Source organism: Polypterus senegalus, chromosome 7 (genome assembly GCF_016835505.1).
Source record: "Polypterus senegalus isolate Bchr_013 chromosome 7, ASM1683550v1, whole genome shotgun sequence".
In the NCBI taxonomy this organism is placed as follows: Eukaryota; Metazoa; Chordata; class Cladistia; order Polypteriformes; family Polypteridae; genus Polypterus; species Polypterus senegalus.
In genome coordinates, this window is record NC_053160.1 from 21494917 (window position 1) to 21567005 (window position 72089).

Below are 72089 nucleotides of genomic sequence, written 5' to 3' on the forward strand. Positions count from 1 at the left end.
ACTTACAATTCTAGGACATAGCCCATTGGAAGCTCTTCTGAGTCAAGTGGAAGCTCACACAGTTGGGATCACGGATCAATGCGGCACCCCCTTGCAGCGACCCATGGAACCAGATATGGCAGGTGTTTGTACAGGTAATGTCAACCAGGGATGCTGACACCTAGCTGTCAGGGCAGCATGTAGCCTTGAAAGGTTGTCTCCCCCTGTCCTTACATCACACTGGCCCCACGGCCGGGTATTCTTCCATGGTTCAAACCTGCTGGGACACTAGGATGCCCACTCTGCACTGGCATCTTCTGTCACCCCCTGGCTAAGGCAGGGAACACCCTGCCATTATTCTTGTTTATTTGCCACCTAGGCTTTTCAGGCCATCCATTACAATATATAGATAGACAGATAGATAGGTAGAAAAGGCACTATATAAAGAGATAGATACATAGATAGATAGGCGGGCACTATATAATAGATAGGCACTATATAATAGATAGATAGATAGAAAAGGCACTTTATGATAGATAGATAGTTAGATAGATAGATAAATAGAGAGATAGATAAATAGATAGAGAGGCACTATATAATAGATAGATAGATAGATAACGCACTATATAATAGATAGATAGATAGAAAAGGCACTTTATGATAGACAGATAGATAGATAGATAGATAGAAAAGGCACTTTATGATAGATAGATAGATAGATAGATAGAAAAGGCACTTTATGATAGATAGATAGATAGATAGATAGATAAGGCACTGTATGATAGATAGATAAGGCACTGTATGATAGATAGATAGATAGATAGACAAGGCACTATATAATAGATACAGTAGATAGATATGTAAGGCACTATATAATAGATAGATCGATAGATGCAAAGGGCACTACTGTATATGATAGATAGATAGGTAGGAAAGGACTTGTAGAAGGTACTGTAGTTAGTAACCATTCATCCTGAAGAAATCAGCAGAGGTTACAGTAGAATTAAAATGACATGGAAGATTGTAACAAAAAAGAGTCAGGTTGATATAAAGTGCAAACTACAACTCAGTACCCTTCAGAAAGTAAATGATCAACACCACACTGGCATTAGGAGGACCCGTTACAGAAAGCAATGGCTGCTGACAGAAATGGCCTCACGTGGTGCTCTCTGTGGCGGTGCACTTTAAACAGTTTTTTAATGAAGTGGCTCCTCTGTGTAGTAAGAACGGCATGCAGAGTTTGAGTGTCATAAAATAATTTGACCGGTTACATTAAATACAAGCTCTTCTGACTTTCTCCTGGCTGCATTTCTTTTTCATGTGAAAAGTTAAGTACACCCCCTGTTTCTGTTTTTTTTAAACATATGTGGACATTTCAAGATTTGGTCTTCATTCTCCCCGTGTCTGCGTGGGTTTCCTCCCACGGTACAAAGACATGCAGGTTAGGTGCATTGGCGATTCTAAATTGTGCTTGGTGTGTGGGTGTGTGTGTGTGTGTGTGCCCTGCGGTGGGCTGGCGCCCTGCTTGGGATTTGTTTCCTGCCTTGCTCCCTGTGTTGGCTGGGATTGGCTCCAGCAGACCCCCGTAACCCTGTAGTTAGGATATAGCAGGTTGGATAATGGATGGATGGATGGATCTTCATTTAAGCCATATCTATAATATTACATGTGACATGCCAGATTTACATGTTGTAGTGCATCATATAAGTTAAATAAACATAAATGTATTTTTTTCATGTAGAGAGAATAAGTCCACCTGTACATTTGCTACAAAATCAAATCCCTCAAATTTGAATCTGATGCTCCAGACGAGGTGCACACCATTCAAGAGGACCTTGTCTGAACCCGTCTCGTTTAAACCTCAGACGTTTAGTTTGGTTTGCTCTTTGTTGTTGGTGTGTGTGTGTTATCACCATGCCAAGACTGAAAAAGCTCTGTGAGGCCTTCAGAAAGAACTTTATAAATGCCTCTGAGTCTGGGAAGAATTTAAAAAGATCTCCAAGCAGTCGGAAATCAACAATTCCACTGTTCAGAAGATCATCTACAAGTCAAACAACTGGCAGCTTGTTTGATCAGAATGTCCCAAGAGCAGAATGCAAGATGCCAAAAGAATTCTCTAAGATCCCCAGAATTTCATCCCAGGTCCTCCAGGTAGCTCTTTGCCTCTGTTGATGTTAACATGCATGAGTCTACCATTAGAAAGAATCTGCACAAATTAAATTGACATGGGAGGAGAGTCAGGGAGAAACCTCAGCTGTGCAAGAAAAATATAAGACTAATGTTTGTCCGTGAACAGTGTGGAAGACACCCGGAACACAGACAGAGACGGACTCAATGTCCCAAAACACACACACGTTTATTGTGCACCAAACAGCCCAAACTCACAGTCCTTTGCTTTCCTTTTTCTTCTCTCTTCCTTTGCCGCCACCACTCCTCTCCGGCAAGCTCTGTCCTCTGCCACCCGACTCTGGCTCCCTGAATGGAGTATGTGTGTGTGTCATCCATTCAGTCGTTTCCGACCTTTGGCGATTCTATAAGCTAGCTCTCTCCACGCTTTTCAATCTTGCACAGCTTCTTTGAGCTGTGTTATGCTCATGCCCGTGTCTGCTCTGATGGTGTTAAGCCAACGAGTCCGCTGGCGGCCGGGTCTTCTTTTGCAGCTTACCATCCCTAGCATGACCGATTTTTTTAGCGAATTTGATCGCATTATATGGCAGAAATAGGTCAGTTCGAGTCTAGTGATTTTCCCGTCTAACGAGATGTCTGGCTTTATGCGCTCTAGCACTTTTTTGTTTGTTACGCTTGCTATCCATGGAATGCGGAGTAGCACCAAACTTTAGTAGCTTTCTGGAATGGAGTAAGGTGGCCCCTATTATACTGTGCCCAGAAGTGCTCCAGGTGCTTCCCGATCAACTTCCGGCCTTGCACTTTTCGAAGGATGTCTAGAGATATTTTATGACCACTTAGAATCAGGACCTCGGTTTTACGTCTCATCTGAAGGACACCAACACTTTTACAGCATGGTGTCCCCATCGCTGCACTGGGACATGGGGATACACACAAAGAGACCACAGGGTAAGCGCCCCCTGCTGGTCACACCAACACCTCTTCCACCAGCAACCCCAGCTTTTCCTAGTTGGTCTCCCACCCAAGTACTGGCGGGGCCTGAACAGGCTTACAGCTCTTCTGAAGTGCATGTGCTATGGCTGCCGTGGTCTGCGAATTATTACTTAACCCTTTTCAAACAGGTGTGGTGAACCTTGTCAATGTTGAGTTTGTTCCAAGAGTCTTTTTCAGTTGATCAATGTCAAAAAGACCAAGTGAAATCCACTGGGATTCAATGTTGTATGACAAGAACATGTGAGAACTTCACCTCCTTTTTATAGGCACAGTCCACTCTTAAAAATGCTGGTTCTCTGATGGTTCTTTACTGGGCCCTCAGGCCATCCTCATGAAGCTTGTTTCTGATTGTTCGGTTAGAGACGTTCACACCAGTGGCCTGCCTGGTGGAGGTCATTTTGTAGGCTCTGGCAGTGCTCATCCTCTTCCTAAATGCCCAAAGGAGCAGATACCGGTCAGACCTGCTGATGGGTTAAGGACCTTCTACAAGGGGCTCTGTCTAGCTCTCCTAGAGTGACTGTCTGTCTCCTGGAATCTCCTCCATGTCCTTGAGACTGTGCTGGGAGACGCAGCAAACCTTCTGGCAATGGCAGGTATTGATGTGCCATTCTGGAGAAGTTGGACTACCTGTGCCACCTCTGTAGGGTCCAGGTATGGTCTCATGCTACCAGTAGTGACACTGACCATAACCAAATGCAAAACTTGTGACAAAACAGATGAGGTGGGACAAATTTCAGTGCCCTCCACCTGTGAAACCATTCATTCCTGTTTTGGGGGTCGTCTCATTGCTGCCCCTCTTGTTAATTCCATGAACACCAAAGCAGCTGAAACTGATTAACATGCCCCTCTGCTACTTAACTGACCAGATCAATAGCCCACAAGTTTCACTGACTTAATGCTATACTCTCATTAAAAAGCGGTCCTTTCATTTTTTTGAGCAGTGTACTGTATATTCGTTTCAGAAATGGTATAATGCCATTTTAGCATGCATAGTCATCTTTTTCTGCATTGCAAGAGAAGCACTCACTCATTTACATTTTAATAAACAGAAAATGCCTTTTTGAAAAGCCCTGGTCACTTGAAGCGACCATTAGGGTAATCGCAGGTTTTGCGGACCCCTCGCCCAGCAGGATGAGCTATATTTGGATGTGCACTAAAAAAAAAATGGAAAAGCAGAAAAAGGAACAGAAAGTCTATCATTATTTTGGTCAGCCAGCCTTCTAATAATAGCCCGTCGGAATGGGATTCTTTCGGTAACCTTGGCAACATAATAGCGCGGCTTGTGCTCGTGGATGTTCGCGGCTTGGCGCGATGTTCCGTTTCGCTGTGTTCCACTTCACCAAACAAAGGCTCTGAAGTTGAAAGGCACGTCTGTCACACGAGGCAGCAAGGAGCCTTCACACAGACACGGGAGGCCGCGGCACCGCCATCAAAGAGCTCGGGGGCTGCAGAGGATTCTGGGAGAGATTCCAGTCATTTTTCTTAATCCCCTGAATGTGCACTGAATTGAAATATGAATTTGCCCTGGTGCTCGATGGTGCTGGAAGAAGAGCCGGTGAGATAATTGATGGCAAATAACGCTGAGGCTTTCTACTTAGCGCTGATTATACTCCCGTCCAAAACAGTGGCTCCGATTGCAAGGTGAGGTCATCAGAAACGAGTGAGTGAAATGGAAAGACTTAAAGGAATCTTCTTCTTCTTTCGGCTGCTCCCGTTAGGGGTCGCCACAGCCGATCATCTTCTTCCATATCTTTCTGTCCTCTCCATCTTGCTCTGTCACACCCATCACCTGCATGTCCTCTCTCACCACATCCATAAACCTTCCCTTTGGCCTTCCTCTTTTCCTCTTGCCTGGCAGCTCTATCCTTAACATCCGTCTCCCAATATACCCACCATCTCTCCTCTGCACATGTCCAAACCAACACAATCTCGCCTCTCTGACTCTGTCTCCCAACCGTCCAACTTGAGCTGACCCTCTAATGTCCTCATTTCTAATTCTGTCCATCCTCATCACACACAATGCAAATCTTAGCATCTTTAACTCTGCCACCTCCAGCTCTGTCTCCTGCTTTCTGGTCAGTGCCACCGTCTCCAGCCCATATAACACAGCTGGTCTCACTACCGTCCTGTAGACCTTCCCTTTCACTCTTGCTGATACCCGTCTGTCATAAATTACTCCTGACACTCTTCTCCACCCATGCCTGCATTCTCTTCTTCACTTCTCTTCCACAATCCCCATTACTCTGTACTGTTGATCCCAAGTATTTAAACTCATCCACTTTCACCAACTCTACTTCTTGCATCCTCACCATTCCACTGAACTCCCTCTTATTCAAACACATGTATTCTGTCTTGTTCCTGCTGACCTTCACTCCTCTCCTCTCTAGATTATATTTCCACCTCTCCAGGGTCTCCTCAACCTGCTCCCTACTATCGCTACAGATCACAATGTCATCACACTTAAAGGAATACTCCACCCATATTACTTACCGTACGTCCATCCATCCATCCATTATCCAACCCGCTACATCCTAACTACAGGGTCATGGGGGTCTGCTGGAGCCACCCACAGAAAATCTGAAATCTGAAAAAAGTCTCTTAGCTCTTATTTTGAGATTGTCACTCATGGAAATTAAGTAGATGCCCTAATTCAGTGTTTCTTAAACTTTTTTTCCTCACGACTCCATCTTGCCCTTCTTAGTGTCTTCAAGACCCAGTCCATGATGATCGCCAGATCGGGGGGAATGGGGCTGAGGCAGGGTCCCCCTTGAAGAATCGCCACAGACAGTCATAGCATTTCCTCGTTTGGAGAATTGCTGCTGACAATGTCCCCCTTGGAAGCCCCCTTGGAGAATTGTCGAAGACATTCATAGCTCCCGGAGAATCACTGAAGACAATCAGGGAAGAGTGGCGGCTCTGTCAGGGCCGTTCTTAGCAGGTTGGAGGGCCCTACGCGGTTCAGAAATGTGTAGGTCCCGGATGTACAGGCCCCGGATGGGGGGGAGGGTGTCCGGGTGGGCGGACCCCCCTGTAGCTCAGGAAGGTGTTCTAATAAAACATCAGGTAAAAGAACAATAAAATTTAGGATGATGAGAGTATAATGACACACGACGTGAGGGACTGGCACAGACAGCTGCAGTGCCAGGGGCATGACAGGGGCCCCAGGACCACAGCCCGACATCAAAAAAAAAAACTTGTAAGTTGGGGTCGGGCTGGGGGGCCTCTCGCGGTCGGACCCTACGCGGATGGGTAGTTCACAGATGCCTAAGAACATCCCTGGCTCTGTGGCTAAGGATCTGCACTGGTATCTGGTTAGTTGCTGGTTCAAATCCTGTTACTGCCAGAAGGGATCCTACTCCATTGGACCATTGAGCAAAGCACTTAACCTGAAAATTACTCTGGAGTGTTCCACAATGGCTGACTCTGTGCTCTGACCTTCAAAGGTCTTGTAAACTGACAATTTCCCATCAGAGATTAATATAGTGTACCAAAAAAAAAAATCATAGCATTTCTCCCCTTGGGGCTGAGGCAGGGTCCCCCTTTGAGAATCTCCACAGACAATCATAGCATGTCCCTCCTTGGAGAATCACCGAAGACAAGCAGAGCAGAGTGGTGGCCCTGTGGATCTGCGCTGGTATCTGGTTGGTTGCTGGTTCAAATCCCATTACTGCCAGAAGGGATCCTACTCCATTGGACCATTGAGCAAGGTACTTAACGTGAAAACTGCTCCAGGGATGCTGTACAATGACTGACCCTGTGCTCTGACTTCCAAAGGTTGTACAAAAAGACAGTTTCCCCTTAGGGATTACTTTAGTGTACCAAAAAAATAGCATAGCATTTCCCACCTTGGGACTGGGGCCGGGTCCCCCTTGGAGAATCACTGAAGACTATCATGGCATTTGACCCTTTGGAGGATCACGTCCAACAATCATAGCATGTCCGTCCCCCCTTGGAGAATCGCCGCCGACGGTCACAGTGGAGTGATGTCGTTTACTTAAACTGCCCACGGTGACCCGTCACGAGACTCTTCACTTGTGGGGAGTGTCTGGTAACATGACATGCATGTAGCTGTGAAACATGGAGTTTGAATGACTATAGCTAAGTTGTGACACGCTTGGCAGAGACGGCGGGCGGTAGGTCTGTAAAAAAAAAAATCGGAGCCCTACCAAAGCTCAAAAATAGTCAATTCACCCCCCCCCCAAAAAAAAATAGCCTAGCAATTGGTGTAGACAAAATGCCACGACAGCATCAAGAGCAAAAGGATTAGGTACATACCATTGGTCCCCCTCAGAGATATTCCAGAATGGATATATACCATCATATAATTTATAATAATAAAGTACATATACAAGTGCAAATAGCAAAATCGATTGGTGAAAAGCATGTTAACAAGGTGGTGGTTGGGGGTTTGAAAAATTGCCCAAAATGCTTTGTTTTTAGAAATGTAGCCCAAAAGTCAACAACCTGGGAAAGCTTACAGTATTTTATTCCCGCGGACGCCAATCGAAAAATAGCCCAACTGGGCAGGAAGCCCAGGGATGTGGCAATACAGCGTAGTGATTTGGACTGGTAGTGTAGGTGAGGCGAGGGCTTGAGGACAAGCTGGCACAGAGGTGTCAGTGAGAGAGCTGGCTAATTAAGTACACACGTGCAGTAGCCATTCCCACATTGGCAGCTCCGGGCATTAGTCTACATGGCGTTTAGAGGATCCGAGTGCAGGGTGAAAGTGGAGGAATTACAAATGGAAGAGAAAAGAAGTCATTGTGTCCAAAAGCTGGTGGGAGAACCGGAATGTGAAAGTGCTGGTCGGCTGGAAGCGAGCGAGGTGATGGACCAAGCCATACATATGTCTCTTATATGCCATTTGGTATGGGATTTTAAAAAAGCAGTGTTAATGTTTGTGATGTGCCATCATTTGGAATGATCAATGCAATGCATTTTATTCCTACAAATGTTTGGAGTGAAAGATACACAAAAAGGGTCAGGTCAGGTTGGGGAGCATGCACTGGTATAGCATATTGCTGTTCCCACCACCTAACGAAACAGATCGAGTTCCTGGTTGGCAACCCCCCAGGCAGATATGCAGTCCAGTCCCACCCTTTGGAAATGACCCTCTATCTGCTGTCCTCAACAATGAGTATCCTGTGAGCCGGAATCAACCTCAGGGAATCGCGCCACATGGCCGTAACTGACGCTCCCTCACAATGCAGGTCATGTGCCTCATTTGGGACTGCATGAGCAACACAAAGTCAAACCAGTGGTACCCAAGGATTCTCTGAAGAGACACAGTACTGAAGGGAGTCCAATCTTCATCTCAGGTCACTGGATAGCGTCAATGTCTCGCAACTATATAGCAAGACAGGAAACACCCGGACCCTAAAGACTTGGACCTTCGTTCTTTTGCATAGATATCGGGAGCGCCACATACCCCTTTCCAGTGACCTCATGACCCCCCATGCTCTCCCAATCCATCTACTGACTTCATAGGAAGAGTCACCAGAGACATGAATGTTGCTGCCGAGGTAAGTAAACCTCTCGATGAGGTCGACACTCTCTCCACAGCCAGACACACTGCTGATGGCCGTACTCAAGAGGCCTGGATGTTGGTTATCAGGACACTCAGACTCCTCTCTCTGTCTCTCGAGCGCCCCGATCTGAGCCTCCGCTGATTCATCAGAGTGATACACAAACACACACAATTATTTATAGTAACTGTGATGCACCATCTGTTGGAGTGAGAAATACAATGCATATTATTACTACAGATGTACCATCTGCTGGAATGAAACAGACATAGCAACTGGCACAGACACTCATTTGTAGTAATAAAATGCATTAGGCTTAGGCAGTCAAAATTTAATGTCAGCAAATGTAAAGTATTAAATGTAGGAAGTAAAAATGTGAAGTTTGAATACACAATGGGAGGTCTGAGAATCAAGAGTACACCTTATGAGAAGAATTTAGGAGTCATAGTGGACTCTAAGCTATCGACTTCCAGTGTTCAGAAGCCATTAAGAAGGCTAACAGAATGTCAGATTATATAGCGCCTTGATGTGTGGAGTACAAGTCACAGGAGGTTCTGATCAAGCTTTATAAAACACTGGTGAGACCTCATCTGGAGTACTGGGTGCAGTTTTGGTCTCCAGGCTACAAAAAGGACATAACAGCACTAGAAAAGGTCCAGAGAAGAGCGACCAGGCTGATTCAGGGGCTACGTGGGATGAGTTATGAGGAAAGATTAAAAGAGCTGAGCCTTCAGGAGATTAAGAGGAGACCTGACTGAAGTGTTTCAAATTATGAGTTTAGTGCAGTAGATCCAGGCTGTGACTTCATCAATGAGTTCATCAAGAACACGGGAACACAGATCGGGACGCTTGTTAAAGCCAAATGTTACATAAACTTTAAAACGTTTTTTTCTTCAAGATTGAAATACAAATAGAGATAAAACAAAAAAAGGCAAAAGGCACATCAGTGCACACCCAGCACAGGCACACACCTTGTGGAATGCTAGGTGCCATTAAGGCCCTGGCTTAACTTAAAAAAACATCACAAACACACCGAAATTGCGTCGATTCAGCAGATTCCAAGCAGGAGGATGATTGGTTTATCAGTTGGGCCTCATTTTGAATTTTCAATTTGCGGTAAAAGGTCCGATTGCCGGCAATCCAGCGGTTAGTAAAGATGCATTTTTATTGAAGGGTCAGTCCCAGCTGTCCGACTCCAGTTTCTGTTACATAAAACAACACAAATGCGTCAAACAGACACGGGACTTTCAAAGGAATATTTTGGCCTCCCCTTTGTTTTTATGTTAACATGGATGGCGCTCACATTCAGAGAGGAGGTCTCTTTTTATATTCTCAAGTTATTCAAGGCCATAGGCCAGACCCAAGTATTCCTCGGACAGAAAGCGTTTGTGCCGTGAGGTCCACGTCATCCCATGTTGGGATACCCGATTAGATGACGGCATACGGGTGACCTCGAAGTGAATGGAAACACGACAGAGACGCACCGAAGGGAAAAATGAAGAAAGCCTTTTTTTTTTTTTTTTTTGGAAAATGCAGAATTAACAACAAATGTCCTTTTATTTGGCTGCATGTTAATTTATGTACCCCACAGCTTCTGGTAAGGACAGGCACGATGGAAATTTAAAAATTCTAAACCATTTGTTTCAATGAGTTTAACATCTGAGACTGAAACCCTGTTCAGATATTTTTGCATTAAAACTTTTTTTGTTCTTTTTAAAACAAACCTCCATAGAAATACAGAAATGACAGTTAATAAAGCGTCACTCCCCCCCGCCGCCCCCACCCCCAATAAAGCTTCTTTACATAATTTATCATCAGTAAAAACACTCCACTTCATATTAGCGTGTTGTATAAATTAAGGGGTTTACACAGTAAATTCAGTTAGTTTTGGATAAAGTACATCCAGCTGCTTGAGTTCAGGGATTATTCGACATTCGGCGAGGGGCTGTCTCTTCCAGAGAAAACAGCACCTCGGAGCCTCATCTGGCGATGAAGAAGGAAGGAAGGAAGGATGAAAGAAAGAACGTTTGTGTGCAAAATACTTTTTGCAGTCAATACAGTAAACTGCCAAAGACACTGGCTTTCATTTGCAGAGTACAAAAAATATTTTACCTGTCAAAACAGATATATCAATAATAGATATAGATATAGATATATCCCATAATACTTTGTAAATACAAAACCTGAAGAGATCTTTAGAACAGTTACGCCTGTGAAAAATGGCGCCCGGCATGTAGAAGTATTGCATGTCGTCAAACATGACGCAGACTAAGCCACTAGAAAACGTTCATCCAGGCGATGGGCGACCTGAAATGTCTTCTGCAGACTGTAAACGTTTCAATTATGAGCTGTGGCTTTGGAGTGTGCGCATGTTGACGTGACGGGCTTAACTAATTGTTTCTCTTTTTTCAAAGGCAAATGGGTGCTTGGCTTACTACCAGACCTCCCAACTGCCATCCACCAGGTTTTGTGTAAGCCAAATTCATTTACTCAACGACGTTAAGGTCTTTAAAGAAAAGCCAACAAGCAGTTTCGCGGACTTCTGCAACCCTTGTCCTCCATTCTGGTACAAAGAGTTGCGAATAAAGACAATCCCAGCCCTCCAAAACTGCCCTTGCTAGCCCTTGAACAATGGCAGATAAAAAAAAAAAACAAAAGAACATTCATTCTACACTCTTCATAGAAAAAGCCACAGAACACAATTCTCTTCCGTCCCTCCAAAAACATAATGCTGATTAATCCCTGAAATGTTTTTTTTTTTTTGTTTTTTTTTCCACTGGTATTTAAAAACAAACAAAAATGAACAATTTTATCATTTACAAAAGGAAAAAAAAATTACAATTTACATAAAAATGTAATAAAATTAATTCTCTTTTTCGCAGTTCTTTTGTGGCACCTTGTTTTCATTGGAAATATTAGTGTCTGTGTGTGTTTGGGGTGAGAGAAGGTCCAAGGAGGATTCCACGTGATCCTGCTTGTGAGTTCCTTGGAAATGTTCTAGGACAGAGGCAGGTGCTGTTTGAGGATTTCTCTGGTTTGAGGGGCTATTCTCTCTGGAAATCGTATCTGGAACTCAACTATCAAGTCTCCACGTTGGGTAGGGGACTTTGGGAAAGGAAGTCCTTCGCCTCGCAGTCTTTTCACTGTTCCCGGTTTAACGATGTCAGTACAAGGTAGAGGAATCACTCTGTTGTCGAGGGTGGGAATGTTTACTGTACAGCCACATAGTGCCTGGAAAAAGAAACAGAGAGAGAGAGAGAGAGACACACGGTTAATTGTTATGTACGATTAAACGTATAGTCGTTTTGGAGGCCATTTCAACAACATTGCATGTGCATATTGAATATATTTTGGATCTGCCTTTGGACCAGTGCTCCCATGATGCTCATGAAGGCACCAAAGGCATTGATACCAGCTTTCAAAACTCAAAGCAAATACTGGATAACTCCTCACGGCGACTCTCGCAGCAGCCTTCCTGTCTTACCGCACTCTGCAAATCGTTATAAGGAGCGGAACTGGTCCCCCTTTGAGTCACTAGCACCTTCATATTTATATAAAAAAAAAATATATATATATATATATATATATATATATATATATATATATATATATATATATATATATATATATATATATATATATACGTTTAAAGTGCTGGAGGGGGAGAATTCCTCCTCGGCGAACCGAGCTAGATGTAATATGTGTATTTCATTGGAGAGTTTAGGAGTCATAGCAGTTGCAAATTCGGTAATAAACGACTAAGCGTGATGTGCTTGAAAACCACCATTTACTTCTAGTACCAAAATTAACAAAATGCCGGTACCGTACCATTTTAAAAACGGGGTTTTTTCGGTATATTGCACTACCCTAAATTGAACTGAACGGAATTGAATTGAACTGACAGGCAATATAGTTAGTTAGGAACTGAACTAATCTCTCTATATATAAAATCCAATGTATGTCTGTCTGAATGTCTGTCTGCTTTTCACAAGAGAACTACTTAACGGATTTAGATCAGGTTTTTTCTAGAATTTGCTTGAACATTCTGGTTGATTTTGCTACTTCTCTCATTGCGCTAATAGTATTATAGTGTGCGTGTGGTACCGATTTATTTGCACGAATCTGAAAGACACAGTTGGCTCGAGGAGAGGGGGGTGGGGCCCTCCTCACTCACTCACGCGCCAAACTCGGGTCGTATCTTACATCTGCTTAGCTAGTGAATGAGGGAACTACCTAACGGATTTAGATTGGGCTTTTTTCTAGAATTTGCTTGAACATTGCGATTGATTTTGTGACTTCTCTCATCACACCAAGAATCATAGTTTGCTTGCAGGAGCGATATGTTCACGCTAATCATAGACACAGGCTGCAGGCCAAGTGGAGGGGGAAGCGTGACATCAGGAGTGGGGAGCCAGGCAGCGCCCACCTCACTGTCCTATTTCGCTACTAAGCAGGTAGAGCCGCCGGGGACGGCAAGTTAATGATGTGAAGAAATTCCTTTTCTGAATATGCATGTTTCGAGATGGAGAGTATATTTGTTCAAAGTAGTTTTTATTAGCTTTGGTCTATGATTTCATATCCAACCCAAGTATTTGAACATCACAGTTCAGTTATCTCACACACATTTTATAACGAGTCTTCCTGGCGATTCTGTCCCTCACTGGGCAATGGTCCGCCACCAGGGTCTTCCTTCTGACTTGCTGAAAGCTCTGCTGTGAAATGGAGCTAAACATGTGTGCAGAGTTAAACTGCCATCACACGTGTTCATAGGTTGCAGATGGGGAATGATCTCCAGATATGGAGGTTAGTTGAAAAATGATCAGGTTAAACCTGATGAATGAGCAGTCGCAGGCCAATAGTGAGGGGGTGGAATGTGGATGGCACCACACCTGCTTTAAACGCAGCATAAATCCAATGACAGACCTGTGACACGTCAGGGACAGTTTGTCCTTAAATAAACCTGCAGCCTTTGCTGCCTTGCTAATGGATGCTTGTACCAAAGGCTATATCCACAGCAGATAACAGTGCCGGTGTCACTGCCTTAGATTTCTCAAAGAGAATCTTGCTGAAGATTCAAGCCAATGAATCTTTTTTACAATTCATTGGATTTTTACAATTATTCTCCTCTTCAGGAAATTATTAGTTGCTTCGGAGCACAAATGTCTCATTTATGGAACAACACAAGACATTTGACAAATGAAAAGGGAACATCGAACCCATCAAAGTGATTTGTTGGGTAGCTAACGTGTCACTTGTGCCAATCGTTTGTCCTAATATATAGAATTTTTAAAGGTTGGTAAGGTTTCCACCTTGGCTGCATGACACGGGAATTGTTACAGGTTATTGTTGTCCAGTTATTCCGTTTTCGGTCTCAAATCCAATCCACTTTTTTAACTGAAAGAATTTGGAGCTTTACCGATGCCTTTCAGAATCCCAAGGACCTGAACATGGCCATTATGTAACCTTCTTTGTTTAAGACTGAAGAATCTGAATTCCCTAAGCCTCCCTCTTTAGTGCCCGAGGCATTCAGCCCAGGGAGATGTTTGTGTAAATCGAGTCAAGTACCTGGCAGACAGTGCAGGACAAGAACCTAAGGAGATGGACATCACTCCACAAAGCTCACTTTTCATGTCGTGTAACCTGCCTGTGCTTCAAATGGGAAGATGAGTGATGTGTGGTAGAGTAGGGAAGCCACCCATCTGTTGACACATTGTGTCATTCATTTCAGGGTCATGGTCGCCAGGCCTATCATGGTAGCATCTGGTGCAAGGCAAGGAACAAAATTATATAAAATAAACTCCACTAAGAAAACCCTTCACTGAATCAATTTTGTCATTGAACATGAACAGAAACATATTACAGATATTGCTTATAGTATGCTATATTCCCCCATAAATCCATCTATCCATTTCAGACTTGCTTAATCCACTTCCGGAAATTTGCTATATTGGAATATTTAAAAAAAAAAAATATGAATCAAGGCCAGTAATGCTTTATCCTAACTAACACACGGCGTCACAACCTCATCCACATTCTTATTCGTCTAATCCGCCTTTCTTTTAAAATGGTCGGAATTTTCATTTTCTTTTCTGAAGGACGCGCGTCAAACAATGAGACACACAAGTGGCACTGAAGGGTTACACTTTTGCTTGCTGGCTTTTCAAGTGCGTGTGCGTGCTTATGTGTGGGAGTGTACCGAGGGGCTAATTTTAGAAAGTCTTCTCATTTCACAGAGCCTGTGAGGTAGCTCAAGAATCAGCTGAGGCAATAAATCGCTTCTGGAGGTTGTCAGCTGTGCTGGGTTAAGAAGGGAGCGGGGAGCGAGAAAACGAGTGGGAGGAAGATTAGGGGGTGGAAGGAAACGCAAGCAGAGAATTGAGCAGGGGCACGTCTTCAGGATTGGTTTTGATGTGCTTATAGGTGCACATAAAGCTATTAGACACAACTAATAATTAATCAGTTGTGGTCACTAGTCGAGAACCTTTCTGGGGATGTGGACAAGGCTTGACCAAAACCCTGAATGGGTACTTTGAGAGGGTAAAACCCAATACGCACCCCACACTCATACCAGATCTGGTTAATTTCATGTGCATATCTTTCAGATGGAACTGAATTAGCCAGAGTACACCCCATGTGGAGAATATTAACAGGCTAGCAGTTACGGCGTGTGCTGTACACTCATTGCCTTTTGCTCTCATTGTGCTACTGTCAGCAGTCTGTGGGATGTCGTAAGTCAGAATCTTATTGTGCTGGGTACAGATGACAAGAAACCGGAAATGAATAGCCGACAGCACCTCCTTGACATTCTACTTAAAAGACTTAAAATAAAAATGGTTGGTCTATGTTATCATTGCTGGAAATGTCTGTGATTATACAGTGTTGTCCATTCTTGTTCTGGGCAGGCTGCTCAACCAAGATAAGGGGTAAAATGTTTAATGCCCAGAATCGCCTCATGTGACCAACACAATACACAAGCGAGGCGAGCAAGTCGGCAAAACAAAACCTCAGAAGAAAGACAAAGTCACTTAGCCGCTAATACACAAGCGAGGTGAGCATGTTGACAAAACAAAACCAAAGTCGTTTAACCGCTAGCATCGGCAAAACTGTATCCCTTTTACTTTTCCTCCCGTCGCTAATACACAACCGAGGTGAGCACGTTGGCAAAACAAAACCTCTGAAGAAAGACAAAGTTGTTTAGCCGCTAACCTCGGCAAAATTATCCCTTTTACTTTTCCTCCAGCCGTTTATACACACGCGAGGCAAGGAGAGAGATGCCCAGAGTAGTTTCTGACAATTTCAATAGTTTCTAGGACCCCGGTCTTTTTATAGCACGGGCTTACACAGGTCGTATAAAACATTAAGCAACAGAGGTTGCAAAATGGCCACCTGTTTTACAGCTACATATGATCAGGGTCTGGGACGGCCTCTTATTAAGAATGAGTGTAAGAACTGAAATGATTCCTAAAACATTCTTAAATCTTTGTCTACATGCTGGCATATGTCACTCTTCTCTTTAGATGACTACACTGGCTTCCTGTTGCAGCACATATTAAATTGAAATCTTTGATGCTTGCCTAAAGAGTAGTCAGTGGGTCTGCACCCACACACATTATATATATATATATGGAGACACTTGTGAAGTCCCATACTCCTCCTTGAATGGTGTCTGATGATGCCACCTCTACGCGGTTGTCAAATCTCAGCCCTGCCTCTTTTCACGAAGAGCTCCCGGCTGGTGGAATGAACTGCCCACCTCCATCCAGACTGCTGACGACTCCCTCAAGGCGATTAAATAAGCTTTTGAGGACTCTTTTGTTTGCCACGTGTCTGTCTGACTAATTTTAGCTGGAAGGTTTTATAATCAAGGATTCGTAACTCGCTTGTATTTTGTTTCCAAGCTTTTCACGTGCGATGAACGGTCCCCTAGACTGAAGTTTACTCGATTACGTTGACCTCCTTTGTATGTCACAGTGGATAAATATGTCTGCTAAACAAATGAATGTAAATGTATTATCATTAGAGGATGGATTCCGGATTCAGAGGTCTGGCTCTGGAGTATCAGCCCAAAAACTGCTAATGGCTGATACTGCTGTTTGCTGTGTCCTGACATTTTTCAGGTAAGGAAGACAGGTGTTTCATGGTAAGGTTGCTCTGTTCAATATTCTTAATAATCATGGTGCCAAAGGGCGGTGATGTGTCGCATACTGATTAGCACATGGAAGAATTTCATTGTATGTAACAATAATGAAGCTATTTACCTACAAGTGTTGTCTGCTGTTGGAAGGCCATGCATGTTGGGCACTGGCCATGACAAAAGTTATGTGGTGGAATCACAGTGAACAGGTCAATTGAATTCTAAGGTGAAAACTGAAAATACAATGGACGGAAATGGCTCATAAAGACCTTCAGGGCACCCTGCTTCTTTACAAGTAATAAAGCAAGCCTCTCTAGAGATGCACCTGACACTTGCAGGTCTCCCACTGTAATTAAAGGTTTCCTGGGTCTGCGTTTCCAGCAGAAAGATAAACATTGGAGCAGAGTGCAGAAATATAAGCTACCCTACTCTTCCTGGCTCGTGCAATTCAATCCGTTCAATCTGTGTTGAGCCAAGGAAGACCTCTGAGAGAGCTGATCCAAGAGCCCAAAATACTCTAAAGGCATTGGGAAAGTGAATCCAGAAAATGTCTTAATAATAAAACCTGCACTCTCTGATATTTGTGGAAATTGAGATGGACTTTCAAAATGGGGATCTTTTTCAGAGGATGGCCGGATTCCAGTAGGTCTGCTTAGGAAGTGCATATACCTGCCATTTTAGGAAAAGGCGATTAATTAGACACAAGGACAACTGAGCCAACGTAACCAACAAATTGTGCTGGATGGTTTTGTAAATGTGTAAGCTCTGTCTAGACTGAAATACACACCACCCATGCTCCATAGGGATTTCCTTAAACCCAGCATCCAGTGCAGAATTACTGCTCACAACTCTTTTTAGGCAAGGAACTGTTTATGCAGTTGAGCTGACATGATTTCTGCTTGAAGTTGACACAAAGTTAGCATTAACTGTTCAGATAGCCTAACTAGGCAAGGTTAAGTTGAGTAGGGGCTACTGTTCCCCCTTAAAAGAATCAATAACCCCCAATTATCAAGTTGATGGCTTAATATCATGAACTTATAAGGGGGGCACACCCTTAAACAGGGCAACAGAGTTCAAATCCCACAGAGAAAGACTTTCGACTACACATAATCCTTATCTATCTTCGGCCAGCTGTTTAATAGAGACATTAGGAAAAAAAAGATGCCGGATTCAGAGAAAGTTTATCAAGAGTAAATTTAAGAGTAATGCCTAGAAGCATTTACTAACTGGTAAAAATGGAGTTTAGAACTGCTCCATGCAAGAAGTACAAGTAGCTTAATGTGCCACTAAATACAAAGTTACTATGGACTATGGGTGACTGATGGTGAAATTCTTCTATTTAGATGATCATATTTTTGGCAAAGTAAAATAAACTATAAACATTTTAATTCCTGCACTTAGTTAAACGCTTGCCTTCTTAGAACTTAAGAACTTACATAAGAAGTTACAGTGCAAGAAGACCAGTCAGTCATTTAGTGCTTTAATAACGTTAGTCACATTTTTAGTCACATTTTTTTTTACCACCAGATCCTATTACTAAAATAATTATTGCTTTCTTGCTAAATGTAACATTTTAATCAACACATCATGCGCCCTTTTCCCAGTAAAGAAGATCATTTTTCACTTTCTCTTGTGACCAAATGAGGCCCTTGCATGGCTGGGTAATGAGATAATCTCAGTCTGACAATGTGCATGGAATGGCTGACAGAATAGCTGCTCACATCTCCCCCTAGCTGCCCAAGTGTTTTCTGGCACTTCTGTCATTTTTTTATGCTCTTCACCTTTCTGCATATGCAATTAGAAGATCTCATGTTGAGTTTTCAGGGTGGTGGGATGGTATGAGATTGTAGAGGGTTTCTGCTGCAGATTTTGTAATTTCATACGAGATTTCCTGCAGTCAGCTGATGATAAACAACTAATACAATATATTAAATATATTGTTTTCTGAAGCTCCTTCAATGGAGTGGTGGCTCTGAGGTAAGGATCTGCACTGGTAATCAGAAGGTCACCGGTTCAAATCCCATAAAGCGCTAGAAGTGACTCTACTCCGTTGCGCCCCTGAGCTAGTCCCTTATCTTGCAATTGCTGTGTCCTGGGTATGATGTTAATCTGCATCCAGCCCTGCATGTAGGTCCTCCAACCTGCAGGGAAAACCTTTTGGCAGAACTGGCACTCCAGCCACCACAAAAAATCTCACACTGGTTCCACCTGAACTAGTGTGGTGCTGAGGTGTGACCTGTTGCATGGGCGCACTCGGGTCCTAATCGGAGATCCTGAGTTGGTTTGTCATGTGGTGGGTGCAGCAATGCGCTGTATCAGCGCCTGCTCCTAACCTCTCTCTCTCTTTAACTTTAGAGTTTTCAATGGATTTGCACATTTTAGGTCCCCCGAATATACTTTTAGGGTGATGTCTCCATGGATTTGATAACTCAATAAATGAATCTCTCCATCTCCTGGCATAGTTATTAGCATTGCAAAATGCAAGAAGTCTACTGATTATAAGTAACATCTCTTCAGCAGATTTCATTTTACAGAAATAACTACATATACTTCAGGGCATATTTGGGAAAGTACTGAGATGGCAACACAATTTTTACTTTGACTTTGCAGCTAACTTAAGATTTGAAGACGTTCATGAAGCAGTTTTCCTGTGTATCTGTGTGTGTATACCTATGTGTCAAAATGTAAGACTTTGTACATAAACAAATCATGTGACCCAAACGAAATGTGGCGCGGTTATTAGTATTGTAAAATGCTAGAAGTCTATTGGTTCCAGAAAGCAATATTTGCTCATATTACATACAAAATTAGAAAAGGAAAATATCAATGAAGAATAATGATTTATCAATTTTCTTAACAGAATATAATCTTATAGATTTTAGTCCATATAATTAAATACTGGCCTCCAATTTTTTACTGTTAAATTCAGAACCTTTATGTGGGGAAAATCGTGTACTGAATGTCCATCCATCCATCCATTATCCAACCCACTATAACCTAACACAGGGTCACGGGGGTCCACCGGAGCCAATCCCAGCCAACACAGGGCGCAAGGCAGGAACAAACACTGGGCAGGGTGCCAGCCCACCGCAGTGTACAGAATGTATTCATCATATTTTTTCTTATTTCTGGGAAGTTTGGGGCCTTACTCTCGTTTCTTACTGAATCACAATAAAACGTCAATATTAGATTAATGCAGATGCTGTGGATTACTGCTTAGTCTTGACATTTATTTAGGCATGCTTTGTAGTGAATTCCCCCCTGAACTTTATCCTGAATGGCTAAGTGAGTACTGCAAATAATCTGTTAAGAAAAGACATTTTGATTACCTGGCACACACCAGTTTTAGCCCTAAAATATCTTGACGCTCCATTCCAAATCAGGGTCTTTGGCCCTTCTCATATTGGTAACTGCCTCTAAAGCCGTTTACACATTCAGCTTCCTAATATGTTAAGAAGTATTCTTAGAATTAAGAAATGATGGATGTGCCCTGTGATGGCCTGGCAAGCAATTCAGGGCTGACTCCTTTTAGGCACCCAGTGCTGTGAGAGTATGGTCTGGCCTCCCATGGCTCATTAGTAAAAGAAAAACTGGATAACTGCAAATGCTTTGTGCAGGATGAACCAGTAACCATCTTTTTCAATTTATTATGGGTTAGGAAAGAGGGACTGAATACAAAGTAAGTACTCCTTTTAAAAAAGTTTTAAGGTGGGTGATTCCTATGACTCTCACTATTAAAAGCACCAGGAAGGAGAGAGTTCAGCTGCTTTAAACACAAACCCATCACATCTTTTCTTCACTTGAAATGAGTAATAATATTTCAGGATATTTCATGCAGTACATTAGGTCCAGCTTTTATTGCCATTTCTATGTCAGAGAATGAACAAATCAATCAAAAGGTTGACCCAGGTAGTCAGAGTTAGCCAATTGCTGATGTGCACACTGGACGATATCTTAACAGATGACTTCAGGCATAAAAGTGTCAAAGATCTGAGAACATGGAGACAAGAAGTCATGTGCCACTAAAGCAAGGTGTTCACCAAAATATGAACATAATGAAGCCCTTCAAAGGCCCGGGTATAAAATAAACTACTGTTTTTAATTAGTCAAAGGATAAGTAATTTTCCCCTTTCCTGCGATGTGCACATCATCATATTTATCAATCTGACAGCTGGATGTCAAATACTAGTGCCAGTGTCACTGAAATGAACTACTAAATTTCAAGAAAATGTACAGTTAGAAATAATTCAAACAACTGATCTAGATCTTACAAATACTTTAATTAAATATGATGCTCCAATTAAACTAACAGGATAACCATTCGTCTTCATATCTCTTTTTAAGTCTGTGTGTCTAAAGAATATCTGGCCTACCCTAGGTGCCAGCATTTAGCAAGCGATATCTCCAGTCTAGATGTTACAATTTTTATGCTGCTGACAAATTCCTAAAGCAGCAGCTTTACTTGCAAAAGATTTTCAGAAGACAAAAACCTTTGTCTTTTAGCTGCTAGTTTATTATTTTGATCTCAGCTATAACTACTGATCCAACAACAATGCTTTTGACTAAAGTCTGATTAAATACAAAGCTCTTCGGTGATCTGGGAATCAGGAGAGACTTGTTCAGTCTCTTTGCACATTCTTATGGGTAACATGTTGGTTCAGTCGTTTAACCTGCTGCGACATCACAGAGACCCATACAGAGAGTATATACTGGCCTTGTTACTCTCTGCATGAAGTTTTCATGTTCTCTCCATGTCTCATGAGTTTTTCCTTTCCCATCCTAATGCGAGTAACTAAGTGAGTAAGTGTTTGTGCGCCTGTGTTCACTGCAATGGACTATGGTACCTCCCACCATCAGTTCTTGCCATTCACTTGATGCTTCCTACGTGAACCCCAACTTTTTGGAAGCCGGTACTTAGTGTTTTAAAAATATGGTTGGCTGGATGGATGGATGGATGTTTTCACATACTTAGATAGCATCTACCATGGTGGATTTACCTAGCAACAGCCCATAGAGAAATGTTAAAAACAATCTTGGACACTTTCACAATAATGTAAACAAAATACTAAACAAACAAATACTACAGCAAAGAAGCAAAAAGTCTCATACCTCTTTAAGACTGATCTTTGCAGTATAGACGACATTGGAACCATCCCTTTTAAAGTGCGGGTGAGACTTGTCTTTGATGATAAAGGCAATGTCAGCTGGGATCTTATCTGGAGTTTCATCACCTTCTTTGGGAAACGTAATCTTTGTACCTTCCTTCCAGCCCCTCTTGATGACAATGTTAAGGATCTTGTCCTCCGTGCGCATTGTCCTGCCATCTGGGTTCAGACGTCGTCGAGTGATCTTCATCCGCTTGGTGCAACCATGGTAAATTTCCTCCAAGGATACCCGCAGTTCGTGAATCACAGTAGGGTCTTGCACCTTACGCCGACTATGAACAGACTCTGTCGGGTGCCTTCTACCTGCTCCATGATGGAAACCATTGATACCATTGAAGCCAAAGCGTCCAAAGGCGTTGAAGGGATCATCCTCACCATCCATATCAATATCCATGTCTTGGTCCCCATGGTCAAACCCATTGGTCGTGCCTCGAGTGCGTGTTGCACCAAAGAATATATCAAAGGGACTAGAGCCACCAAAGAATGACGCAAAAGTGGCATGGGGGTCACCATGAAAAGTATAATGGTAGGAATTGCCTTGCCCGCCTGAAGAGCTTCCTCCTCCTGCTTTAAGGCCTGAAAAAAGGAATAAGAAGGAAGAAAGTAATAAGAGTTCTTATATTATACTAATGCAATCCTCAAGAACTCCTACCTAGAACTACTGAAACATAGTAACAGAGTATCATCATTTTAAAATTATAGGTCATGATGAAGACAGAACAAAATTTAAAAATCTTCTTGGACTTTGCAAAGATCCAAAGTGCCCTATTTCATAATTACAGCTAAAGAGCCACAGGGGGCTGCTTTTCTTATCATTTTGTTAAATAAAAGGAGTATATCTGTTTTATAAATAGTTTCTTTTAATGGCAATGGAACCTTGAAATGACTGGAGTGATACAACTTAACTTTACGTTTCTTCTGACAGCTAATAATGGGTGTTGAACTTTATGCCCACCTTCTACTAGAAGCTGCCTTTCTGTGCTACTAGTCTGTCAAACTCTTAACAGTTGTCATTATTTTGTATTCTCCACTCCAGCTAGCTAATCTGACAAACACAGATGGTCTCAGTGCTTGTTATGAGTCACGGAACATAACCACAGTTGTATTTCTTGATTTAAATGTCAAGAAGAGATGGCAGTTAAAATTATAAGTAGAATGAGTGAGTGTGCCTTGCAAGCAACTAGCACCCCCTCCAGAGCTGGTTCCTGCCATGCACCCTATGCTCCAGCCCCTCAAAAATACACAACTGGATTAAATGATTTGGACTATACATGATGATCCTTGTAAAGTTATGTGAGTTTTGAACAAAACACACACATATAGGTATGCATGTATATATAAATATATGTACTGTATATACATTGTCAGACATGAGCGCTTAGGGAACACCTTCAGTGCTCTGACAAGGTAGGCAATGCCACTCCACAGCAAGAGGGGATGCGATTGCTAACTCTTTCTCCTTCTTCCTCCACAGTTTCTTAAGATCACCAGGATTCAAGCTGACATCACATCCATTACATCCGGTGAAGTTGTACCCTTCTGGGATGTCAACTATATAGCATGGCCAAGAACCACAACTGGCCATTTACTTTTGGACCCACAACTGTGGGGGGGACAGGCCTTCTGTTCAGAATGCTATTACCGACAGTACCTGTTAGCGGCTGCTGCCATTTTTAACTCGTCTCATTTTTAAACTTTTAAGTGGAGTTCCACCAGGAAGGTTCCCAAAACCTTTATCCTTGTCCCATCTGTTATTCTTACAACATATACTGTATGTGTAGGTATAAATTAGATTAAGCAGGTTTCAGAATACATAAAGATTTTATATACTGTATGTATATAAAAAGGGAAGTTTGGTGGCACAGCAGTTTGTGTTTCTGTATCACAACTCCAGGAGTCTAATTCAAATGCTAACTTGTTCCCTCTCTTGTATCTGTTTTTTCTCCAGATATTCTCATTTTGTCACCCAAATATCAAAGCTGTGCACACTAATTTAATAAAGTACTTGAAATCAGACCTAAATGAGTGAGTCGGAATGAAAATGTGCCCAGAACTGGACTATCTTAGAGGCTGGGGCTAGTTTAGGGCATTGTGCCTGCTGCTGCTACTGGGAATGGACTCCCCTCTCCATGAACCTATAATTACATTATGTAAAACGGATAGATGGAGGGATATATAAAAATCACAAATGGTACATTTAAAAAAAAAATCATAATTATCAATATAATCCTGCCAGAGTAGTGATTACTGCTACAACATCTCAGCCCTTGAGATCAATGTTCCGTTATTAAAGTTGGCTACCTATACGTTAGAACAGAGTAAAGCAATATAGTGTAGTGGATATGGAATTTGAGTCCAAATTACTGTGCTGTCAGTTCAGCTCCCATCCCTCAATGACTGTGTGACCCTGAGCAAATCACTTAACCAGAGTGTGCTTCAACTATTAAACAAAGCTAGTGTATACTGTATTTGTATGTGTAAGGCGCCTCTGGTTGGATGTTATTTGCTACAGTAAGGCCCCATATAAAACGAAGGCCATTTTGTGTGTTTGGCACTGAAGGAATAGAATCTCATCTTAATTTGGTAAATGCCTTTCACCCAGTGCTGCTTGAATTGATTATGGTTCTGAAGCTAAACTGGAAAAAGTAGGATTAGGAAATATAAGGACTTTTTTTGTCTTACTTGTAACCCAGAATTTGACTTTCTGACTACACCGTGTTAATAATTATTATGTACTCATTGTAACAAAAAACATAAGGGCATCTGATTTTTGATGGACGGCTGTATAGAATTATTTGACATATCATTCAAAACACTGATTTTTATGGTTTGCAGACTTTTTGCACATTTATGATGTATTAAGTATCCATTTAAATCTTATTAAAACTATTTAATGCTGACTGTATGATGCAGGCTAATCATTCTGCCTCACAGAAGTACGAAAAAATTGCTTTATTGCTTCATTAATATTCCTCTGCAAGCTAGTTTGCCTTTCTCATAGTTGCTAAGGGCCCTACATCTAATTTTAGAAACATTATTTGTAGAGTGCCACTGTAATTTAATAAGATCACAAGAGCAGCTACACGAAAGAACATTTCACGAGTGCATGTGAGTTAAGAAATAAAGGGGAGAACAAGAAAAGAAGGTGTTTCAACACTACCACTCAGCTAAGCTTTAGGAAAATGAATTATAGAAATCCACAGACACCAAATAACTGATTCCTTGGAACATGTTGTGCATAACTGCACATCGTGTAACATCAGGGGGTGTATTTTCATTTAAAAATCTCACTGTCATTGATTTTATGGTGGAATTACTAACACTAAGTGCATGCATTTCCTTGTTCTATACACTGCAGTACAATGCTTCACATTGCATTATGTTTGCTAAATTTCATTTTATTTTCTGGGGCAATGACCATGATGAATCAGGAGAAAGATAAAGCCAAATGCTGCACTAATAACTGCAGCTCATTATTTGGCAGTAAAAAGCATCATCAAATATAATTTTCATATTCATGTTACATTAAATACATATGTTTATATTTTGACATACACAGCACAGTGGCGAGTGCTTTATGTTCAGAGTCTGCACGTTCTTTCCATGTCTGCATTGGTTTTCTAGGGGTAATCCATTTTCCACCCACACCCAAATACAGACGCTAGGTTAAACGAGGACTCCAGACTTGCTTGGTATGAATGACTGCAACTAGAGTAGTGGCTTCCAGGTATAAGACTTTTTTTAGTTGCATGGATATTACAGCCATGAATAAAAATAAGATTACACTAAACTTACTTTGATGCCTTAATTTCCGAATCAATTATTGTTTTTTTTTAAAAGATGCTTTTCCACCATACAGGACAATAATCTATCAATTATCCAGAATACATTTACAAAGTACGCTTTTATAAAAAATTAAAACTTGACAGCCAAGAGATGACAGCATAGACACAATCCAGATGGCACTGGATGTCTCATCTCTTAAACACTCACAACCGGAATGTGGGGCAAAGATCTGCCAGTTTTCCTAGGCATTTTATTCCTAGCAGCTTATTAGTTAGGCATTTTACATTACAAACAATCTAGCATTGTTAAGGATGGATTCCTGATGGTAAATGTCAAAGTGAAAATGGAAAGAATCTATATATTAGCTTGTTGCTAGGTTGCTGTGCTGGATCACAAGGCTATTTAGAAGCTTTGTTTAGCTTAACAAAGAATAATTCCCTAAACAAAATACCAGCATGTGTAACATTATAAATTGAAACAAAAGATATTTCTGTAATTCCTTGGTTTTTAAACATTTTTACCATATGTTTTAATCAGTAATTCTAAAGTTTTAAGTCACTATTGGGCTTGTTTTAACTTAACTAGTTATTTCTTGGACATTATTATAGATGTCAGGGTGGTGCAGTGATTAGTGAATCAGCTTCATAACTCCTGGGTTCATAGGCCAGCCCAGGAACTGTCTGTGCGGAATTTGCAGTGTTTCATCACCAGATACAATATTGTGTTCTTCTTGTAACATCCCAAAGATATCTTTGTGTGTGTGTGTGTTAGGCTGGTGGTTGACTCTGAATTACCTTCATATATCAATTAGTGTGTGTGTGTGTGTGTGTGTGTGTGTGTGTATTTGCACAAGTGTGAACTGTGGTGGATAAACTACCAACATTTTCTATCTCTCCCTCTACTTGTGCTTCTGCAATTGTCTCTTACTGTCTAAGATTTAATCCAACAAATATGGAAACATTTTTGCTATTGTTGAGAAGTGGGAAAAGCACTATATAAATGTAAAGAATTATTAATATTAAGAGTTTTTTTGGTTAGAAGTGTCATCTAAAAACCAAACAAAATAATTCACTACAGTTGGCAACTTTGAGGATCTCTTTGTCTGATTATACATACTTAAGGTCACATAATAATAGTTGATTATGTGATGGTGCAAAAAGATCTGCAGACTTTATTAATATTATAATAAAAATGTAGTAAAGCCTCAGTGATTATATTTCTATACTAGTAATCTGCCTTTAGAGGGCACTGTTGTATCATAGTACAAAAAAATCCAATCATTTGAAACAGTGTTACCTCATTCGATCCGGAAAGCACACCTTAATTACATTTTTTGTTAATCGACAGTAAAAGTGAGGTGTTAACACTTGACAGCTGCTGTACCTAGACAATTCATTCCTGATGTTTACTACACAAAGAGGATCAACAACAAACATTTTTCATAACAGCTCTCATTCAAACTTTACAATAAAACAACATATATATCAGGAACTACAAATTAAAACACAACAATACAATAAAAAGAATGACTTAGAAATTAAAACTGTGGAATATGTGATAAAGAAATTGAAGCAACAAAGACCCAAAATTAAAAATTCAGTAACAAATGAGTGTCACCTTTTTGCATAAAGTTGAACTTAACTTCACCCAAAGGCACAATGCACTAAAGTACCGGCTTGCAAAAAGAATACTAGAAGTTCTGATACCTAAAAGCATAATGAAGTAACATTATATAATGAAGGATTATATGAAACCGAAGTAGCATTTACCCAAAGTGACTTACGTTTTGTTACACTGGAATATGCCACAACTGTTGTAGCACAGGGAGGTGTGGTAGTCTGCTCAGAAACACACAGTAAGCAAAGGCGAGAGCTGAACTAACAGTTTTGGAGTTTAAAGCCCCATGCTTTAGGCCTCTATACTACACTGCTTATATAATGCCACCCCCAGCCAGCAATGTTAAACCAGTAGGTAATAGACAGAAGGTAACTGTTATGATTACTTTAAATAAATCCGTACTTAGTGACTGAAGCTGAATAACTGGAGGCTGAAGAAGAAGTATGCTCATCTATTGAGAATTGAACATATGCAACTATTTGCAAGGTCAGAAGAGCCTGCTGACCTGTCTAAAAGGTCTGATATATAGTATTGCTGATATTAAGACCTTAAATTATTTAAGACCAAGAAAAATCAGTGTGTATTAGATCGAAAACACTACCAGCCAGGTAAGCTGTAGTGCCGTGTGGCCATGTTCACCATGGAAAGCGCTATAGAAATACAGCTAAAGAAGAACAGCCTTACTTATGAAATGCCATCTCTTGTGAGATTATATTGACAGAATCATCACTTCGCTTTTTTTGCTATCGTAACATATCATCCTGCCTACGAAATCTAATTTTAGTTGCCGTTCTGAAGAAAACTCCTTGGTAAGTTCTGCCTCAGGCAGTAAATTTATTCACTGTGAAATTCCCTCTCTTGCTCATTCTTAACTCACTCATTAATTTCAGTAGTGGAAAAAATATATATCACAGTCTGTTCACTATGCTGATTTTATTCAATCCCCCAAAAACTTATTTAGCAGAAGTGTTTATCAGTTCTTCAGTTGGCTTTAATTCATGGTTTTCCAATTTTTAAATTTGACATCGCAATGCTCGATTCTGGCCGCACAATATGAAATCGCAACTATACTTGCACAGTGCCTTAAGATGAAATTATTTGCAAAAGGTACCATTAAAATAAAATTAGATGGAAAAAAGACACACAATCACACTCACCCTCCTCACCATACTGATCGTATATTGTCCTCTTCTTGGGGTCACTAAGTACATCGTAAGCTTCTGCAATCTCCTTGAACTTGTCTTCTGCACTAGGATCTTTATTTTTGTCTGGATGGAACTTCAATGCCATCTTCTTGTAGGCTTTTTTAATCTCCTCCTCATTTGAGCCTGACTGGATTCCTAAGATCCTGTAGTAGTCCTTCCCCATGGTTTCTGTCAGCCAGTGTAGTTATGGGACAACCACTCACGCGTCCTAGGAAAGCAAGTTAAACAGCAGTTAGTCAGTCTGGCAATTACAGGGAGACACATGCTGAGATCCAAATTTCAAGTCATTTAAGGTCCTACACCACAATGCCTGAATGTTCAACCCCTGCATGACTAAGGTGATGTCGTCTTCTGAAACAGAGCAGTGAATGGATCTCAAGTTGTAGCTGCAGTCCAAGTCAAATCTAGGCATTCTCAGACAAGCATTTTGCATATAGCACTGTATTTATTACAGTACAGCATTCAATTTGCAAAATGCAAAGGGTGGGCACTGGCACATCCAAGTGACCTCACATGGCCCCGGCTAAACTGCCTGCAGTTATTACCTATGAAAAATCTTTACCAAATTAAGAAATACATTTCCATAAACAATGCTGTGTGATTAAAATTCAATTGTCTAGAAAGGTAAAAAAAAAAAAATCAAAACATTTCCTTTTGTTGTGAGCACAAATCAGTATTCAGGTGGAGGTGTCAAAACTCTGTACAGCTTAAAGCACGCGTGCATCTTAAGGTCAAGCACATTGATATCTTTTTTTCATTTTTCCTAGAAAGTCAGCCCACGTCATGGACCAGCTGACAAAAAAAAATTATCACATTGCAATGCAGCTGTGCAGAAAGCACTACTCTACAGGAGGAGGCACCACTGTGTTTCTTTCCAATATGCACAGAATGATAGAGATTGTACCATTATTTTTTTCAGTACCACAACCATATGTGTGGTGGTATGCTCGTGCTGGGAAGAATGAAATGCAAGTCGGCACATTCATATTTGTATCAGGTACACTGCAAACCTTTTATCCAAAAACAAGAAAATGTTTCAAGTCAAAAACATTTAGTCTGACATGGATGAAAAATTAAACTAAAACAGACTACTTGCTGTTAAAATATTAATTTAATAACTGACTTCTTTAGCTGGTCTAAATCAGCAAAATAAGGAGGTACACACTTACTCAAGCTGTTAATGAGTGCATCTGAATGAAAGCGTTTGAAAAAAAAAATGTTAATGCTATGGCTGCTAGGGATGGTCTTTTCACGCACTGAAAACGATGGCATGAAATGTAAGTGGTTAAAACCACACATAAAAGCGTACAATTTCCGAATGTAAAGAAAACGAGTTGATCTCCAAATTGCAGTTGAGTCAGAATTATTAAAAATACAGAGCGACTGTCTCTAAAGCTGAATAAAAATGCTTTTATACACTCAGCTTGTGAAGCGTGGGAAGTAGATGCTTGCTAGAAAAAGAAGGTGGAAAAGCCCATGACACAGGCTCCTGCTATGCAGGAGACTCCGCTCATGGATATTTCCGGCGATTGGAAGACTGACTGGGAAAAAAAAAAGCCAGTAACACGAGTAATGCTGGGAAGTACAAGATTATGATAAAAAATGTGATTAAATAAAATAGAATGTGTGTGAAATATTAATGCAGTATGCTTCAGCGCAGTATTCTCAGATGACCACCAGCAGATGAGAAAAGAAACACCGGTGTCAAAAGCAGACTGATTCTCCCTGATGGAACATCGATAACATTTTTAAGAAGCCTGTTTCCATTCTTATTAACTCTGTGAATTGGAATTAAGTACAAATTAATTACACACACACAAACACATATACAAAAAAGAGATATTTTAAAATTTAATGAAATGAATGTCTATTTAAAAATACTGCTAAAAATTAGCATTGGTAAATCACACTATTCCAAGCTTTATAGACCAGGTATAAAACAATTGGATACAATCTTGCATTTCTCCCAACATCTCACTATTAGTTTACACTTTTGAGTGCCATAGAAGACACAAAAAAAAACCCTTAAGAGCCACATGGGACCAGCAGCATTCAAAGTCTGTCCAGGCTTTTCACATTAAATAAATACAATGTTAGTGAAATATTTACAAACAGATTAAGAAAAAATAAAAATTGAAGCAATTACAAGCAACTGAAAAAGATTGTTCTTGTTTGTATGCATGTTGGGTGCAGAGAAGTATTAAACATAACAGTATGTATGAACATAATATTATGTATTATATTATTAATAATAATATGAACACGATAACGGTAACTGAATTAAATGCATATCACAAAAACATCAAAGATATATATTCTTACTAATGTTGCTGGTGCCATATGGTGCTTTAAGTATTCCAGAATATTAAAGTACCAGTTTTCCGTAGATTCCAATCTCAGTATGCGATTCCTCAAATCACCACCCTGCTCCTGTAAGGCACCAAGGCAGGCGTCCACGACCAGCTAAAACCGTTAAAGGAGGAGGAATTCTTACCAGACAATTTGCCTCAGACAGAATGCCGGTCAAGTTATATGAATCTAAGTCACAAACTCAGCTGTCCTCTTTGCAATAATTTAAGCCCTGGCTATCTTCGCCTGTCAGCTATAAGCATGTTTCAAAAACGTGCAGCAATTCAGTCTGAAGGTTCGAACTACCTTACCGTGCTCGAGTTTCTGCTATGCTGACTGTCAGACACTGCCTCGCCGCCTGTCAACCTATTCTATACACTCCGCCCACATTTAGCGACGCGGCCCCCTTTCTAAGCACCCGCCTTCTACTCACCAAACTAGGACACACGGACTACACTATCGCGATCGTGATTGGTGTCTTAAAATATCAATCAGTGATTCGGATTTTCCCCTTCTCTCCCGCCCTCGCAGTATCCCCGTTCATTCTTCATTCCAATTGGTTAGTTTAATGGCACTCCTTCGAATTAATTGGTCCTCAGATATGCCAGTCTACTTTCGGCCCATCTCGTTGGAGCACGAAAGCAACGTTTACAATCATTGGCTGGTTTGCCCGGTCTCATACTGTGATCTTAGCACTGCGTACAGCTTCATGTTTGGCTGAAGTTTTCGGCATTCCTTCAGCCGTGAGTCAGAACTGGAGTCACAGGGAAGCTTCCAGAAACCACGGTGACGACATCAGTAACTCCAACTCATTCACAATTGCCTACTTTGGGACTGTCACGAACAATTACGTGCAGGCAGAAATACCGGAACAGCGGAGCGCCATTCATTTCTTGGCGGATATAGCTGTAGTTAGAACCCTGTTCCGCCGCGAAGCCAACAGTCGGAATCACGGCCATTAAGGTGCGAATACAGAATTTGGTATGCTTTATGTACGTGATTTATTCGAGACCTTATTAGAAAATGTAAGACATTAACACTTTCCTGTCAGTTAGAAAGTATTGGATTAGCCTTGTACGTACCTGTTTATATTTGATATGAATCTGCTGATGCCTACAAACAACAGGTATGGACATACAATGCACCATGTGTTAATCCGTTAAAAATAACTCTAAATAAATTGAAATAGAAAAGAAAACTGGCATAAGTTAGCAAAACGGCTGTTTCTTGTATAGGTTTGCAGGGACACCTTAACAGTCATGGAGGTAGGTAGCAGGGGCAAGACAGGAGCCACGTTTGGAAGGCCTTTACAGAAATATAAGCAGTACATGAGAAGTGATTCAATGTGAAATTTGGAAAATTCGTATTAAAGACAAAAGAACATCATTAATGGTGAATAGCAGTCTAATGGTAATCTCCATTCTTAATCTTAAAATGTTGAAAGCCAACTTACAATAGGTTATTCTTACTGACATTGTTGTAATGTTGCTATAAATTCAGTAATGGTTGTAGCCCAGTGTCATTCGTATGGCACAATTAGATGACAAGCACTAATCCTACTAAATCAAATAAATATTCCCACAGGTGGAGTTCTGGTTAGTGATGTTTTAATCATCATGCTCATCCTTCTACTAATGAATCTGCTTAATCAATTTGGGCTTGCGGAGATTAGAAACCACAACTGCAGCACAGGGTCGAAAGTAAGATCCAACCAGTGGGTTCTTTAAGCTAAATAAGAATCATGGTCTTGCGAACATCAATGGAAATTAAGAGTTAATAAGAAATAAATTAGAAAAGTACAAATATAAAAGTAACATACTAAACAACAGCCAGTATGGGTTTATGAGAGAAAGATCCTGCCACACCAGTCTTTTAGATTTTTTTGAACAGGCCACTGTGATAGTTGACAAAAGCAAAGCATACAACATAATTTACGAGACTAACAAAAAGCCTTTGAATTAGTTCCATACCGAAGATTCATTCTGAAACTAGAAGCTGTAGACATAAGAGGTGTCCTGCAATACTAAGTCTCAAACTGGTTAACCAGCAGGAGATGAAAAGTACAAATATGAGAGGAATGTTACATGTGGAGTGAGGGTCTATCTTTGGACCACTACTTATTAATGACATAGATTTCCATATAGTTAGTAAACCAGTGAAGTTTGCAGGTGATACTTAAATTGGAGGAGTGGCGTACATTGAGGAGGCACAAAAACATTCAAGAAGATTCGGATAAGCTTCAGAGAAAGCAAATGCTTACAAGATGGGAGACACTGTCCTAAAGGATGCAGCTTCTGAAAAGGATTTAGGAGTTTACATTGACACAATATTTTCATAATCTAAGCAATGTGTAGAAGCTCTAAAAAGGCAAAAAAAGTTATGAGTCTACATCTGGAGTATTGAGTGCAGTTCTGGTCACCACCCTATGGGAGAAACAGAGCAGCACTTGAGGCTGTGCAGAACAGATCAACTAAGTGAATCCTAGGAGTTAAAGACCTGTTTTACTCTGACAGACCTTGAGAATTTAAACTTATTTACTTTCAAAGTAGGGGAGACTGCCTAGGCACCTAGTACAGGTCTTCAAAATCTAGAAAGGCATTGATAAAGCACATACATTAAAATTCTTTTCAGCTTAATGGAGGATCGCACATTTGAGGATACCCCGTAGAAATTAAGGGAAAATGAGGCCCGGAAGCACTTGTTGAGTCAGAGTTGTGGAAATCTGGAACAAACTACTAAGACGTGTATTTGAAGCAGACACCCTGACAACATTTAAGAAGTTTCAGGATGAGATACTAGGACACCTTAACTATTAACTGAACAAATGAGCTTGATGGATTAAATGGGCTTCTCTTGCTTGTCAACTTTGTTATGTTCTTATGTTAGAGTATATAAGAACCAGAAAGCACTTCTTCACAAAAAAAAACCTTGAAATGAGCAAACTCCCAAATCATGTTTTTAAATTGGAAACCCTGACAAAGCTTAGAAAGCATCAGTTTCAGTTATTGGGCCAACCTAGATATCTGCTAACCAGGTCAACTTGAATAATCCTCTCTCAGAAGTAAAGTGAAGTTTCTTTCCAAGAAGCTGTCCCTTGTTGTAACAGCAGATGAAAACGGTATTCAGTCAACCCTTTTTTTTACAACTTAGGTAATACTCATGGTGTTGGACATAATTTTAACAAAACTGCAATTTCCCACCTTGCTACTGCTGTTGCACTATTGCTAAGGTATACTCTGGTCCAGTGGTTCTTAAAAGCTTTTTTTTTTGTGTCCCAATTTTGCTGTTTTTTGTATCTTTGACATTCAGAATCAGCCCATGGGGGTCACCCTTTGCATAATTGGCACTGACAGTCATCCCTGGGGGATGAGTTGGAGAATCACCACTGATAGTCTGGCCTTGGTCCCCTTGGAGAATCGCAGATGCATATAATAGCTGTGCAGTGCCATTTACTTAAACTACTGTGACTGCAGTGACCCATTGCAAGACACTCCTCAAGATATACTTAACCCTTTCTAATTGATTACAATTGTAAATTTCATCTCTGCATGACCCAAAATCTGAAAACAACCATAGTCTAAGAACCTATGTGCTAGTCCTGCTGTGTGGATTGTGGAGTTAATCACGTTTCTTTAGTTTTCATAGTAGACCTCTCCAGCGGTTGTAATTATTTGCAAAAAATGCTTTTTGCACATATTATTGACCTGCAGATTAAATGGCTGCTTAAAAATGTACTGCTGTATGTATTAATACTGGGTAGGTTTTAGATTTTATGGGACTACATATTCATTTTGTCTTACTGTTTTGTCAAATTGTTAGCATGGGCATTTTAGAAGTCCTATTTATGATATGACATCTTCCTAGTCTTTTTCTGCTCATGTACATCTCTGATTGGAAATATGGGTGAAATCAGACAACTTTTGACTTTCTGCTCAGTTCTTACATAGAACAATTAAAGATTTTTTCCTCATGTAAATGAAAGTCAACAGAAACACATTACTTGAATAATGCATTGTATCAAATACATCACAACCAAAAAATACACTTTCTTGATAAGCTGACCAATTATTATTATTTTCTGTAATGTAATAAGGTGACAAAGACCTCACTCCCAGTGAAAATAATCAATAAAGTTACCTCTGAATTTCTTGTTAAGGGATTTCCAGCATAACATCTCTCAAGTAATGCAGTTGAAGCAGAAGCCTTGAAAACTTTTTAAAAACATCAGAGTAAGTAGACAAGCATCATGGACCAAATGTTCTCCTGTTTGTCAGACCTCTTTCTTTCTGCTGCATGTGGATACTACTTAGAAAGGTGTTCTTATATGACATTTCTTACTAGGAAGGTTTTATTTCCAATTTTTTCATGTAGCACAAGACTGCAGCATTGGGGATTTTCTGACATTGATTAGCAGTGTTGGCATTTCTTTGATTACATTTCTGATGTGAAAGGCACTCTATAGACACACACAGGCATATCCTCGGGCAGCAATATTTACAAGTAGACACCAGTAGCTGCTTAAGGGCAAAAAACAAAAGCTTTATAGAAATGTTATTGAAGTTTCAACAGTGGCAGTTGACACTAGTAATACTGTTTGAAAACACAAGTAATGTTTTGTTAATACCTCGGCATTTAAGAGATGAGGGTCCTGAGAGTTAATGCTCTCAAATGTATAATGAGGGCATCCTGGAAAAAAGTTAACTCACCTACTAAAAGGCGAATCAGCTGAGAAGTAGCAATATCAAATTTTATAATAGTAGGAGATCCATTTTAGCTGGTTCAGAAAAAAGGATGGAAGGATGGTCGAATCATTCTAATAGTCTTTTAATAATCCATCATAAGGAAATTACACACAACACACCTTACTGCGACATTTCAGCACTGGGGACTGTGGGACTATGGGAATAGCTTAAGGCTGCCAAGAAATTTTCTGGCATTTCTGAGACTGTACCAAGTGTTCACAAGTGCTGTAATTTTGTCATTATACATATCTGAGGTGTATAGTTTTATCATAAGGTTTCTAATCCAGCCACATTTACGGTATTCAGTTTCATGTTTTATTTTGCCATATTTTAAACGGATCCCATTTTATTCTGTCATGTGTTATTCTGTTACCTCCCCAGATCTGTAATATGGCACAGTCTGTTCACTCTGCAAAGACTCCTGTTACATTGGCCTCCCAAAGGTTCATATGTAGTTGTGATTTTGAAGGCAGTAAATATAAGCCCATCTTTCTCGATTATGATTTGGCCTGCACTTTTATACTGTGTTAAAAACTGTTTTCTCATTTTATTTAATCTTTGCCTACATGGAGGAATTTGACTGTACTCTATACACCTATAATGAATGAACAAAATATTTAATCCATCTGTTTTCAAACCCTTGGAGCCTGAAGCTTAGCCCAGTCAGCATCAAACATTAGTTAGAAATGAGAACTGGACAGACCACATTCCTGTACCAGTCTAGTTTAGACTTGCCTGTAAACCTAATTATTGTGCACGTCATTGTTATTTGAGTGGGAAACCCATGAAGACACAAAGGAAATATGGAAAGTGCACACAGACAGTAAATCAGCTGGACTACACCACCGTTATACCATATGTATGAGTGTTGATTGAAAATTGTGGCGCCTGTCCCCGTCATTCAATTTCATATAAAGAGGTTTTTGAATTGGGAAATTTTTCCTTTTTAAAATACCTGCCTTAATATCCTATACACGTCTTGCAGCACTCCAAGACATTTTCAGACACAATTATGTAAAATTCTCTTCAGGACAGTGGCTGTAGCTTTTTTTACCTCTTTATCAGATAAAATTTTGTTTCTGTTATTTCGTCACTGTATTGCTTCCACCAACACTAGGGCTCTGCCATTGTCCTGCTCATTGTCTCTGTTTCACATCCCTGATTTAGCATTTCAGAAGTCTATCGACCAACTTCCTGAAGCGTTCAAGCATTTGGATCTGTGTTGTATAGTTCAAGTCACATTACTAAAAACTGCAATAACAAAATAGGGGTTAAACTATTGTGTGTGACAGCTTTAAGGAATATTCCACCCAAACGTGATATCTCTCTATTATAAAAAAAATCTTGGAAGCCTTGAGAGGAGACGATACGTGATTTTCTCTGAGACACTTTAACGTCCTGCGAAACAAGGCAGTGAGACAAAAAGACAGCTGCTGCACAGACTTTTAATTGATCGACATGCAGCTCGGCAGCAGCAGCTGATCCGACCGCATCTCCTTAGTGTGCGATCAACCCCCCCTTCATAATGCAAGCAGCAGAGATGCAAAGTGGCTGCCGTGCAGTGCGCCTGGGGGTTGGGAAGGGGTGGTTGAGCCAAGCGAGAAGGGGGCGCAGCCCACTAGTGCTTTTTTATGTTACTTACCCTGTGTACTTTGTAGTGATGGCTGAGAATAATGTTTAATCTCATGCTTTTGTCCAGAATGGAGAGAAAAAAAAGTTTGTGATGTAATATAAGCTAATATTGAATAATTCTGCCCATTGGCAAACAATGTGAAAAAATGGTCCATGGATAAAAGGAAAAAAATCACACTTCACTCATGTCGCATAATCCACATGTCAGCTATCCACTTGTATGCGCAAAGTATGCAAAATACATGATTTGCTTTTAGAATATTGATGAATATTTATGGTTCTTCTGAAAAAATTAGCATAAATCATAAGCAGGAAACTTTCTTTATGAATTATGACAAGACAAGGTGGATCTTACATGGGATAAGTCACATATACCGAAAATTCAATTTGGGTGGAGATTTCTTTTAAGGAAGGTACCACAATCAACCTAGCTTCTGGTCTACACTCACAAGACGTTTGAGTCCTACACCATTATGCAGTCAAACTATACCTAGGATTTGTACAGTATAGCCGGACACAGACAGGCAGACACGTTTGAATCACCCACAACACTTTTATTATACATACTATTTACAACAAAGTACACCAAAACCCCAAAGTCCCCCAAAAGTTCAGGCCTCACAATAATGCCTCTTTCTCTTCAGGCCGCCTCCTTGCCTCTCCTCCTGAGCTCCGTCCTTCTCCACTCCCAACTCAAGCCAACGAACAGAGGGAGGCAGCCCCTTTTATAATCACTCAGATGTGCTCCAGGTGCCTCCTGAAAATCTTCTGCCGGCACTCCCCAGTGTGGTAGAAGTGCCGGCTGTGCACCCGGAAGCACTCTGGGGGTTCCCGATCCTTTTCCCCCCAGCACTTTCGGGTGTGGCGGAAGTGCTGAGGGCCAGGGCTCCGAAGGCATTGGGGCGCCCCCTGGCGGTCCCCATAGGCACCAAGACGGTCGCCCCACGTGGTTTGGGGGAGGCGCAAGCCCTCATCTGGGGCGTCCTGGCTGGGTACTCATTTTTTCTGTTGATAACCCTTTGTGATGAAATTCTTCAATAAGATTTGGACATAATACGTCTTCTTTAATTGGGCACTTAAAGTGAGGAAAAAGTTAAAAGCTGAAAGCGCCAGAAGTGTGTCTGACAAAAGCATTCAGAAGACTGAGAGGTGAGAGTACTGTGGTCTTGTTTGAAAATGATTGATATGATGGCGTGACTTGAAAGGATCTCATGGCAATATTCTCGTCTTCCGGGACTTGAAAAAATCATTTCCAAAAAGTCTCATCTTCTAAAAAGTCTTGTCACGTCGAAAGATTTTTTAATATAATATATACAGGTATATATACACACACATACACAAGGGAGTACCTAAAAATAACTGGAATATAATAAAAAAATGATTTTAATAATTTATACTTTCTGAAACTTTAGTCTCCTTCAAAGTACTTTCCATGTGAATGAATGCACTTGTCCTGAAGGTTTTCCCACTGCTGGAAACATTTTTGGAATTGCTGAAGAGAAACGTTGTTCAAAGCTTGCAGCGTTTTTTCTTTGACTTCCTCCACGGTACAAAAACACTTTCTTTTGAGTTCTTTTTACTTATTCGGGAACAATAAATGGTCGCACGGAGCAAAGATCAGCCAAGTAGGGAAGGTGGCAAAAAGACACACAAGTCAATTCAGAAATCTCTTTAATAGTCCAGTGACAATCTTCGTAAATTGCATTGCAAAAGTTTTTAAGATTTTCGTCATTCCTAATTGTGGAAGATCGGCCAGATCTTGGTTGGTCTTCAAGTGACACTTCCCCTCATTTGAAATGCGAAAGCCACACGTAGACCTGTGTTTTACTTAAAGCTTCCACTTTAAAAGCAGTTTCAAGCATCACTACAGTTTCTGGAGCTGTTTTCCCTAAAAGAAAACAAAACTTAATGCAGACTTGATGTTCTTTATGATCCCCCGTCACAAAAATTGCAGGACACGTTTAATAAGCACCAAGAAACACCGACACGGAATGCCATACAAATATTACAGAGCAATGCCACTTGGCAGACTGCCACAGAATACTGTAAGTATGCTACACCTAATGGTGAAATTCACAATTAGTCTACATTGCGCACCAGGTACAGATTCCGGTTATTTTTGGGTATCCCCTCGTGTGTGTGTGGTTCCCTACAGACCTTTCCTGGGAAATCCTGCAAGGTTCCGGCGCCTCAGAAAACGTCACTTCCGAAGCCGGCCCCTTTGATGACATCACTACAGAAGCCGGCCACTTTGATGATGTCACTACCGAAGCCGGCCCCTTTGACGTCACTTCCAATGCCGGCCCCTTTGCTGATGTAACTTCTGGTTCCGGCCCCTTTGCTGACATCAGTTCCTCTCCAGACCTTTAAAGCCCCCATCTTGGGCTACTATAGCCAGTTCTGTTATGGACTCTGTGATATGCACATTGTGTATTTGATTCAGAAAACCCTTTTGCAGCTGGGAAAAACAATATACGGGTGGCTGCCCCAAACCTTTATAATGTCTTGGAATCGTTTGTATAGCAATATATAATAATATATGTCTATCTATCTAGCTATCTATCTAGTAGCTCTGCCACCTGTTTAAGACAGGTTGAAATCTAAATAATGTAAACTTCAGCTTTAATGTTTGCAGTGCACCATCTATTGGAATGTATTTTGTAATGCATGTAATACTAAAATGTATTGCATTTGTAGGTCCAACAGATGGTTGCATCTATACGTCATAATATGTACACATCTAATGTACTTTATAAATGGAGTTTATTCCAACAGTATCTACTATATAATAATATGCTAAGATCTGTGTATGTGTGCTCAATCCCTCAGAGCAGTCTAATTGGTCAGTATGACTTTGATGACGCAATCAATAGAGGAAGTGAGAGTGTGAGACAAACAAGGAGGAGTAAAGGCATATATGAGGCACGCTGAGAGAGTCGCCTTCAAAGATAGGAAGCATCCAAGCTGACAGGAGGTATGAAAGGTGCCTTGATACTGAGTCAAAGAAGCAGGCCTGATGGGAACTCACTCGAGAAAGGGAGCTCTGGGTCAAGAGAGGTTCAGAAACATGCAGATATCAAGGAAAGGTGTTGTAGACACACATACAGAAAGTGTGAGCAAATATTATAAAATTATTCTTTTGCCTGTCCTTGACATTTAGTGTGGCTAGTTGAGTGTATATAGCAGGAAGTACCCTAAAATGGTGCACCACTGGATACATGCTAGGCCAGTTTGTCACTGTGCTCATCTGCATGTCTCTAAAATGTGCGAGGAGAACCTGCAAAGACAAAGGTAGAACATGCAGGTTAAACACGGATTTTCTTCAGGAGCTGTGAGGCAGCATGGCTAACTGCTTTGCCACATAGCAGGGTTCAGTTCCAGATAATGCATTTGATGTACTGTACATCAGAGTAGGTGTGAGTGATGCAACATCAGACTCTCATAAGTGGTAAATCAGGTTAATTGCTAATTATCAAAGCTGCAACAATCCATCACTTTCATTTCCGTAATTAAGAGTACTTTTTTTTCCCCTCATTAAATCTTATTAAAAAAAGGAGTGTTGCAATACGTAACACACGTATGTGCCTCGTGTCTGCCTTTCACAGAGGAGACAGACACTGCAGTACATTTCAAGTCAAAGCTTCCTGTTAAAAAAAAAGACAGAGAGAAAGAGAGCCAATTGGAAAAGAGCTGCAGCTGGGATTGTCCTTATAAAAGGAAGCATCGACATATATGGCAGATTGTCGGTTCTCCAGACTAGACTATCACAGAAAATTGGTTCAGCCCTACAACTGCAGGCAAGCATTCCAAGAATAACAAAAAAAAAAAAAGAAAAAGAAAAAAAGAGCTTGAAAAAAAAAGACCAAATGAGTCATCTGGTACTGAATGTAACAAGTACAAATGTTTCATGCTGCTCTATCAGTTCCTCCTCCGTGTGCACTCAAATGCCACACTTAAAGCGGCAGCCTGCTGCATAACGAGAAGCCTTTAAAGGTTGCCTCTGTAGTACCAGGTCAATCCCTAACCTTTTTCAAGGTACCACAGATAAATCACGGATTGAAGGTAATGTGCATGTAATGCTGTCTGTTAATGTTCTGTGCCTCTTTTTAGTGGATATTTTCCTCTTTTTACACCTCTCATCTCCATTTAAAAACACTACAACTGAATCAGTGCCGTGCGCTGCTCAGGGCGGATCCATTTGTCCCCCTCTCATTTCTAATGTAGAACAGTTTGCCTTACAGAGCAGGTGATTGGTAACATGGGGCTAAAAAGCTGAGGCAATTTAATTGCTGGCATGGTGTGGCTTTTCCATTATGAACATGTATGGAATGAAATTTGGTAGACTCTTTTGCCTTGAGATGCTGGTTGTCAATAGCAAATATTCTTATTTTGGTGTATAAACATATGTCAGTTACTTCAAATTCTATGAATGAGAGTTTGGAATAGTGCTTACAGTTAACTTCGGGTTAGGGATAGGGTTAGGTTTATTTAGCTTTTGGAAAACCACCTGCTTCTGAACTTTGTCCTTGGATATGCCCCATTGTCCCCATTCACATTCAGTAAATGATTACATGCCCCACCCTGTATTTTGATTTCACGTCTAGGCCTCTTTCCCCTCAACCCTTTAGTGTTAATGTTTAGGATGGCCGAGTAGTGCTTCAGCCCCAGAGTCTATTTTCATGTGATGTGTAGCACCCAAATACTCATGATGTCGTAGCACAATAAGGCAATGCTTACTTATATGAGTTTGTCATGTAAAAGGAAACACAGAGACCAAGATTAAGGGGATTCCATCCCGGTATACTATAAATTGTTCTGCAAGGAATTAGTATGGTCCGCATTCCCCTGTCTTGTGATTTCACGCTGCTCGTCGAATCCGTTAGCTGCTCCCTAGTCACTCGTGTGTGACAATCTTTACTTACAAACCTGAGTGCACATTGAGATCTCAAGATGATGGCCTATTTGAAATTCCAAGGATTGATAAAAAAACAATGAGAGTGAGCTTTTAGTTACAGTGCTGCAAAGCTGTGAAGTGATCTCTGTTTTAATATAAGAGACCTTCAGTCTCAGTTTTTAAATCCCGGCTGAACGACTCACTACTTCAGTCTAGCATGCCCTGACTAGAGCTGCTGATTAATTGTGCATACTGCATTTATGCTTGTTAGTTGTTTGTATAGAAATGTAAGTATCACAGCCTTTTAAAACCGTTACTAACCCTCCTTTCTTCTGTTTCTCTTCAGGGTATCTGGATGTGGACCCTGGTGCTGCTGACAGGCTGCTCTCCTGCATAAGGATAAGTTATCTCAGATAAGGGAATGTTGGAAATTTGGATTGAAAGATTCTCTTATCAGATTGGATGGCCAACACAGACTCCACTATAGAAAACCTAGGAGCAGGTAGGCAGCCAGTTGGCCAAGGTTTTTATTTTTGACTTGCATGATTTTAATCTTCATTGTTGTTCAATTACTTATTTAATGGAAAGATATTGTTGGTTTCCTGCAGTGGGCTGGTGCCCTGCCCGGGGTTTGTTTCCTACCTTGCGCCCTATGTTGGCTGGGATTGGCTCTAGCAGACCCCCTTGACCCTGTAGTTAGGATATAGCGGGTTGGATAATGGATGGATGGATATTGTTGGTTTCCATTTATGTTTATTCAGTTCCTACTTTTTTCTCTATATTTTTTTAACATATTTGCATTTATATGTGTACCAGTTTTGTATTTAGTAATTAATATTATCTATATTTGTATTTTAACTGAGAATTGTTCACAGTGCTCTGTGCCTGCACTCAGTGAAAAGCACCATACAAAATAATAAGTTAAGTTATATTGTGCTGTATTCTATTAGCAAATGCCACAGCTATTTAGATAAATCCCAAATAAACACTGAATGTCGGCTGCTGGTGTGAAGTGATCCACCTTGAAGAGCTAGAACTTAAGATACCCTGGCAGAGAGACTACAGGTATCAGCATACTGGGCTGGGCTGCTATCACCAGAGAGTGTGATGCCCTCACAGAAGGTACCATTTAAATGATAGATTAACCTACAGAGTGTGCGTCTGTCCTATACATGGTACTCTGATAACTCACTGGAAATGGGAAGACAACTTAAGGTTTGTATGCCCTTTTGTTAGAGCAGATTCTGCTCAGATTTCAAGTGCTTAGCTGCATAAGCAGAGAGTGTGGGTACGAGACTGGCCTGTCCGCAGTCCTGACCTAACAGTTTAATAAGTGTTACTAAATGAAATGGTGATGTGACACAGTGATAAACACTCAGCTGCCCAACTCTCTTGAGGATGTTATAGTCATTAGATTTGAAGGGATTGTTTATTTTCATAAAAACAATTCAGTTCACAAGGTAAAACATCAAATAAGGTGATGGTGTAGTTTTTTCATCCATCCATCCATCCATCCTCTTCCGCTTATCCGAGGTCGGGTCGCGGGGGCAGCAGCTTAAGCAGAGAGGCCCAGACTTCCCTCTCCCGGCCACTTCTTCCAGCTCTTCCGGAGAATCCCATGCTCCCAGGCCAGCCGGGAGATATAGTCCCTCCAGCATGTCCTGGGTCTTCCCCGGGGCCTCCTCCCGGTTGGACGTGCCCGGAACACCTCACCAGGGAGGCGTCCAGGAGGCATCCTGATCAGATGCCCGAGCCACCTCATCTGACTCCTCTCGATGCGGAGGAGCAGCGGCTCTACTCTGAGCCACTCCCGGATGACTGAGCATCTCACCCTATCTTTAAGGGAAAGCCCAGACACCCTGCGGAGGAAACTCATTTCAGCCGCTTGTATTCGAGATCTCGTTCTTTCGGTCACTACCCATAGCTCATGACCATAGGTGAGGGTAGGAGCGTAGATCGACTGGTAAATTGAGAGCTTTGCCTTACGGCTCAGCTCCTTTTTCACCACGACAGACCGATGCAGAGCCCGCATCACTGTGGATGCCGCACCAATCCGCCTGTCGATCTCACGCTCCATTCTTCCCTCACTCGTGAACAAGACCCCGAGATACTTGAACTCCTCCACTTGGGGCAGGATCTCTCCCCCAACCCTGAGAGGGCACTCCACCCTTTTCCGGCTGAGGACCATGCTCTCGGATTTGGAGGTGCTGATTCTCATCCCAGCCGCTTCACACTCAGCTGCGAACCGATCCAGAGAGAGCTGAAGATCACGGCCTGATGAAGCAAACAGGACAACATCATCTGCAAAAAGCAGTGACCCAATCCTGAGTCCACCAAACCGACCCCTTCAACACCCTGGCTGCGCCTAGAAATTCTGTCCATAAAAGTTATGAACAGAATCGGTGACAAAGGGCAGCCCTGGCAGAGTCAAACTCTCACTGGGAAACGGGCTCGACTTACTGCCGGCAATGCGGACCAAGCTCTGACACCGGTTGTACAGAGACCGAACAGCTCTTATCAGGGGTCCGGTACCCCATACTCCCGGAGCACCCCCCACAGGATTCCCCGAGGGACACGGTCGAATGCCTTTTCCAAGTCCACAAAACACATGTAGACCAGTCGGGCAAACTCCCATGCACCCTCCAGGACTCTGCTAAGGGTGAAGAGCTGGTCCACTGTTCCTCCTGAATCCGAGGTTCGAGTATCCGACGGACCCTCCTCTCCAGAACCCCCGAATAGACTTTTCCAGGGAGGCTGAGGAGTGTGATCCCTCTATAGTTGGAACACACCCTCCGGTCCCCCTTTTAAAGAGGGGGACCACCACCCCGGTCTGCCAATCCAGAGGCAGTCTCCCCTGATGTCCATGCGATGTTGCAGAGATGTGTCAACCAAGACAGTCCTACAACATCCAGAGCCTTAAGGAACTCCGGGCGTATCTCATCCACCCCCGGGCCCTGCCACCAAGGAGTTTTTTGACCACCTCGGTGACTTCAGTCCCAGAGATGGGAGAGCCCATCTCAGAGTCCCCAGGCTCTGCTTCCTCATTGGAAGGCATGTTAGTGGGATTGAGGAGGTCTTCGAAGTACTCCTCCCACCGACCCACAACATCCCGAGTCGAGGTCAGCAGCGCACCATCCCCACTATATACAGTGTTGACACTGCACTGCTTCCCCCTCCTGAGACGCCGGACGGTGGACCAGAATCTCCTCGAAGTTTTTTCAATATATATATTTTTTTGTTTTATGTTATTAATTTTATTATAATCATTCCATACAAATACAGTAGATCAATTTTTACAAAAATTAGGATTGAAAACAAATCGTCCCCCACCCCTGAGAAAGAGAGCCTGGCCAACGGAGCAAAACTTAAAGCTTGTAAACATACCTAAATTGATTAGTTTAATAGGGCAATAGAGATGAATGGAGAAGAGAAAGAAATGCGGAGAGAATTGCTTCCTCGATGCTTTAAGAGCTTATTCTAAAATATTATTGATTAGATCCTGCCAGGTTTTGAAAAAGCTCTGTACAGATCCTGTAACTGAGTATTTGATTTTTTCCAATTTCAAATAGTATAAAACAGCGGTTTCCCACTGACTTAAAAGAGAAGAGTTAGGATTCTTCCAGTTTAGCAAAATAAGTCTGTGTGCCAAAAGTGTAGTGATTGCAATCACAGTTTGTTTGTCCCTCTCCACTTTAAGCCCATCTGGAAGAACACCAAACACAGCTGTTAATGGGTTAGGAGGGATTGGGACACCAAGGCTGTCTGAAAGGTAATTAAAAATATTGGTCCAGAATAATGTTAATTTGGTACAGGCCCAAAACATGTACCCCAGTGAGGCTGGGACTTGGTTGCAGCGTTCACAGGTTGGATCTTGCTCTGGAAACATTTTGGAGAGTTTTAGGCAAGATAGATGTGCTCGATATATAATTTTGAGATGAATAATTGTATGCTTTGCACATATGGCACGCGAGTGAATTCTCTGCATTGCTACCTTCCACTCCTTTTCTGATATATTGATTAAGAGATCTTTTTCCCATTGTCCTCTTGGATCTTTGAAAGGGAGAGACTATAAAATCATTTTATATATTGCAGAGATGGTGTCTAAGTCCTCGAAATTGAGCAATATTTTTTCCAGCATGGAGGAGGGTGCAAGATGAGGAAAATCGTGCAGGTTCTGTTTAACAAAGTTCCTAATTTGAAGATAGTGAAAGAAATATGTAGCTGGAAAGTAAAATTTGGAATGTAATTGTTCATAGGATGCAAATATGTTGTCTATATAAAGATCTCTAAGCAAGTTAATCCCAAATTTTTTCCAGATATTAAAAACTGCATATGTTTGCGAGGGTTGAAAGAGGTGGTTCTCTTGCAGAGGTGCAACAGATAAAAGCTTCTCCATCATAAAATGCTTTCTACATTGGTTCCATGTTCTGAGTATGTGAAGCACAATTGGGTTATTAGTATATTGGCGATAACTTACATTTGTTGGGGCACAAATCAGGGAATATAAAGAAGTACTGCAGGATTTTACTTTTATTGTGGACCAAGCCTGTTTTTTCAATATAGTACAGTGTCACACACGTACGCTTGGGAGAAGGTGAATCGGCTCAAATAATGTTGTTTCTCAGCTGGACCAAGGGTTGGCAGTGTCATCTAACCATTGTTCCTTTTGTCCCTCTGCAAACCAGCAGAAGTACCAACCAAACAGTGATGTCACCACCAAACCACCCTCTGATGACGTCACTTCTGGCCTTTCCTGATGACATCTTTCCTTTCAGAACCTGCTTACCAAAGACATCACTGTCTCTTCCGGCTATACTTATATTATATTTACTTATACTCCTGTCTACCATGGTGCTTGCAACCTGTTGCATGTTGGGCATGAAAATAAGAATTTCACTGGACTCTGTACATGTGACAGTATCTCTAATTAAACCCTTCTGCATTATTATCTTGTTTTAATAAATCCATCTGTCCATTTTCTAAACCTGCTTCTCCAGGAACCTATCCCATCAAGCAATGGGGACAAAGCAGAAACCGTCTACAGAAAAGACACCCACCATTTCATGCTGAATACACACAGACCAATTTAGCATCAGCAATCCACCTAACCTGCATTTCTTAGTACTCTGAAATGAAACCCATGCAGATACAGGGAAAGCACCTAGGACTTGAACTGCACTCTTCTACAGGCAGTTGAGAGGCATTGGTGCTATCACAGTGCCATTGTGCCGCTCTTTTTATTTATTTTTGGTCTCCTTCACTTTATTTGAGATCATAACTTCCTCTTGCACACCTCCTTTTGGCCAAAACTGAAATACTAAGATTGTGTGCCGTACTCTTTTGTTATGCTGAATGCCTGGACAAATGTATCAGGAAAGCCTGCCCCATCACAGGGTGAACCCTGGACACACTGGAAGCTGTTTGTGGAAAAGAGTATGGTGACGAAATTGGATGCCATTATGAAAAATCCCCTCCAGGAGGTGCTCTCTTGGAGCATTTTTAGCTATAGGTTCATTCCATTACGGTGTGCTGAGAAGCGTTCTCAGGGAATCTTTTCTGCCCACTGCTATCAGGCAATTCAATGATTCCAATGTTAAGTTTATTGATTGATTGATTGATTGATTGGCTGTATTATCTGTCCTGTGAGTCTGTATCCTCCTTTATTATGTTTCTACTATATATATATATATATATATATATATATATATATATATATATATATATATATATATATAAATTTCCCCATGGGATTAATCTAATCTAATACAATTTAATGCTTCTCAAAATGAACCATTCATCACTGAATCTTATTAATCCAAGTTTGGATCAGAGCAGATGGGACCCAGCATTGGGAGCTGGGCAGGGGCCTATTGTCATTGTGTTCAGCCATATTGGGCCATTTTAGAGATGCTTAATAAGGTTACACAAATAGGGAGGAAAGCTTATATGAACACTGGGAGAATGTGCAAATTACACATAGTGAGATTCAGACCTTGATGTCCTGAATCTGTGCTGAGGACTCCCTCTAAGTTAATAATATGTGAGAAACATCATCTCATAGTGGTTCATATGATACTAGTCAACAGCAGACTGCCGGAATAGCCTGTGTTAATATTTCAGATGATCCTAATAGGCCTATGAATTGCAGAGGATCCAGCAGGGCTTTCTAGGTTTTAACTGATTTCAGGTATGTGAACCACCCTTTTAAAAGGTTTCAGCCAAGTGTGAAAAGCAGAAGGAAAATCCACAGAAACCTGAAAAGTAAAGGGAGTTCTTTCTAATAAGTATAGTTTTGATTATTTTCTGCTTCTTGTAGTCTTGCTTCTCTTGTTGATCGATTTTATACTGAGTCTTGTCTTTATGCAAAACCCCCTTTGCTTTATTTTTCCTTTATCCCCTTATCTGTTATTTTTGTAGTTTATTTTGACTTATTTGAACAAATTCTTCAAATTTTTGGGACTTGTATATTCAAGCCAGAGGTTTTAAGGATCCTCTTTCTTGAAGGGCATTTTTGTGAATTTAAAGTATACTTTGGACTGTTAAAGCCAGAGCCCCTTTGTAGGCCTGTATAGGCCAAAGCCTGCCTGTGGTGATATTGATTGGCTTCATGGGATGAGACGATATCTGGACTGGCTAGAGAAGGTTGTAGGACTCACACTCCTTTAGCCATGTTTGTGACTCCGTTCCACAGCAGTAAGAAAGGCAGATGTTTTTAGGCAATAGCACATGCAAGTAAGAATTTCACTGTCCTTTGTACATGTGACAATATTGATCCTGTGAACCTATGAATGTTTTACAAAGTAGTACAGTACCTTTATTTAATTTAACTGAAAACACAAGTCATCTTACCAGATCTGCTTCTTTTCCTGTTTCCATATTGCTTTATGGAAAACCCCTGATACAAAGACCAGTATAGTTAGCTAAATTTGGTTGTTGTGTGCCCATACAACTGGGCCCACCAAGTAAGAACTGCCTGTTAAACTGACCTGAATGTCTTTATGGAATGTGTTCGAAAATTCGAATAGAAAAGCAAGTGCTAATACAGGGAGAACAAGCAAGCTCCACACAGGAATTCAAACACAGGACATTAGATCTGTGGGCAGTGCTTACCCCTCCTGCCAACTGCAGACCTTTAAATTAAACTGATAGCAAATAGGCTGGACCCCCTCAAGGCTCTAAATTGGATTAAGTGGGTTTGTGAATGGTATGTCCTATCTTAGTACTTTCACTGTATTTCATCTAAATGAATTATAGACGACATTCATATTAAACACCTTGTTATTCACAAAGGCTTCACTCCCCAAGCCCCTCCCCTCCCCCCATCTCATTTCAAAAGACCTTGTTCTCCACCACATATTCTAGACCAGGGGTCACCAACTCTGGTTCTGGAGGACCACCGTTGCTGCAGGTTTTCATTCTAACCCTTTTCTTAGTGACCTGTTTTGCTGCTAATTAACTTCTTTTGAATTCATTTTAATTGACTTGCTCTTGAGGACTTAGAGCCCTTTAATTGCTTTTTTTCCTTAATTGGCCGCCAAACAATGAGATACAAAATGAACCAAAACATGACCAGCAACCTGTGTCCATCATACAATATCTGAAAATAAAGAAAGTTGAAGGTCTCAGGAGTACTGATCTGCTCAGGTCCACAAAGCATTTGACCAGTGCTCTAAGAAAAGAGAAAATCAACAATTTCAGAAATGTCTCCTGTTGCACCATGACAGCAGCAACAAGCCGTGGAATTAAAGAACGGGTTTAGTGAACAACAAGAATCGGCGCCTAATCAAGCAACTGGTTGGAGTGAAAGTGGTTGGAGTTTGAGGCCCTGATATAGTTGGTCTTCTGTTGGCTCACTCAGTTCACATTTCATTTCTGTTTGGGAGCCATTTAAGGAAAGAAATGAAGCAATTCAGAGGAACGATGAAGAAAATCAGGGAACAAATCTTTAAACGAGTCAACTAAAATTAATTCAAAAGAAGTTAAGTAGCAGCAAAAAGAGGTCATTAATTAAGAAAAGGGTAAGAATGAAAACCTGCAGCCACAGTGGTCCTCCAGGGCCAGAGTTGGTGACCCCTGTTCTAGACCCTTGACTTCAGTGCTGTTCTTAGGCTGAAATGCAGCACTATTTGTTTTCAGTTGAAACTAAATATGCCTTAAATTCCAGCAGATCCACTGGGACTATTTGTCCTTTCAGATCAAAGGTATAATTACACAGTGGGAGGCCCCTTGCATGTAGTCTTTCCCAGTAGCAATGTTGTAAACATCTTCGGCGGTAGTTGTCACACCACTTGTCTGTCACACGTAGGGCGGACAGTCCTCTAGTTCTGTAGATTCCCAAAAAAAAAGCAGATTTTGGAGTACTATTGATGAGCAGATATGAACTGTTTTTCTTTGTGCACAATATTCACAGTTCCCTATTGAGCAAAACATTTACATAATTGCATCTGTTACATAATGTAATTATAGTGCTTAACAAGCACACAGACGGCCTGCTCGTTCTGGGGACTGTCTGTAACCACAAAGGTAATCCTAGGTGAAGTCAGACTGCATGCTGTACATTGTGGGCAGCATTTGGAAGGAATGAGGGGCTCGACTGTGGGGTCTGCCCAGGACTTTTCACATTTACTGCCATTAGGGGTGGACAGAAAGCAAGATTTCTGCATATAATATACTGAGTTTTCAATGTGTTCACTTTTCCGGTTCTGCTTCTCCACTGAGCACATACACAATCACACAGCACCAGCTTACAGCAGTCAGTCAACCTAAGAGCATTTTGTTGGACTGTAGCAAGCACCCTGTATAGGCTGGCATCTACAAGTTTGCCACCTGACAGAAAATGTCATTTTTTTTTTTTATCAAAGCACTATTAAATTTATTGAAAAATACTGTAGTCCCTTGTTGTCTGATTCTGTCACTCCGACATCACATGTGATGAAGACCTTGGAGAGGCTGCTGCTTCACCACCTGAGGCCACAGGTCCGCCACGCCCTTGACCCTCTGCAGTTCACATACCAGGAGAAGGTGGGAGTGGAGGATGCCATCATCTATATGCTACACTGATCCCTCTCCCACTTGAACAGAGGCAGTGGTGCTATAAGAATTATGTTTCTGGACTTCTCTAGCGCCTTCAACACCATCCAACCTCTGCTCCTTAGGGACAAGCTGACAGAGATGGAAGCAGATTCATACCTGGTGGCATGGATCATGGACTATCTTAAAGGCAGACCTCAGTATGTGCGTCTCGGGAACTGTAGGTCTGACATGGTGGTCAGCAGCACAGGAGCGCCGCAGGGGACTGTACTTTCTCCGGTCCTGTTCAGCCTATATACATCAGACTTCCAATACAACTCGGAGTCCTGCCACGTGCAAAAGTTTGCAGACGAAACTGCTATCGTGGGCTGCATCAGGAGTGGGCAGGAGGAGGAGTATAGGAAACTAATCTAAGACTTTGCTAAATGGTGAGACTCAAACCACCTACAGTTGAACACCAGCAAAACCAAGGAGCTGGTGGTGGATCTTAGGAGGCCCAGGCCCCTCATGGACCCTGTGATCATCAAAGGTGACTGTGCAGAGGGTGCAGACCTATAAATACCTGGGAGTGCAGCTGGATGATAAACTGGACTGGACTGCCAATACTGATACTCTGTGTAAGAAAGGTCAGAGTCGACTATACTTCCTTAGAAGGCTGGTGTCCTTCAACATCTGCAATAAGATGCTGCAGATGTTCTATCAGGCAGTTGTGGTGAGCGCCCTCTTCTATGCGGTGGTGTGCTGGGGAGGCAGCATAAAGAAGAGGGATGCCTCACGCCTGGACAAACTGGTGAGGAAGGCAGGCTCTATTGTAGGCACAGAGCTGGACAGTTTGACATCCGTGGCAGAGCAATGGGCGCTGAGCAGGCTCCTGTCAATCATGGAGAATCCACTGCATCCACTGAACAGGATCATCTCCAGACAAAGGAGCAGCTTCCGCGACAGACTGCTGTCACCATCCTGCTCCACTGACAAGACTGAGGAGATCGTTCCTCCCCCACACTATGTAACTCTTCAATTCCACCCAGGGGGGTAAACGTTAATATTATACAAAATTATTGTCTGTCTGTTATACCTTCATTGTTATCACTCTTTAATATCGTTCTTTATCAGTTTGCTGCTGCTGGAGTATGTGAATTTCCCCTTGGGATTAATAAAGTATCTATCTATCTATCTATCTATCTATCTATCTATCTATCTGAAATTAATTTTAGTGTCAGTTTTGTGAAACTGTATGTGAATTGAAACTTGTCTGTTTTGCTCATCACTAATAGTGACAAGTATTCTATGATTCCCTGGTCCCTCTTGTAAGGTGTGTTTTCAAGTTTCACTTTAGAACATTACAAATATTTGTGTCATGAACAGGCCGTTCAACCCAACAATTTCATCCATGCTACCTATCTTGATTGTCCATAAGGTTAATCTGAAGGTCCCTAAAGGCATATTCTCCACCACACTACTTGGTACATTATTCAATGTGTCCATGTTAAGGTTTCTTAAACTATGGGTCACTACCTTTTGGGTCATGACACAATGGGAAGGATTTGCATATGGTTTGCAATAGGTTGCCACAGGAAGTTTCAGCAGCCAAACTTGCACAGCGATGACTGTCTGTGGTGATACTCCAAGGAACTCATGGATTGGGTCTTGAAGACACTAAGAAGGTCAAAATTGTATTGCAAGAAAAAAAAAAGTTTAAGAAGTATTTGTCTAAGATTGCTTGTATGAAGAAAAACTTTCTAACATTTGTACCCTTAACAACTTTCCAACCATGTCTTTGTGTTCTTGTTGGGGAATATATTTTAAAATAACAGGTGGGATCCACTGTCCACTGTTTCATTATTTTAAACACTTCTGTCATGTTCTCTCTTAATCTCTGCTTCCTTAAGAAGAAAAGGTTATTCTCCTTTAATCTGTCCTCATATCACACTTCTCAGTCCCAGGACCTGCGTGGTCGCTCTCCTTTGGACGCAGCTGAACCCTGAAACATCAAGTATACTGCTGCCATTCAGCACTGTGACTAGCAACCCCAAACATAAGTCTAAAGATTGCATCTGAAGATCTGTTATTTTAATATCTCTATTGGAATCAGAGATTTGGCCATGGCAGAAACAGCATAATGTCAAATGTGGAGATGGGCTATCAAGGGCCCCCCGGTTCTACAGATTGCTATAAGGGTGAAAGCAGGACTCCTATATTTACCTTGTCTTCCCTGGGAAGATTAGGTAATAAATATGGAACCAAAAAATAGGAGATCCTGAAAAGTCTCTTTGCTTCTTTTTTTACAGGTAATGTGGACAAATTGCAAGTCACCTTCACTGTAAGTGTGATGAGAACACTAATAATAAATCATATTACAACAATCTAGACAAGAACAGGACGTTTAGCCCAACAAAGCTCTCCATTACTCTATCCACTTATTTTTCCAAAATAACATCAAGTCGAGTTTTGGAAGTCCCTAAAGTCCTACTGTGTACCACACTACTTGGTCACTTATTTAATGTATCTGTGGTTCTCTGTGTAAAGAAAAACTTCCTGTTTGTGCAAAATTTACCCTTAACAAGTTTCCAACTATGTCCCCATGTTCTTGATGAACTCATTTTAAAATAACAGTCTCGATCCACTGGACTAATTCCCTTCATAATTTTAAACACCTCAGTCATGTCTCCTCTTAATCTTCTTTTGCTTAAACTTGTAAAGGCTCAGCTCTTTTAATCTTTCCTCATAACTCATCTCCTTTAGTCCTGGAATCAGCCTAGTCGCTCTTCTCTGGACTTTTTCTAGGACTGCTATGTCATTTTTGTAGCCTGGGGACTAAAACTGTACATAATACTTCAGATGAGGCCTCACCAGCGTGCTATAAAGCTTGAGCAGAACCTCCTTGGACTTGTACTCCACACATCAGGGTGCAATATAACCTGAAATTCTGTTAGCCTTCTTAATGACTTCTGAAATGCTGTCTGGCAGTTGATAATGATGAGTCCAATATGACTCCTACATCTTTCTCATAAGGGATATTTTTGATTTTCAGACCTCCCATTGTGTATTCAGACCTAACATTTTACGTCCCGTCCGTTTTACTTTACCTTTACTTACATTAAATATCATCTCCCACAAATCTGCCAAAGCCTGTATGCCTTCCAAGTCCCTCTGTAATGATTCAAGGAATTCAAAGGTAGATGTCAAGGTTATTTAAATAATGTTATGAAATGCCAACACATTTGCTCCAAAACTAAAAAATGTGAGGTTTGATTCAATGTGTAGATTTGTTTTGCCGCTCTCCATGGTGAGCACTTGTCTGCATTGCAGCTTGCAGAGGTTTTTTTTTTTTTAAATAGTCGCTAATCAATTTGGCACGCCTTGGGGAGTTACATCAGTCTGTTCCAACTGTGTGTTTCTTCTTAAGGTCAGATATGTGGTGCCTGGCAAGCGCTTTTTCTTAAATTTATTTTTATTTTTTCAGATCAGGCCCGAGCATCTCACTTGTCTCATTTAAATGTGGAAGCTGAGAAGGCCATTCCAAAAAAGCTTTTTTTTCGCACCTCTCGGAGAGCTGCACCGCCGACTCTAAAGCGGGTGTTGGATCATTGTCACATTTCTTCCAGTGAGACTCGAGACAGATGGTAAATATTACTTCTTTCCAAATCTTTCAGTGCATTTCATCTTCTACTGTATGACAGCTGCAGCCGTGGAATTCCACTGTTATTTACAGTATCTGCACATGCCGGGAAAATCCTGCAAAGCCACCAAGATGCCAACACTAATGAAGGTGACCAAGAAATTCTGACCATACTGTACAGTGTTTTTCTGGAGTTGCTCTTTGCATCACATCCAAGCCACATTGAAAAAGGTACTCAACACTAGAAAGTTCTACTACTCAATGTAAACGTCACTCAGTGCTATTACAGTGCCTATAAAAAGTTTTCACATTTTATTGTTATACACCATTGAATGACGGTGGATTTCATTTGACTCTTTTGACACTGATCGAGCACATCTCTGCAAAATGGTCTAACGTAATGACAAATCTAAAACACAAAATTAATGATTGCTTAAGTATTTGCCCCTTTCAAGTGAGTACTAATTCAACTTTGGCAGCCATGATAGACTTATGTCTATGTCCACAAGACTCAGTTGCACACTTGCACTTTTTTCTATTTTTTTTCATCACTGCTTTTAGTCTGTTGGATTACATTGTTATTTTGAGAGAGCAGTCTTTCTGAAGTCCTGCTACAAATTTTCAGTTGGATTGAGATCTGGTACTTATCTGACTCAGCCAGTCCAGGACATGAACATTGTTGTTTCTAAGCCATTCCTGTTTAGCTTTGTCTTTAGGCTGCAGATCGTTGTCTTGCTATAACACAAACCTTCTCCAAAGGTGCAGGTTTCTTGCAGACTGCATCAGGTTCTCCATATTTTGCTGCATAAATTTTACCATCGCAAGCCTTCCGGGGCCTGCTTTAAGAGAAGTGTCTATCATAGCATGACGGTGTCTCCACCACCACACTTCATGGTGGGGATGGTGTGTTTTTGATGATGTGATATTGTGCAATGTTCAAAAATCTAGTTTCATGTCCAGACATCTCAATTTTGGCTTCATCAGTCCATGGAGATGTCTGCCATCTGCTTCTAGCACACTGTAACCGAGATGTCATGTGCATTTGTTTCTCTTTGTCACTCTCCCGTAACGCACTATTGGAACTACTGAGTGCGCAAAATGAATTACAGTTAACTAGGGAGACATGGGAGGAAAAAGGAGTCTCAGCTGAGCTATGGTTGGGCCTTAATATACCTGTCAAGCCGGTGGATATAGCACCACATCCGACAAAATATCAGAGACCTCATATTGGACTACTACAACAGTATTCTGAGATTCACCTCTGGAATAAATGCAGTATGTCTGAGCGGCATCTACTGAAGATGAGGGTCATCACTGAATGTACTGTTTCAGTGATCTTCTATGCCATTGCCGTCAGCACGTTAATCAAGTGAGCAGAATTCAAGTGTACAAGTCTAATGACTGAGTCATTCATTGCCCCCTATCTGAGCCTTAATGGCAGGGTGAAGATGGATTCTCCAGGGCCTGGAAGAGATCATGATATGGATGTGCTTGGAGCTAGCTAAATCCAGGTCTGTGGTGTTCAAGAGGCGTTCTTGGTGTCTTGAAGCATCACTGCAGCATGTTATGACCAGTCCAGTTATTTTATTTTGATGTAGGGCTTTGTGTACTGCACTCTAGTGGCAGTTGTGAGCACAGCAGTCATATAAAGCTAATAATCAATAAAATTAATCTCACATTCTCGTGCACTTTTAGGTTTAACTGTTTTCTGTCACAGATGGTGGAAGGACCTCATAATTCTTTTTGTGTTCTGATTTTTTTTTTGTCTCTGTTCTCTGTTTTTTCTTTTTCTCTGTTGTTGCTTGCAGCAGCCCACCCACATAGTTTTAAGAGGTGTTAAAATAGTTCGTATTTATTCTTTTTTATAAACATTACCTTCCAGCCTCTTTTTCTCGAGGCTTACTTCCAACTCTTACAAACTTTTATGAACATAAAGTTTTTAAACAAGAAGAGGCCGTCTCGTTTATTAATTTAGGTGGTGGACTGACTGAATGTGGGAGATGCTTAGTGAGTTCCTGTTGTCAGCCTAGAGTCTTGCTCCTCCATGACTCCTTCAGAGATTTTACTTATAATTAATAGATGAGGGTAATTAAAATGGTGGCTTAGTACAGTTCCAGGAGATTGGGTTTGAACCAAAGCCTGGTCACTGTCTCACCAAATTTCTCGATAGGTTATGGTAAGGTTTTTTCCTGCATCCCAAGCAAGCATTTGTGTGTGCATACAGTACATTCAAAAAAGCGTTCAGACCCTATCACTTTTTTCACATTTTGCTATGTTGCATCCTTGTGCTAACATCATTTAAATTAATTTTTGCTCACCCCAAGCAACACTTGATACTCCTGGCAAAGCAAAAGCAAGATTTGACTGCTAATTTATTAAATGGCAAAAAAACTGAAATCCCATATTGACACAAGTATTCAGATGCTTTACTCAGTAATAATTTGAAGCCCCTTTCTCTGCAGTACCAGCCTCGAGTCATTTTGGGTTTGATGTGACAATAGCTTGGTACACCTAGATTTGGGGATTTCCTACCGTTTTTCTCTGCAGATCCTCTCAAGCTCGGTGAGGTTGGACAAAGGCCATCAGTGAATGGCTGTTTTCAGCGATCTCCAGAGATGTTTGATTGGGTACAACTTTGGGCTTTTTGTTGGGCAACTCAAGGGCGTTCCCAGAGTTGTCCCTAAGCCACTCCTGTGTTGTCTTTTATTCAGTGTGGACTATGGCCAGCCATTCATCCCGGCTAATACCTCCAGGCCGCCAGAGGGAACCCTCCCTGTGACATGGAGATGCCCCGAATTCCAGCAGGGCATCATGGACTATGGAGTTTTCCTGTACAGCCCTGCTGGATAACGTCGGGGCCACCAGGGGTCGCTTCAGGGAGGCCCAGGGACTGTTATTTGCCCTATAACCTGGAAGTACGTCTTAGTCACAGCGACAGAGGAAGTGACATACTTCCGGGATGAAGAAAAGGAGTTTTCACCTGACCCGGAAGTGTTAAGAATCACATGGACTGAGGGTCAAGGACTATAAAAAGGACTGTGGGAGATCCCAGGGTTGAGCTGAGTCAGGTGGCAGGGGACATCACGTCTGGGAGAGGGGAGGATTGTTTATTATTTGTTATTGATTGAGTATTGTATGAGTATTGTGGAGTGTAGGTTGCTTTTTGCACTGTATTATAATAAAAAATCAAATTATTGTACTTTTATCTGGTGTCTGGTCTGAGGGTTCAAGGGGACGACAGCGCCCCCAATCTGTCACATCATCTTAGGGCCATTGTCCTGAACCAAGGTGAACCTAGGACCCAGTCCAAGGTCCAGCATGCCCTGAGTAGGTTTTCATTATGGATATCTCTGTACTTTGCTCCATTCAGCTTTCTCTCAACCCTGTCTGGTCTTCCAGCCTCTGCCACTGAAAAACAACCCCATGCAGTTGTATTATGCTGGTGATGAGCAGTGCCTGGTTTTGTCCAGATTTGATGCTTAGAATTGAGAGTCAGTTCAGTCTCGGTTTCGCCAGACTTGGGAATCTTGTTTCTTATGGTATGAGAGTCTTTTAGATGTGCATTCTTAGTGGGCTGTCATTTGTTATCTGGACGCTCTGACATGAAGCCCAGATTAATGGAATATTGCACTGGTGGTTGTCAGATCTCCACACAGCTCGGCTGGAATGAACATGGAGTTCTTTTTCAACCTCTCTTTCCAAAGCCCTTCTCCCACGATTGCTCAGTTTAGCAAGGTGGGGCACTCAAAGAAGCATCATAGTTGTTCGAAACTAATTCCATTTAAGAATTGCGAAGGACATTGTGCTCATGAGAATCTCCAGTGCTGCAGGAATTTTATGAAGCCTTTGCCAGTTATGTGCATTATTACGATCCTGTCTTCAAGCTCTGCAGGCAGGTGGTGCCCATCCTAATCACGCTCAATCAATTGAATTGACCACAGGTTGACTCCAAACGAGGTATAGCATCATCTCAATGATGATCAGTAGAATAGGATGCACCTTAGCCTGATTTCAATAGTTATACTAAAGGGTCTTAATACTTGTGCAAATGTGATATTTCAGTTTAAAATTTTTAATATATTTGCCAAGATTCCTAAAATCCTGTTTTTGATTTGTCAGTCGGGGTATTGAGTGCTGTTTGATGAGGGACAAAATGAATTTAAATGATTTTAGCACAAGGCTGCAACATAACAAAATGTGAAAAAGTAAAGAGGCCTGAATATTTTCCTTACAGTGGTGTGAAAAACTATTAGCCCCCTTCCTGTTTTCTTATTCTTTTGCATGTTTGTCACACAATGTTTCTGATCATCAAACACATTTAACCATTAGTCAAATATAACACAAGTAAATACAAAATGCAGTTTTTAAATGATGGTTTTTATTATTTAGGGAGAAAAAAAAAATCCAAACCTACATGGCCCTGTGTGAAAAAGTAATTGCCCCTGAACCTAATAACTGGTTGGGCCACCCTTAGCAGCAATAACTGCAATCAAGCGCTTATGATAACTTGCAATGAGTCTTTTACAGCTCTGGAGGAATTTTGGCCCACTCATCTTTGCAGAATTGTTGTAATTCAGCTTTATTTGAGGGTTTTCTAGCATGAACCGCCTTTTTAAGGTCATGCCATAGCATCTCAATTGGATTCAGGTCAGGACTTTGACTAGGCCACTCCAAAGTCTTCATTTTGTTTTTCTTCAGCCATTCAGAGGTGGATTTGCTGGTGTGTTTCGGGTCATTGTCCTGTTGCAGCACCCAAGATCGCTTCAGCTTGAGTTGACGAACAGATGGCCGGACATTCTCCTTCAGGATTTTTTGGTAGACAGTAGAATTCATGGTTCCATCTATCACAGCAAGCCTTCCAGGTCCTGAAGCAGCAAAACAACCCCAGACCATCACACTACCACCACCATATTTTACTGTTGGTATGATGTTCTTTTTCTGAAATGCTGTGTTCCTTTTACGCCAGATGTAACGGGACATTTGCCTTCCAAAAGTTCAACTTTTGTCTCATCAGTCCACAAGGTATTTTCCCAAAAGTCTTGGCAATCATTGAGATGTTTCTTAGCAAAATTGAGACGAGCCCTAATGTTCTTTTGCTTAACAGTGGTTTGCGTCTTGGAAATCTGCCATGCAGGCCGTTTTGCCCAGTCTCTTTCTTATGGTGGAGTCGTGAACACTGACCTTAATTGAGGCAAGTGAGGCCTGCAGTTCTTTAGACGTTGTCCTGGGGTCTTTGTGACCTCTCGGATGAGTCGTCTGCGCTCTTGGGGTAATTTTGGTCGGCCGCCACTCCTGGGAAGGTTCACCACTGTTCCATGTTTTGCCATTTGTGGATAATGGCTCTCACTGTGGTTCGCTGGAGTCCCAAAGCTTTAGAAATGGCTTTATAACCTTTACCAGACTGATAGATCTCAATTACTTCTGTTCTCATTTGTTCCAGAATTTCTTTGGATCTTGGCATGATGTCTAGCTTTTGAGGTACTTTTGGTCTACTTCTCTGTGTCAGGCATCTCCTATTTAAGTGATTTCTTGATTGAAACAGGTGTGGCAGTAATCAGGCCTGAGGGTGGCTACGGAAATTGAACTCAGGTGTGATACACCACAGTTAGGTTATTTTTAACAAGGGGCAATTACTTTTTCACACAGGGCCATGTAGGTTTGGATTTTTTTTTCTCCCTAAATAATAAAAACCATCATTTAAAAACTGCATTTTGTGTTTACTTGTGTTATATTTGACTAATGGTTAAATGTGTTTGACGATCAGAAACATTTTGTGTGACTAACATGCAAAAGAATAAGAAATCAGGAAGGGGGCAAATAGTTTTTCACACCACTGTAGGTACTGTAGGTAAGCAAAGTGAGATGGTAGGGGTTTTATTATCTTCATTTAGTAATTTTGTTGTTTTCATCTTTGTGTATTTTATATAATAACTCTACCATTCTGCCTTGTTGGCAATATTCTAGATGTGGACTTGGTAAGTACTTTTCTTTGCATTTCTATCCTACAGGCTGACAATATGAAGTATTATGGCTGCATCAGCACATAGAGACTGATTCTATGCAATCCCCCACATGCACTTACTGGACATATTGTGTTCATCCCACATAGACAAGTATGCAAACTTGTGGGAGATTCACCAGCAATGTGGGTTTCCCGGATCATTGTATTACTTGATGCTGATGAGGTGGCAGGATGACTTTACAGTGCATCTCTAATAAGCCATCTGCAAATTAACATATAATATTGTACAAGGAATGCAACTCCCAGTTGCTTCCTTTGTCAGAAAATCAAGATTACTTAAAATAGGCTTTTGAGATTATTCCACAATGCGGTCATGAACTCCACACAATCTCTCTCATTCTGCATCAATTCAGGTGCCCCATTGATGCAACTCAAAATATGCATTTAATTCAGAAACTAGGGGCGAAGGCTCCAGATACTGACCAAGTGGGCCTTACCCCAAACTCATGAACCAAAACGGGGTAAAGATTTCCAAACTCAAAAAAGCCTCATAAAAGGGAGTGGGGAACCATGAACTGTTGGCCCCAAATGCCAAAAAACAATCTTTCTTTATATTTAAAGTTTATTAATGAAGAATTTAGAAAGTAAAAACAAAAAGTAAATGAGGCAAACAGTAATCAAAAAAACAAACTTAAAAGTCTGAGATCTAAGAAAGTCAAAAACCAGAGCTGAGGAAGACGTTTCATGTGATATCACTGGACTGACATTTTATTAGCTGGTACCACATGTTTGACGGCATCTGAGATTGTGAATAAATCACAAAATTTGTGTGCAAAATTGGTGTCCTCTCACCTTAAGAATTACAAAGGTCCAACTTTTTGACTACAGTTTAGTTAAGCATTTTCTTTTGGTTGCAGACATTTTGATATTCCGTTTTTTTACTTGTTTCATCTGCTGGTCCATAACTCTGACTGCCTAGTCTATGTCTGTCTGGTAGATAACACAGAATCAGAAGTCGGTACAGTGGATTCGGAAAGTATTCAGACCCCTTCAATTGCAATTTATGCTCAATAATGCATAATGACTGTTGTATTTCAGCTTGGGTTAGGGTTCAAGTTTTTGTTCTATGTATTTATTGTAAACTTTTGGGACATTATTTTATGTTAATGACACTTTCATGCACAGTATTTGAGTACAATGCACGGTGGTGTTCCTTATGTTTTGTGGGTGGTCACTCTAAGGGGCAACCTGCCAGTTATCACCAGGAATTGCCCTCCACTCAGTAAATCTCCCACAATTCCTGGCAGTTCATTGTGAACGTGCTCTGGGAGTTTTGGTGGGTTCTTGTGCTCTTTCTATGCATTGGTGTTTATTGGGATTTTAATCTTTTGTCTCTGTTTCTGGATCATTGTATTGGGAATTTGTGTACAATGGATTGCCTTATTTTTTTGGGCAATACCGTTGCTTGTTGGGCTCCATTGTATTGAAGAATATTTTGTGAAGAATAAATCTTTTATTTTTAATAAAGATTCTTTGAGGCCTGTTTGTATCTAACCTAGGATTTTGATGGTGTCCCCACAGTGAGCATTATTGGAAATTGGATAGATAGATAGATAGATAGATAGATAGATAGATAGATAGATAGATAGATAGATAGATAGATAGATAGACTTTATTGATCCCGAGGGATTCAAGTACCAGTAGCCAAGAATTAATTTTTCTTCTTCTTCTTCTTTCGGCTGCTCCTGTTAGGGGTTGCCACAGTGGATCATCTTGTTCCATATGCCCTCTGTATCTTGCTCTGTCATACCCATCACCTGCATGTCCTCTCTCACCACATGCATAAAACTTCTCTTAGGCCTTCCTCTTTTCCTCTTTCCCGGCAGCTCTGTCCTTAACATCCTTTTCCCAATATAGCCAGCATGTCTCCTCTGCACATGTCCAAACCAACGCAATCTCGCCTGTCTAACTTTGTTTCCTACCCTTCCAACCTAAGCTTACCCTCTAATGTCCTCATTTCTAATCCTGTCCATCCTTGTCACATCCAATGCAAATCTTAGCATCTTTAACTGTGCTACCTCCAGTTCTGTCTCCTGCTTTCTGGTCAGTGCCACCGTCTCCAGCCCATATAACACAGCTGGTCTCACTACCATCATGTAGACCTTCCCTTTTACACTTGCTGGTACTCGTCTGTCAGTCTTCCCCCATTCCACCCTGTCTGCACTCTATTTTTCACCTCTCTTACATAATCTTCGTTATATCAAGTTAAATGCAAACATTTAAGTATGCTTACTACACAAATAACAAATACTGTACAAATAACGCAATCACAGTATACGAGATAGCACATTCAATAATGTCAGTGTAGTGACAGGTAGCACATAGTATCAAAGTGACAGATGCTAAAGTGATTTATTGTCAAAGTAAAATAAAAGTGACATGGCTTGTGCTGTTAGGGTAGTAATGAAAAATAAGGTTATACAGTAATGACCAAGTAGTGAGATATCAGATATATGTAGTGCATAGCTAATCCATCTAATATAGCTTATGAGCAGAGAAGGAGTATCAGGTTGAGAGCTCAATGACCCCCCCAACCCCGTCCCTGTTGTAAAGAGTTGAAGAGCCTCATGGCTCTGTGAACAAAACATCTCTTGTATCTGTCCATATTGCAGTTCTTTGATAGCAGCCTACCATTAAACACTCTTGCTTAATTATGATGGTGTATCGTGTGTGATGTTTGTTGTCCATAGTAGATAGCAGCTTGCATAGTGTCCTCTTCTCTGCCACTCTCACCAGAGAGTCCATTTCCATTCCAACCACAGATCCTGCACACCTGGTCACCATGTCAATGCACTCAGCATCCCTCTTCTTCAAGCTACTCCCAGCAAACCAGAGTATAGAAGAGAGTACTGGCAACCACAGACTGATAGAACATCTGCAGGATTTTCTTGCATATGTTAAAAGAACCCACCATCCTCAAAAAACAGAGCCGGTTTATCCCTACCTGAACAGAGCCTTTTTGTTCTCTGACATGTCCAGCCTGTCATCCTAACTGTGCTCAAAGGCATTTCTAGGTCTTGATCCACTCCACATCAACCCCTTCAATGGAGACAGTTCTCAGTGGTGGTCTAGGTCTGTTTCCCTGGTTTTGGAAGTGTTTAATGGCAGTTGGTTTGACTGACACCATCCCACTTAGTCATTCACCAGACCCCTGTACCCCCCTCCTGTCCTCTCCTGACTCACCCCACAGTAGCAGAGTCATCTGAGAACGTCTGCATGTGGCATGCCCCTGAGTTGTAGCTAAAGTTTTGGGCCTTATGTGCTTTGGAACTCCTATATTCATGACAAGTGAAAATATGTTTCCGGAAAGGTTTGCAAATTTATTAAACATCAAAATCTGAAGTTTGTCATTCATTTAAGTATTCAAACCCTTTGTTGTGGTACTCCATGTTGTGCTCAGGTGTATCCTGTTTGCTTTAATTATCCTTGAGATGTGTCTGTAACTTCATTGACATCCATCTGTGGCAAACCGAAACGACTGCACATAATTCATTAAGCCAAATGTGTACCTGTGTATACAGTATAAGGTCTCACAATTCACACTGCATGTCAGGACAAAAACCAAACCATGAAATCCAAAGAGCTCTCTGTAGAGCCCCATGATCAAAATTGTGCTGGATAAAACCATTTCTAAAGTGTTTAGTGTTTTAAGAAGCACAGTGGCCTCAATAATTGTGATATGGATGAAGTCTGGAACTACCAGGACTCTTACTAGAGTTGTCTGTCTGGCAAAGCTGAGTAACCGTGTCAGAACGGCCTTGGACATGGTGATGATGGTCACTCTAGTAGAGCTTTAGAAGCCTTTTTCCAATATCGGAAGACAGCATCACTCCATCCATCAGGTGATTGGGGTAGAATGGCTAGACGGAAGCCATTCTTTAGTAGGTGACGGCCCACTTGGAACAAAAGGAAAAATATTTCTGTGGTCTAATGAGACAAAAATTGGACTCTTTAGGTGGAACCCCAAGAACTATGTCTGGGGAAGATCAGGCACTGCTCATCTCCTTCCTAGTGCCACCTCTACAGTGAAACATATTGTTGGCAACATCATGCAGTGGCAGGAATGGGTTGACTAGTTGGAAACCCTCTCAGAGTGCACAAGACCTCAGACTGTGGTGACGATTCACCTTTCAGCACGACAATGTCCTGAAGCATATAGTTGAGGCAATATTGGAGTGGCTTCAGGACAAATCTCGGACTGTCCTTGTGTGACTCAGCCAAATCCCGTAGAACATCTGTGGAGAGCCCTGAAGATGACAGTTTACAGACACTTCCTATTCAATCTAAAGGAGCCTGAGGAAATCTGCCAGGAAGAACAGGATAAGCTGTGTGAGTCTGGTTTTGCAAAGCTTATAGAAACTTAATCAAGAAGACTCAAAGCCTTAATTGCTGCCTAAGGGGCTTCCGCAAAGTGTTGAATTAAGGGTCTAAATATTAATATGAATGAGAGATTTCATTATTTGATATTTTAAAAATTTACAGACCTTCATGGAAACTTTTCACTGTCAGAAACGTTTGTAACTAAACCCCAGTTAAAGTGCACCGTGAGAGTTTTCTTGTAAGTTATCTAAAGACTTGACTGCATTACCATAATGGCAACTTTTATAGTGAAACTTTGCGAAGTGGGAAACCACTTGGGAGGAAATGGTTGTCACTGCTACATTATGTATAATATGACTGCATTCATAGAAAATGAGTGTAAAAACCACAGTGCCCACAACAAAAACCCTGGTCTAAAATATCACAGTGATGATGTCATTGTCATAACGGTGTGAATTAATAGCAGTCAGATAAAAAACATTAATCTATAAAAACATGTGCAGAAGGGAACATCAATGTGAACAACAGGAATGATCTCAGAGTTTTAGATTTTTAGAGTTTTATTTGTCCCATAATCCAAAATTGTGATGGAAATCCATTTACAGTATGATAAGTTTGAATCTTCCTGCATTTTTGACTCTTCAGTTTGTGCCTGCATGTGCTCTTAAAGCACCTTGTAATGGCAGGCTGGTATAAAAGAAAAACAGATAGACTGATGGCAGCATATGTATGAAGAGGAAGCCCAAGTGTTGTGAAATGTCCAGCTTAGCTGTGGTGTCCTGCCAGCTATTGAATAACATTGAAGTAAAACATCAGATACTTCAAAGACGCAACAGATTTGAAAGGTTTAGCTGACAGACAGTAAGTCAGATGACCAGATGGTAATAAACAACTTTCATGGTGCTTTACCAGCTTGCTCAGCCATCAAAGATTGACCAAACCTGTTAAAGCGCACGTTGCCTTTAGCTTAACACTTCACTTATGTAATGATCTGCTCCGAAGCTCGCTGTGTGCCTTCCAGAGTGCCCTGTTTGATGTTTGGATACGTATGACCTTAAGGGATGCAGATGTGCTAACTGTATGAGGGATGAAGAATCTTGCAGTACTGCAAGATGAACATAAAAAGGGAAAAGGTTCAAAATAGCCTCTACTAGGCCGCTGAAGGTGCTCAGATAAGAAATGAGGCTGAGGTAGAGGACCCAGTGCAATAAGTATTTCAGCTCAATGATCACCATGCATGCACCATGTGACCCTAATTAGCATACATTAGAAACATATGAAACTGTTATGGCCGGTCCTAAGCCGAGCTGAGGAGAGAGAAGGTTGTCGGGACCCCACTATTTCAAATTGATAGCTACGGAAACAGCATAAATAGCCCAAGATGCATCAGTTTTTGGAGAGGTAGAGTCTTCACTAATAAAATTTATGACGGCATGTGGCAAAATCAAGGGGCTTCTTAAAGCCACAAGTTTGATAGCCCTTCTTTCGACCAGGACAATCAGTAATCAGAAAATGGAACATAGGGACCTTGTATGAAGCGCGGGATACAATGCAGAGTAATCCATGCAAGGATGCTTACTCTCACAGTTTCTTTTCCTGTTGATATCTTACTAGATAATGAAGATATCCACAGCCCTTTTAAGCACCTTGCTCAACTTGAGGGTCTGCATGTTGTTGATGAATTGGCTCTACTGTCCCATATCCACCAGAAGATGCAGGAAAGAACAAATAGTGTGGTAAACACTTCAAAAGGAGTTGGTCTCAACATAAACATAGAAAAGACTAAGATCCTGAAGACCATTGCAGTCACCACTGACCCAGTCACCCTGGAAGGAGAAACACTAGTAGAAGAGGAAGCTTTTACTTATGTGGAAATTGTCTTGCAAGTAAGACAAAGACCCCAAGCAAAAGGTGAAAGCTACACAGGAATGCCTTAAAAACAACAATGTGAAAGTCCTGGAGTGGCTGAGTCAAAGTCCAGATCATTTGGTGAATTTCAACAGGTTGCACTCCCTCTGCCCAAAGAAATCTCACTGCAGCACGTTGCTCAACAATGGTGCAGTCCTGCAGCAGAGTGTCCATGTTCATTTGACCTTGGCTTCAACTCGACTAATGCCAGAGTGCTGTGCTGCGCTGTGTGTGTTCAGACTAACCCCCCATAAGCCATTGTGACTGTGTTGTATTGCATCAGCTTGTATCCATTGTGGTTACCACATAATTTTTTAGTTGTCTTTTACCTTTTGATGTACCTTCATATGTACATAATACAACCCTGGGTGGGACACCAGCCCATGGCAGGCCCCACTCTCTCACACTCACACACACTTTGATCACCTCAATCACCAATCATTGATTGCCTTTCAGTTTTATTCTGTATGGTTTGTTAGTGTTATCATATATATAACACAGAACAACATCAAATATTTGACAAATAAGAGGAGTCCATTCAGTCCATCAGGCTTGTTTGTTTAGCAAATAGCTCAGCTGTCCAAATATTTCATTCAGATCCTTCTTATAGGTCGTCAAGGTAAACTCAAATATATTGTGAGATGAAATCTTAGCAATGAATAACAGCTCTGTCCTGTTGTATCTCTTTATTCACAGATAGCCAGAAAGCAAAGCTCAAATTCATCCGCTTAACCACTGTCAAGGTCAACAACAAAACGACATTTCTTAACGGCGGTATCTATTTACATTTTACAACCCCGGACGGCGATATCCCAACCCACCCCACCGGGCTGCGCACAAACACATATAACATTTACAACAGGAAAGACAATTACGAACTTAGTTAATCTTTACACACAATAACTTTCACATAAATTTCCCATAAATTCCCCACAACTATTTTACATAATTTACCCACAAGGCGTCACTCCGCCAGCGCGGACTGCCGGGTTGCTACAATATTGTGTGTACATTGATTTTGTAAATCACAGTCGGTAAAACTGGCAGTAAAGAAGAAGAATAATTAATACACAAATGTACTTTTTATGAGTATTTAGTGTTTGTAATTCTGTGCAAGTGCTTTGAGTCTGTGTTCATCAAGGAACACTGAAAGTAGTTGACTTAAAAGAACACTGAAATGCAGTGGGGGCACACTTTGTTCGCAATGGAGATTTTATGTCCCACTTCACCTGCCCACTCTAAAAGCTGTCTGTGGATTAGTCAAAATTAGTATGTGGAGAAACTTCATCTCTACCTGGAGACAAAAGAATTGCTGTAGCTTCTTATCAGTGGGGTGGGGTTTTGCCAGCATTTACAGGCGTGATGAAGTGGAGCAAATCTTTTTCCATAACTTTATGTTCCATTTTTATTCAAATCTCCTCCACGGTCAAGATGGAAAGGTAACAGAATGGTGTGGCAGCTTTGTACGAGAGAGAGGGAGATTTAATTTGCAGCCTGTGTAAGTTGCACACATTTTTGAAACATGTACGTACTATGGAAAGCTGTGTTTCAAAGCCAGGTAGATTCAGTAGGCAAAAAGCCACTATACACCAGCATAGAAAAGGCAGTATATAATACAGGCAGATCAATTGATTTATAGGGCCATTAGATACAAAAGGCAAAATTCTGAAGATACTGTACAAAGGAAAAGGGCCCTATATCATAAAGATAAAAATCAGTATATGAAAGAGATGTATTGATTAATTGATAGGGTCATTACATATTAAAGGCATTATATTGTAGATACAGTACATAGAGAAAGGCATGATAGATAGACAGATAGATAGATAGATAGATAGATAGATAGATAGATAGATAGATAGATAGATTGATGCAGTGCATCCGGAAAGTATTCACAGCGCATCACTTTTTCCACATTTTGTTATGTTACAGCCTTATTCCAAAATGGATTAAATTCATTTTTTTCCTCAGAATTCTACACACAACACCCCATAATGACAACGTGAAAAAGGTTTACTAGGGGTTTTTGCAAATTTATTAAAAATAAAAAAAATTGAGAAAGCACATGTACATAAGTATTCACAGCCTTTGCCATGAAGCTCAAAATTGAGCTCAGATGCCTCCTGTTTCCCCTGATCATCCTTGAGATGTTTCTGCAGCTTAATTGGAGTCCACCTGTGGTAAATTCAGTTGATTGGACATTATTTGGAAAGGCACACACCTGTCTATATAAGGTTCCACAGTTGACAGTTCATGTCAGAGCACAAACCAAGCATCACCAGGCCAATACCATCCCTACAGTGAAGCATGGTGGTGGCAGCATCATGCTGTGGGGACATTTTTCAGCGTCAGGAACTGGGAGACTAGTCAGGATAAAGGGAAAGATGACTGCAGCAATGTACAGAGACATCCTGGATGAAAACCTGCTCCACAGCGCTCTTGACCTCAGACTGGGGAGATGGTTGATCTTTCAGCAGGACAACGACCCTAAACACACAGCCAAGATATCAAAGGAGTGGCTTCAGGACAACTCTGTGAATGCCCTTGAGTGGCCCAGCCAGAGCCCAGACTTGAATACGATTGAACATCTCTGGAGAGATCTTAAAATGGCTGTGCACCTGATGGAACCTTTTGAGGTGCTGCAAAGAGGAATGGGTGAAACTGGCCAAGGAGAGGTGTGCCAAGCTTGTGGCATCATATTCAAAAAGACTTGAGGCTGAAATTGCTGCCAAAGGTGCATCGACAAAGTATTGAGCAAAGGCTGTGAATACTTATGTACATGTGATTTCTCAGTTTTTTTATTTTTAATAAATTTGCAAAGGCATCACGTGAACTTTTTTCACGTTGTCATTATGGGGTGTTGTGTGTAGAATTCTGAGAAAAAAATGAATTTAATCCATTTTGCAATAAGGCTGTAACATAACAAAATTTGGAAAAAGTGATGCGCCGTGAATAGTTTCTGAATGCACTGTAGATAGATAGATAGATAGATAGGACAACACATAATGGAGAAGATGGGTACTAATTTTTGCTTCCTGCCCGTGTCTCTAGTGAGTCCTTGGTTGGTCCAGTAATCCAGCTGGATTTCCTAACTATATCACATAGGTGTTTGGCATACCCTGAGCTGGGGTTACCACCATTCCACAGTACAATAGCCCCTACAAGATCATAGAACATTCCCAGCAGTGTGTCCCACACATTATAAACCTGTGAAATTTACCGTGGATAATTGGGTTTAAAAAACTGATGGATGGATGGAGTTTCCTCAGGATAAAAAACCTGCTCTAACCCTTTTTAATAAAGCAGGGTTGTTCTGTCCACCCTGTTCCATCTACTTTTCAGATTGATGTTCAGATATTTGTAGGTCTTCTCCTCCTACTCCTCCCTTTCATAATGAGTCATCTCAAAGTCTCCCTGGTATTCCTGAAGCTCACTCTCCACTCCTCTGTCTGGATAGCATTTAGTTGCAGGTTGCTATCATTGCTCCACTTGACAAAGTCCTCCACTGTACTCCTCCTCTTCTCTGTCATCAATACAGCCTACAATAGAGGAGTCATCAGAGAACTTCATAAGTCAGAGTTATACTTAAAACCATACATATGCAGAGTGAAAAGAAGAACTGACAGGAGAGATCTCTGGAGTGGTCATTTGTTCCTAGAACCTCTCCTTAATAGTTACAGTGCCTTTAGAAAGTATTCAGACCGCTTCACTTTTTACACATTTTGTTTTGCTTGTAGCCTAATGTTGAAATCATTTAAATTAATTTCTTCCCTCACTAAGCACCATCCATTCCATTGGTCATTGTTCTAAGTTCAGGTGTGTGTCTCTCCTAATTATGTGCCATCACAGGTGGACTCCAAACAAGGTGTCTCAATGATGATCACTCCTCTAGTACTCCACATAGAGGCCTACTCACATAAGTACATATGAGTGACTCCTACACTGCCTCTCACTCCCTAGTACGCCAGATTCAGACATTAATGCTACTGTGGTCTCCAAGAATATCCTAGACACATGATGGGTGATACCCTCTCTGGTTATAAACTATATACCAGCCAATAATGTTTTACTTCTACCACACTGTTCTACTATTGGGTTGCCACCTCAGCCTGATATCCCTGTATTAAAAGAAGAGCCGCTATCTCCCCTGCACCAGGTGCCCTGAATTTACTTTATTGCTTAAATAACTCTAGATTTAAGGGCAATGTGGTATTTATTAAAGTAGAATAGTACTATTAAAGTATATTAGAAAATAAGACAGCAAAGACTGGATACATATATACTGTCACACAAGTGCTCCTTGGGGACAGCTTAAAGGCACTGATGGTGGACATTCCTTTTAAATCCACAAGATGGCGCTGTGTATTTATGCCTCTTCTCTTCCTCCCTCTACAGACTGGATGATTGACAGCCTTACCTCTGATGTCACCTCCAGGTGTATCTCCCGGCTGTTCCTCCCTGGCCTGTACTTAATTGGAAGTGTCGCCACCTTTGGAGCAGTCACTTTGGGACTTGCATCTATAAAGATGCCTTTTTTGCTCTTTTCATTTATTTTCAGTAATATGAGGTTTTCCTGCAGGCGCCCCAAATCTTGTCTGTGTATTTTGTTACAATAGTCTTAGAAAGCTTACTTAAAGTCTGTAACAATGTCAATTGGGTTGATGCATGAGTTGTGCTCACCAATGTTCAGATGGAACCGTATCTTTCTTTCTTTCTTGACGTATCTTGGATGTCATACTCCTCCTCTCCTCACTCTCTTTTTGTCCCTGTGATGGGCTGTTATTTATGACAAAAATACATGTGGGGTTCCAGATTATGTGATACTACACATATATGACTGGCTAGTGTCACACATGGTGACACGGTTGGTGCTCCAGCATTTCTCAGGACTTTGTCATCTTTCACCCAACCACCCTAGCTATCCTGGTGACGGATGGCTCTGCCCAATAGATTTGATCCTCATACTTACTTGTGCAGTCTGTTTTTGTTTCCAGTTCTTTTACCATTAAGTTGTAAACTGTCTGACCATTTTAAACCAAAAG

At 41.2% G+C, this 72089-nt stretch overlaps 1 protein-coding gene and 1 long non-coding RNA gene across 8 annotated transcripts; one reads left to right on the forward strand and one right to left on the reverse strand.

Moving 5' to 3' along the window:
- Positions 1-11342: 11342 nt before the first annotated feature.
- Positions 11343-31247, reverse strand: dnajb5 (DnaJ heat shock protein family (Hsp40) member B5). Of its 5 annotated transcripts, none has more exons than XM_039758344.1 (4): positions 31192-31247; positions 28493-28739; positions 21868-22499; positions 11343-11855 (listed from the first exon to the last, which is right to left on the reverse strand). In XM_039758344.1, the coding sequence occupies exons 2-4, from the start codon at positions 28692-28694 to the stop codon at positions 11622-11624; spliced, it is 1068 nt and encodes a 355-aa protein (XP_039614278.1). In that variant the 5' UTR covers positions 28695-28739; positions 31192-31247; the 3' UTR covers positions 11343-11621. The 5 variants fall into 5 exon arrangements, with proteins under 5 accessions (XP_039614278.1, XP_039614273.1, XP_039614275.1 ...); XM_039758339.1 differs by having other exon boundaries at positions 28484-28739; XM_039758341.1 differs by having other exon boundaries at positions 28484-28739; positions 31026-31226.
- Positions 31248-31569: 322 nt separating this feature from the next.
- Positions 31570-47246, forward strand: LOC120532393. 3 transcript variants are annotated; one of them, XR_005634284.1, is made up of 3 exons: positions 31570-31843; positions 42495-42650; positions 46837-47246. It is a non-coding gene; the product is annotated as an uncharacterized LOC120532393 (long non-coding RNA). The 3 variants fall into 3 exon arrangements; XR_005634286.1 differs by lacking the exon at positions 31570-31843 and adding an exon at positions 35037-35109; XR_005634285.1 differs by lacking the exon at positions 31570-31843 and adding an exon at positions 41155-41316.
- The last annotated feature ends 24843 nt before the right edge of the window (positions 47247-72089 follow it).

What these genes read in the sequence shown, in the direction of transcription:
- dnajb5 (XM_039758339.1), bottom strand. Translation starts at nt 28,694, where the DNA reads ATGGGGAAGGACTACTACAGGATCTTAGGAATCCAGTCAGGCTCAAAT. An exon ending in CGATCAGTATGGTGAGGAGG is followed by an intron (nt 22,500 to 28,483) that starts GTGAGTGTGATT and finishes TCCTTTTTTCAG; the next exon opens with GCCTTAAAGCAGGAGGAGGA. An exon ending in CAAAGATCAGTCTTAAAGAG is followed by an intron (nt 11,856 to 21,867) that starts GTATGAGACTTT and finishes TTCTTTTTCCAG; the next exon opens with GCACTATGTGGCTGTACAGT.